This window comes from Engystomops pustulosus, chromosome 9 (genome assembly GCF_040894005.1).
Source record: "Engystomops pustulosus chromosome 9, aEngPut4.maternal, whole genome shotgun sequence".
Lineage (NCBI taxonomy): Eukaryota > Metazoa > Chordata > Amphibia > Anura > Leptodactylidae > Engystomops > Engystomops pustulosus.
Window position 1 is genome coordinate 13,754,991 of NC_092419.1, and position 72,089 is coordinate 13,827,079.

Consider the following 72,089-nt stretch of genomic DNA (forward strand, 5'->3'; position numbering starts at 1 on the left):
TGTACTCGGCCTCTGCTATGTGATGAGCATGTACTCAGCCTCTGGTATGTGATGAGCATGTACTCGGCCTCTGGTATGTGATGAGCATGTACTCGGCCTCTGCTATGTGATGAGCATGCACTCAGTCTCCGGTATGTGATGAGCATGCCCTCAGCCTCTGGTATGTGATGAGCATGCCCTCAGTCTCTGGTATGTGATGAGCATGTACTCGGCCTCTGGTATGTGATGAGCATGTACTCAGCCTCTGGTATGTGATGAGCATGTACTCGGCCTCTGGTATGTGATGAGCATGTACTCGGCCTCTGGTATGTGATGAGCATGTACTCGGCCTCTGGTATGTGATGAGCATGTACTCGGCCTCTGGTATGTGATGAGCATGTACTCGGCCTCTGGTATGTGATGAGCATGGACTCGGCCTCTGGTATGTGATGAGCATGCACTCGGCCTCCAGTAAGTAATGAGCATGGCCTGTGTGTTATACACTGTACCCACATCCTCTGTCTGGTGAGATGTGCAGGTATCTATGATCTGTATACATAGCGACATACTGTAATAATGATACAGAGCAGACTGATACCAGAATCTCTAAGTTCTGCTTCTATGTATGTTCTCCATAGTCTGCTCTACATGAATGGCATTGGAGAGCGATCCTCTCATATCCCGGAAGCAGAACTCCTCATACAGTGATGGTGGCTGCATATGGCTTGTCTGTACACATCTTTACCTCATACTAATGTGTCCTTTGTGTTTTCACTAGACGTCCTCTCCTGAGCGGCTGTCACAGACCCCTATGAGAGGTGGAAAGAGGAGGAAAACTAGGCAGAGGTTATGTCCTCACCCATTGTCTTGTATCTATTCTCCTGTGTTACCCCAGGATACAGATCCAGAGATCCACATAGATCCCAGGCCCAAGCCTTCTTATCATGGATCATCTCCTTTTCTTCTGGATCTCCAGACATCATTCTCTATTGCAGATTCTAGTTTTTAGGAATATTAAATCTCAGAGATTAAATCTAATGACCCAGACCAGATCTTCCTTCTGAAGAAGGAGAATGTAACCGCCAGTGGAATCCACTAAAGATCCTGAAGGGAAACCACAAGGAAAGGATGATTCTACTTTCCAGTCACTGATGATGACGTCTTCCCTACTCACCCAGTCCTGTCTATATATCTTCAGCGTGGATGGACCACACCTGATATCGGCATTAGAGGTCCAGTGACCAAGGGATGAAATCCTACTCTGTGCCACCACTGGCCATGTGACCTGTCACAATAGCTATCTGATGCTTCTATTACCAGCATTAAGGATTCCTCTGAAGTCCTGGTTGCTTTGGTCGTGGTAAGAAGAGCTGTATGGACAAAGCTCTGGAATAAGGACGCTCCACCAAAAGGATTATTTGAATTTTCAATGTTTTGTTGCCAGTCTAAAGTATTTATTGCACAGTCAGGCAAGATCCAGGCTGCAGGTCCTGTCATTTTCAAGATATAAAGACTCAAAAATCCAGGAAGAGCGGGAAGAGTTTGTCGTTCCATCACATCGACTTAGTACACAGGGTCGGTTTAGACACAGGCAACACCTTCCATGAGTAGGTAAAAAGCCACTTAACTCAAAACCGTGGGAGTTAGTGCATCTGGCCCGGGGGAATATCAACAATAAGAAGGAGGTCCTTCTCTTGAGATTGACCAAAGTCTTTATCAGACGCGTGGTGTCCTCAACAATACATCGAGTACATACTCTGTAACCTTCCCACCTGACAGATCCTGACCAGCAATCTGCTAGTTGTATATCTCTGCCTCAGCGGTATCACTGCATGGCATCAACTGTCCTATCAGATCTCCATATTCCCATCCACAGCGGGAGAATGGATCAGACTCCTGCCCACTGCATTGCCAGTCACGTCCTTAAAGGTTCCATACCTGGAGGACTGGTTATCTCCATGGAACTTCTGAATCTTCAACTTCAAATTTGAAGAAGAGTAATGTTCCAGAATACCATAGATGTGGTTCAATGAGCAAAGCCCATATCTGAAGTGAAGGAATCCGTCCCAATAATTCATGGCAAGGAAATGCCGGATTCTTCATCCTCGCACATTAGCCAGAGGGATACGTCCTTCTGAGGCTGGGGTCCCATGTTGGAGATGATGAGGATCATAAGTCATGGAACACTCAAGAGTGTCCTCTATTCATCGGGGGCTGTGAGCCAATCAGACCAGCGTTACAATACTTCTATGTTATTATTCTAACACGTATATCTCGTTTGCAGCAATCACAATGTGCTACTGCCTGCATAAGTCATTTACTGTCAAGAGGTTCTGAAGTCCCAACTTACAAGAGAATGCAAAACCCTGCCCTAAGCAGAGGCAAATCTTCAGCTGTTGACATTTGATGTCCTTGGTCCTATTTCTGATATCCAGAATTCTCGCTATCAGTGGGGTTACTATCGCTGTACCAACCGTAGCAGTGATGCTAATGGCCAGCCCAGGACCCATGGGCGAATCATAATTTATGCACGTCGTATACCTAGGTGGGCCTGGCCCTATTGACCATAGCTGCTGCAGCCGCAATGCTGAGAGGGCTGCCCGTCCCTAAGCCTGCCGCACCTGTCTCCATCTGTGTGTCCAGGCAGCGGGCCGTCCTATCTTCTTCCTGCATGAAGACATGTGACGTCACATGACAAATCCTGGACGGCGCTGAGTGGAGGTCCAGGGCGCCTACTCATAAAGGATGTATCTTCTGGCTGCATTAAAAGCCTCAAAAGCCGCCTATCATATTCATGCTTGATGGCCACGACATCGTCCAGGAGGACTGCAGAACTCCAAGCAATGTCCTTCAAGGATTCCTACCTTAACATTCTGCCAAAAAGCATCATGTTACTTTCCTGCTCAGCCTTCATCCAACCATTTCTACAGTCTTCAGAACAATTCTTTTAAACAATACATTTTCAAAGAACTTTTATAAGGGGGCAAATTGTCCACATGGATCACTGACTCCATGAGATGCTGTTGAGTCTCTTTGGTCATGAAGCTCCAGACCAGCTGAGAGCCAAGTCTACATAAGCTTCTTTAGCTGAGCTCTGTCACGTCTATCAGTTCTACAGAGCAGCCACGTGGTCCTCTCCATCCTCCTCTATAGATCTCTGCAGGATGGACTCCTCTGCCTCCTGAGGCTTCAGCCTTACACAAGGCGGTGCTTCAGCAGGCGACTAAGATCCCTCCCCATAAGTACTGCTTGCTACGTCCCATATGTGTGCTGCCGAACGGACGAAAAAGGAGGAAATTTGCTTACCGAAATTTCTATTTCTTTTAGTCCGTGAGGCAGCACAACTTTCCCGCCCTTAAATGATGAAACGTTATTGCTATATACCATACAAGGGCTGTGTGTGTGCTCCGGCCTTATATAGGGGGAGTCAGCCAAGACACTAATTGTTTAATTGTCTACTACTGCTTGTTAACCTGTTCTCTTCTGTACCTAGGGGATAAATCCCATATGTGTGCTGCCTCACGGACTAAAAGAAATGGAAATTTCCGTAAGCAAATTTCCTCCTTTTTAACCCACTCCTAAAAAGTTAAAATTATTCAGTCAACCAAGATATTGTCACTCAAAAATAAGGAAAAGTTAACATTTTTGGAATGCAATAATGGAAAACAAAGGTAAAAATTCAGCATTCCTGGGCATCAAATCACGAAGAAAAAGCGACGGATTAAATTACAACCCCCCCCCCCCCCCCACAAAAAAAAAAGAATCTGAAAAAAGTAAAACACACATTTCTTACTCAAACAAAACAAAGTCCAGAGACAGTAAAACATGTATTCAAAGCACAAATATAAGATTAATGTACAGCAACTGAAGCAGTATATGTATGTGTGAGAGGCTGCTTTGCCGGCCCCTTTAACATTATAATAAGGTAATATTATTTTGCCTAAGGTTACATAGTCATTTTTTGTAGACACATACTTTCTATTGAATTATATAAATACTTTTTATTATTTGAGTTAAAATTAATTAGGACCTTTGCCCTTTTTACCCTAAATTAAATGTTCAGAGTAAGTACTGAATATTACAGGGCAATTCTTTGGGAACCAGGGTTACACTTCACTTCATTCACTTTTAGGTTAAACTTCTAACTTCTAACTTCAATTCAATGACCTACTGGAAGTATTAGACTCTATACTCGTGCTGTCCTGATCTCCTAGGTTCCACATGCTGTTCCATCTCCTAGGTCAGTGGTGGCGAACCTATGGCACGGGTGCCAGGGGTGGCACTCAGAGCCATTTCTGTGGGCACTCAGACCATCGCCCCAGGACAGAGTTCACCAAATAAGACCAAATCTTCCCGCAGTCCCAGGCAACTTAAGCAACACTTCATTGGCTGTTTGGAAAAGATGTTGACAAAACTGTATTATCTTTGGCGCTCATTCTTCCCCTACAGAGAAACCATGGAGATAAGCTACAACGAGAGTCTGAATTTGCACCTCCTTCTTTAAACTGTATTGGTGGCCTCAGGGGGTCAATACGATTGAAAGATGTGGAAGAACAGGAAGCAATATGTTACTGCTTAAAATGCCGAGTTGGCACTTCACGGTTAAATAAGTGGATTTTGGTTGTAGTTTGGGCACTCGGTCTCCAAAAGGTTCGCCATCACTGTCCTAGGTCCTGTTATGGGGTCCTACAGCACCCCACATTCATCTGATTTTATATGGAGGCACAAAAAGTATTGAAATAGTTGTAGTATTAAGGCAAAACCACAAAGAGTTCATGAGACACTCATATCAAATGCTTCCTAATTGCTAAAGATTGCAGGTTTTATCGCACGTGTCTGTGTTTTTCTAGTATAAAGGAAGTTCATCCCTGGAATTCCCAATGAGAATACAATACTAGAATACAATGGAGGGTCTATAATAGAAATTGAGCGTCCTATATAATAATACGAGGTGATACACTTACCTGAGGGGGATCTCTCGCGTTGTACTTGACCTTCCCCTCTGCCTTGTTGAACCTTATAAGCGTGGCACTTCCTTAATGGCATATTACCTGTCATTGTCATATTAATGAGATGTTTCCCTGCCCTTCTCTTTTATTATTAACAACTGGATCAGATGTATATGTTGGGCAGACATCGAACACATTTCACAACTTTTAGTTTTGTGGTTCAGAGAAGATTGAATGGATTATGAATAATGGTAAGAAGTAAGAAAGGGTTAACAAAAAATATTCAGCACATATGCACAAACATATCACAAGTCATTTTTTTATTATGAAAAATCACAAAATAAGTACTTTATCTGCAACGTCTTATTCCAAAACCGTTTGATAAACAACCATTTTTTGTTTTTCCTTCCAGTGCAAAGACAAACAGGAAATGATATAATAATGATAGATTGATATACTCTAGTCACATTCTAGATAGGTGACTGCAGCATGGATGCGACTGGAGTATCAGAGATGATATAATGGCAGATTGATATACTCTAGTCACATTCTAGATAGATGACCGCAGCATGGATGTGACTGGAGTATCAGAGATGATAGAACAGCAGATTGATACTCCAGTTACACCCAGAACTGCAGTCATCTGAGGAGATATAATGGTAGATACATGATTGCAGCTCTGAATGTGACTGGAGTATAAAATGGCAAAAATAAGACTGCAGCTCTGGATGTGACTGGAGTATCACAGATGATTCAAACATAGGAATTCAGAATTTATTAGCTCATATTATCTTGTATAAAACCTCATATATATTACATCTTATTACCTCACATATTGCTTCATGTCACCTCAAAGTTTATCTCACATAATGGCAGAAAGATACTCCACTTTCACTATGTATTATCTGCTCAGCTCCTCCTGCTCTATAAAATGCTGCCTGCAAATAGAACACCATGTACTCTGTGCTCAGCTCCTCCTGCTCTACAACATGCTGCCTGCAGATAGGACACTATGTACAATCTTCTCCACCCCTCCTTCTCTATAAAATGCTGTCTGCAGATAGGGCACTATGTACAATCTGCTCAGCTCCTCCTGCTCCATAGCATGCTGCTTGCAGATAGGACACTATGAGAAAGGACATTGTATAATCAGCCAAGCACCGCCTTCCCTATAAATTGCTGCCTGCAGATAGGACACCATGTACAATCTTCTCAAGGATTGTCTCCACCTCCGTGAGGGCCAAATATCCTTTAACTTCGAATATTGTCAACAAGAGGGAGGGGCCTTGATAGAGCCCTTTACACTTTAGTTATGCCCATCAGCACATCCATCTCGTAACGTTCATCTCGTAACATCCATATAAATAAGTTTACATTTGAACATAATGGACAATGTCAACCATTGTTCTTTGTATGAGATTTACCAATGGCAGTTCCCAGCTTTTGGACAGGTTACATTGTCTACATTGGTAGCAGAAGATACCAGTACATATGTCCATGTTCACTTAGTGACACCAACCATTCATCTTCCTGACAACTTCCAGATCCAAAATTACACATCTTGGAGGAACCACTTGTCCACACTGTGAATGACCTGATACACTGGATTTTCTCTGATTACTTTACATGCTTTGCAATATGAATGTGAGTAACCTTTATGTAGAAGGACACGATACTGATGTCTCCAGTGGAAATACTTCCTATACTTCTCATCGTCCTTGTCCAACTCTAGAAGATAAGCAGCAAGTTCCTTGGGACTTGGAAAATCATTTACATGAATGAAGGCATCTCCAGGTAGAAAACGTTCATAGTTCTCCCGAGATGTTCCCAACACAACTGGAACCGTCCATGTACCAAAAGCATTGGACCATAACTTCTCGGTGATATAATCCTTGTAGACTGAATTCTCGAAGGCCAAGTAGAACTTATATTGTGATATGGTGGCATGGAAATCCCCCGAGCTTAGTTTCTTATGTCTTGCTCCATAGACATCAATAGAGATGTGTTTCTTGAACTCCTCATAATAAGCAATGCGGGGGGCTCCAGAGTACCACTTACTGACCACCCAACCGACCAGTTTGGATTTTGGTGGAATGGTGAAGTTCTGAAGCCTCTGCTTTAATGGCTCCATCTGACCATATGGAGTAAATATATCAGAATCTATTCGGAAGGTCATGGTCATGTTAAATAAATTATCTAACATCTCCAGGTTGTGGATAATCCGTGGTGGCTCCAAATTCCACCAGATCCAACGTTGAGAATAAGGTTTTGGATCTTGAGGTAAAGCATTTTTGCTATACATAATATCTGCGTGGTGAATTATGACTGCATTAGAAACATTATACAGACGCCTGTCTGATGTCAACTTACACCCCAATATTCCATATTCTGGGCACTTATCTAATGGGGTTTGAGTACCCCAAGGCCATTTCCAAATGAGGACAACAATCTCCTCCACATTGTTTGAGTTGGACGTTGTAGGCCGTAAGGTGGACGTGGTGGGACGTTGAGTGGACTTGGCCGTACTTGGTTGGGATGTGGGGAGATGTGGCACCATGTTGGTTTTTATTTCCGTCGTGTTTGTGGTCTCTTTTTCTTGACAAATCAACTTTTGAATATGTGACGACACTCCTGAGGAGATGTTCTCGTGGTGCCATACAAACGATAGGAAGAACACGGAGAACACAAGGGTGACTATGTATACATGCTTGTGGTTGATTGAAGCTAAGACCATTTTAGTCTGTAAGGAGAGAATTTCAGTGTTAGTTGTATTGATCAAAAAATATGAAGCTTTGATGAAAATGTTGTGAATTCTGTTCTATGGTTTTCCAAAATTTTTAAAAACTGATTTTTTTTTTCTAGAGACTAGCCCACAACTGTCTGGTATTGAAAATTTGCATTGTTGAAATGAATGGACCTAAGCTATAATATCACACAGGACCTGTAGACTGGCAATAGACTACAAGGAAACCCAATGTGATGTCATGTATAACATTGAAAAGCTCCATAATGTAGAGGTTATTGAGTCTCCATGAGATCCCATGGTTACCCGCTATACCTCTGATCTAAAGCAAATCCGAAAGCGATTAGTGATTATACCGTGGCTTACGTAAGTATTTGGCCCCCTTAAACTCTTTTACCTTTAGCCACATTTCAGGCTTACAACATAAAGATATAAAATTGGATTTTTTTGTGGAAAAATCACCACCAACCGGTGCCCCCACGACTTTTCCCTTAAATGGGCTCCCACCAATAATGGGCGATTCGGGCCGTCACATGGCTGCGGCCGAAACGCCCACTATGTGTTTCCGGTATTACTTTGGCTAACCTCCCGGTTCAGATGACCCCAGTGTACAATATACAGCCCCCTAGTAACAAGTATACAGGGGGGGGGGATATTGTACATTGAGGTCTGTATATTTATTCATTACTGTGTGGCTGCATATTAATTACTCGGGGGCTGTATACATATTAGTTGCTGGGGGGGGGTTGTATATTCATTACATTACTGGGGAAATTTGTATTACAGGGGGCTTTATATTTATTAGTGGGGGCTGTATATGTATATTACTGGGGGCTGTACTTTTATTAATTACAGGGACACTGTAGACTCCTATGGGGACCGAGGCCACGGATTGTGCGGCCACATCATGGTCTCTCTTATGTTTTTGTGCATGAGGCCTAAGACGGAAACCTGTCTTTTACATGGATGCTAATTGAGCACCCTGTCTGGGCTACATTCTGTGGGGGCCTCCAGCAGATTTTGTGTCAAGGGGCCCCCACCAACCTTAATCCGGCCCTGTACACATATCCTATATACATTACACACATATAGCATAAATACAAAACACTTATACACATATACACTAAAAAAAATATACACACATATATACACTACCTACATACCATATACACAGATATCATATATATATGCTGGACGCTGTGATTATGTGCTTTTTATGGAACCAAATTAGTAGAGTTATTCATTATGAGATAAGTGCTGCCCCGATGTGGAATGTGAAATTATGTCAAACCTATTCACACTAATATTCCACTAACAGACTCCCAGTTTCACGATCATTAACAATTATTGTCTTTTTAGTGTTTGTCTATTTTGTTTGTCAAAACAAGTCAATGAAATGCGTAAAATTTTGTAAGTCAAGTTCCCATGGACCACTGAGGACCACCTCCATTGAGAGCCGGATCGTAGAGCGCTCAAAGAGGGTGGTTCCCATTTTGCGAACTGGAACCTTTCCATTTATAATGTCTGAATGGATTTCTTGTTGCACCACATTTGTTTGATGCAGGGAAAATGCTTGGTTGGTCTTGACGTTCCTCACTAAATTGATCTGTCTGGAACTGGAGCATTCGCTGAGACCCTGAAGAACAATATTCCTACAGACCTACAAATACAATATTATACCACCCAACTAAAACCCACAGCGACTAGAATTTGGATTTACCAAAAGTAGTCGAGGTTGTGTGCGTATCCCCCAAAAACTCCAATGTGTGACCACCTCTTCATTCTGCCTGGTCGTAAGTTGGAAATCGGGGACTTTTGTCGATCAGATTTCTATGACATGTCCTAGATATGTTTGAGATACCTGGGGTGGGAAAACTTCAATAAATATGACTAATCTTAGAAACATTACAAGGATACAAGGCTGGAGTGACCTAGGAAATCAGAAAACAGGCACTAACCATCCATATAGAAACCTTGGAGTCAACTCATCCTTCATCCACCATTAACCTTCACTGCTCATGCATAGACAATCTTTTAAGTTGGTCGCGCTACAACGTTAGGATCGTAAAATGAGAATCAGGGGGGGGGGGGGAATTAATCATAGTGGGTCTCAGGTTCGCCGATTTTTGCACCTGGTTTGTTCTTTTTTTTGGCTTGTGAATTATGATGGATCTAGTTCTGCCTTAGTAAATGTGTTTTAGAATTGTTGCATAGGGGAATTTTTCATTTGGCAAACGAAAACCTTTGTTTTTAGCAATGAAAAGTGAAGTTCTTTTGAAGTGCAGCTGTCCAGAGTAGATGCATTCTTGCGCCCCATTTTGCGTCTTTTTAGGTGCAAATTAGTGATAGATGCCGAGCAAACATCTGTATAACAGCTGGGGGGGATTTACTAATTCTGGTGCAAGCACAACTGTCGGCATTGGAGATCAGTCTCTGGAAAGCACAGCCGGATGTTTTAAAGTGGCGCACGGCTGTAAGTAAATAATGCATAGACGGTAATAATCAGTTGTGCGCCATAAAAATGCCGACATCAATGAGATGTGCGCCAAAATCTTACATGGACCGCACCTTAATTTTGCTCTCTGACCATTTTTTTCCTGGTCTATTGTGCACCAAAAATTGTGCCTAAAAATGCTGACAAAATACACACGAATGTGACGGATAATGTGGAAAAGTTAGGCCACTCCCACTTGCACCAAAAAAAGACAGAGGAGTCGGGATAGTCGGAAACATCTGTTCTTTCTGGCGCAAACTAATTATAAATGACTGCAACACTTTTGCAGCTTAAAAAAACGCAAGTTCCCGAAAATTTGGCGCAGATACAATAATACATCTACCCCACTGTGTCAGATAAGCAGCATGGACTCAAAACCACTAAGTGGCGAACTTTGCCGTGCCCCAGAAAATGGCACACAAATGCGCCAAATTAAATAACTGCGCCAGATTTTTGCACACAAAAACATCAAAAACTGTCCAAAAAACTATGATTAAAGTTCCCAGGGACTTTTGTCGATCAGATTTCTATGATACGTCTGAGATATGTTTGAGATACCTTGGGTGGGAAAACCCCAATAAATCTGACTATTCTTCGACACATTACAAGGATACAAGGCTTGGAAAAAACTGGAGTGACCTAGGAAATCAACAGCTGGCACTAACCATCCATATGGAAACCTTGGAGTCAACTCATCCTTCATCCACCATTAACCTTCGCTGCTCATGCATAGACAAGTTGGTCGAGCTACAAAATTAAATAATGTTTTGCACCTGCTGCTCTATTGTATAGAGACATTTGTGTGTCCTCCAAAAACGGGCCAAAACTTTCCCCTATTTGCAGACCATTTGTACACACGGCTGTGAGCTTGTAGCCTGTGTGCACAGAGAATTTCCTGGGGTGGTGATCGTTGCAGTGGATGGAGCGGCTTTGAGGTACAACTCACTAATTGTTTTTAGGAGAAGAAAAATTTGGACTTTCTTTCTACTACCAATCTTATTTGCCCTAAAACCGGAGCTGATTTAGCTGCACTTCGGAGTTAATCAGATTTATATAGAATGTAGAATAGAATTATGTCACGTCCTGCTGGAACGTAACTGTGTCTATAGGGTGTAACTGGAAGTTGCCCAAAACTGTTCTGGAGGTGACTGCTCAGATAACTTGATTCTATAAATACGAATATGTATTTGCCAGTCAGCATAATAACAATGAGAAATCCATAAAGTTTGAAAAAACGCCATGAAACTGGTTTGCCAAGCTCTTAAAATTAACAGAAGACGTGTTCTGGCTTCACCCACGCACCAATGTATCTCCAAAATGAATTGTCTAACTCATTGGAACTTCTGTTATTATAGAAGATTTATACCATACTTATACTTATCGAATTATTATAGAAGTCATGTAGAAAATGAGAAAAAGTTTGTGCTGTTTTGATAGAGGTCCTGCTATGGGGTCCTTCACTACCCCACATTCGTCTAATTTTAAAAATTGAAATTCATGTCGTAATAAGGCAAAACAACATAGAGTTAATGAGAAACTCATACCTTTGCTCCTTGCTTATTGTATCAACTGCTTCCTAATTGCTGAGGAGTGCGGATTCCACGATTCTTGGATTTTATTGGACGTGCCTGGGTTTTTGTAGTATTAAGGCAGCTCATCCGTGGACTTCTCAATGAGAATACTATGCTGCACATGCAGTGTCTATAATAGAAATTGAGCGTGCTATATAATAATACAAGGTGATACTTACCTGATGAGGATCTCTCTCGTTGTACTTGACCGTCCCCCTTAGCTCACCTTATAAGCGTGGCACTTCCTTAATGGCACCTTTCCTGTCTTTGTCATATTAATGAGATATTGCCCTGTACTGCTTTTTATTTTTTTACAACCTGAACAAATGCAGATAAAGGGAAGACAACCGGTTTCACAACCTTCCGCTTCGTGGTGCAGAGAAGATTGGATTATGAATAGTGGAAAAGATGAAGATCATTGGCGTAGTTATTTAGACTGTTGATCAGTCAGAGGGAGATTTATTAAAAAGGAGCTCGGGAGTGGGAGGCAGAAAAAAAAATCTTAAAGGAATTTTTATTTTGACATATATCATGTGGATGGAACAATTGTCTGACGTCTAGGATAAACAAAACTACTATAAACTGTGTAAGATGCCTGTCCCCTAAGCCACCATAGAACTCAGTAGAGCGCAGGAGCAACTTGTCTTGTGCCCTGTTTATCTGTTTGGCACTTCCAGGTTGCCTCGAAGTATCAAGGCGCACACCTCTCCCAGAAGTCCCAGTCTTATAACCCTCAATTTAGATGACTGCAAGAGGTTCTGGAGATCAGACCCTGTGATCATCCTGTAGATCCCTGGCTACGACCATAAATCTTCTGACTATGGTCGGTCAATTCCCTCTGGAGAAGAGGGAGGGGTAGGAGGCAGACAGCACTACAGACACAGGCACTTTCTGGTCCAGCCGTACTTTTACAAAGCATGGAGAGGACACAGCAGCAGCTGCTACATAAAAAACATAAGCTCTGGATCCTAGGGGAGGAGGAGACATAGCAGGGCTCACTCTGTCTATTTGATAAGGTGAGGCACTAGAGTTGAATGTTTCATTGGGGGACATTTATCTTTATTTCTGTTGGTTAAATTGTCTAATTTTTGAGACTTTTGTATTTTTTGTGACTTTTCACTGCGACTTTTGCTGTCATTTTTCAAGTACAACTTGGTCTGCACCCTGTGCCTTATGTGTCTTTATTTCCCAGGTGTTCCGTGCAAATTTTCACTTATGAATCACTTTTTTTGCTTATTTTTGATTTCGATTTTTTTTTTTCATGGCCCCTGTTTCAACATATAAATTGGCTTTTATTTCACATGCTTGAAATGTTTAAAATTTTGCACAGTAACCTGTTTTTTTAACCTCCTACATTTTAGCATTTACATTTTTTAAAAATGTATTGATTACTTCTAAGGGTGAGGTCGCATGTGGCAATTTGGTTGCGTTTTGAAAGACATTGGAGCAGCTGAGAAGAGGTGATTTGCCTAAATACATTACTGTGAACATTTGCGCTTACAAAACCAAATATTAACGCATGCGTTAATAGCGGTTTAATGCATGTGTTAACAATGTGTTAATATGTGCGTTTTGGATACGCAAATGTTAACAGTAATGTAATTGGAGAAATTACCTCTTCTCAGCTGTAATGTCTTTGAAATCGTAACCAAAGCGCAACATGTGCCCTTACCCTTAACACCACGTGTGACTGCAGCCTTATATGTCGTCATCTCCCTGGGGTGTGACCAGAGGTGGACTGGGAATATAAAGTGGCCCTGGAAAAAACTGTAAAAGTGGCCCTATCGGAAAGGCGAGTACATAGTTTTTTAATAAAAATAAAATGAAGTGGAGTCCTTACCGACGCATTTCGGGCAAAGCCCTTTTTCAAACGCGTCAGTAAGGACTCCACTTCATTTTATTTTTATTTTTTCATTTATGTACTGTTAATTCACGTATGAATAAACCTTAATTATTACATCGAAGGTTAACGACCAATACTTTCTGATAGTTGGTAAATATCCTTGGTAAATAGCGCTATCACTTTTGCCAAATATTTTTTTCTCTGCTTTCCCATATATATTTGGTCCCAAGTCCCTTATTTTTGGGACATTTTGGGAAACCTTTTTTGGCTAGTGGCAGCTGTACTATACCAGGATCATTTCCTACCTTCAGGACTCCTAAATTGGGGTAATCTGCCTTAAAACAAGACACTGACAGTTAGCACATAGGGCATAAAGCATATAGGGGCGGGTGTAATTCTCATCATCATTGGAAGGTATCACCCGAGGCGCCGTCCTCTGTTACTCTGATTTTTCTCCATGGTTCATACACTACTGGTGGCACCTGGTTGCATTAAAACATTAAACTTAAAGGGGCCTAACTATGTTTGATCAAGTCCCACTCGTGCCCACCATCCCAGAGGTTTCCGATGGAGTAATAAGCGGATCAATTTAACATTCCGACACTAAGATTACCGGTAGTCCTTTCCAAGGACAACCTATCTCTGGACCTAAAGCAGATGGGACAACTTTAGTCATTACCATTTTAATCACTAATTTCATGTCAACTTGACCTACTCCATGTTGACGACAACATGGTGATGGAGGTGATCGTTGTAGTGAATGGAATGGTTTGTAGCTACAACTCACCGGGAGAAGAAAAGTTTGGATTTTCTTTCTGCTTCCGAGGCATTTGAGCAATAGGAGAACAAATTTCATTCATATCTATTACAAATATTTTGGATTTGCCCCCACTTACCTCCTTATTGCTTCAATACAACAAATTATCAACAGTGTTACAGAAATTTTGTTTGCCGGAGCTGGTTTAGCTCCATATAGAATGTAGAGTAGTATTATGTCATGTCCTGCTGGCTGCAGATATAGCTATAAGGTGTAACTTGAAGTCTCCCAAAATTCCCACTGCTCTGGAGACAACTGCTACGATAATTTTTTCAGTCCCAATAATAAAAATGAGAAAGGGCTGAAGCTTGAAAACTCAGGCCGAGAACTGGTGTGGGAAGCTCTCGAAATTAACGAAAGATTAACAAAATTGTAAAAAAAAATTAACGGAACATGTACTGGCTCCTCCCACGCACAAATATCCGAAACTAATAGTCTAACTCATTGGAACTTCTGTTACTATAGAACATTTATACTGTACTTATGTTTATATAATAATTATAGAACAAATATAAAAACTTAAAATGTAAAATAAGTCTACTAGCACTGTCAACGAAAGCTTGCGGTTTGCAATGCATAAAAAGTTAGATATTTTTTTAAAATACTGTATATATACTCAAGTATTAGCACAAAAAATGCACTGAAAAAACGTAGAGTTCCTGGTCTGTGCGCCAGCAATTACACGTCCCTTGGTGATGGCGGTACACGCACTATATGAGGTCATCAGGCAGCTGATGTCATAGTGTGTGCACAGCCAACACGTAAGGACCAATGACCAATGTTAACAATGAAGAAAACCCGTGGGTGGGGTTGAAAAGGTGATTATTGAGGGTTTTTTTTTTGCTAGGCGTATTGGGGGCAGGCATGGCTATATACTGGGAGCAGTGGGCTGGCTACATACTGAGGGGCATATGCTGGCTATATACTGGGGGTATGGTCTGGAAGGCTATATACTGAGAGCATGGGCTGGCAGGCTATATACTGGGGGAGCATGGGCTGGCAGGCTATATACTGAGAGCATGGGCTGGCAGGCTATATACTGAGAGCATGGACTGGCAGGCTCTAAACTGGGGGGGGGGGCAAGGGTTGCCAGGCCATATACTGGGGGGGGGCATTGGATGGCAGGCTATATACTGAGGCCATGGGCTGGCAGGCTATATACTGGGGGCTGGTTGGCTATATACTGGGGGGTATGGGTTGGCTATATATGGGGTGTATGGGCTGGCTATATACTGGGGGTATGGACTGGCTGTATACTCAGGTCATGAGCTGGCTATATAATAGAGGGAATGGGCTGGCTGGCTATATACTGGGGCAGGGGGCTGGCCAGCTATATATTGGGAGGGAAGGGGACTGGCTTATTTACTGGGGGCTGCCTGGCTAATTTACTAGGGGAAGGTTGTGACCAATGCATTTCCAACCCTAGGCTTATACTCCACTGAAAGTGTTGTGTTAAAATTAGGTACCTCGGCTTATACTCGAGTATACAAGATGGCTTAAGAACTGTCTAAATTAGTTGTTACTGTAACCATACGGACCCAATAAAACTATCATTATATTTATGACTTAGGTTTAAACTTTAATTTAACTGACAATTAAATACATGTTGCCATAATTAATAATTTTTTTAACCCACTCCTAAAAAGTTAATATTATGAAGTCAACCAAGATATTGTCACTCCAAAATAAGGTAAAGTTAACATTTTGGGAATGTAATAATGGAAAACAGAGGTAAAAATTCAATGTTCCTGGGCATCAAATCGCAAAGAAAAAGTAATTAGACAATATACTTGTGCTGTCCTGATAGTGTTCCATCTCCTAGGTCCTGCTATGGGGTCCTACAGCACCCCACATTCATCTGATTTTATATGGAGGCACAAAAAGTATTGAAATAGTTGGAGTATTAAGGCAAAACCACAAAGAGTTCTTGAGACACTCGCATCAAATGCTTCCTAATTGCTAAAGATTGCAGGTTTTATCGCATGTGTCTGTGTTTTTCTAGTATAAAGGAAGTTGATCCCTGGAATTCCCAATGAGAATACAATACTACACATGGAGGGTCTATAATAGAAATTGAGCATGCTATATAATAATACCAGGTGATACACTTACCTGACGAGGATCTCTCGCGTTGTACTTGACCTTCCCCTCTGCCTTGTTGGACCTTATAAGCGTGGCACTTCCTTAATGGCATATTACCTGTCGTTTTCATATTAATGAGATATTTCCCTGCCCTTCTCTTTTATTATTAACACCCGGATCAGATGTATATGTAGGTCATCTAACAGGTTTCACAACTTTTAATTTTGTGTTTCAGAGAAGATTTGAATGGATTATGGATAATGGTAAGAAATTAAATTTTTTATCTTATTATTTAGTGACTAAATAAGATGGAGATTGATGAGGAACTTACTGTAGCCTCCAGTGTTGACCACAATAGTAAATAACTACTCAGAATTAGAAAGGGTTAACAATAAAATATTTTGCACATACATATCACAAGTCATTTCATTATGAAAAATAAAAAAAATAAGTACTTTATCTGCAACTTCTTATTCCAGAGCCGTTTGATAAGAAACATTCTTTGTTTTTCCTTCCGGTGCAAAGACAAAGAGGAAATGATATAATAATGATAGATTGATATACTCCAGTCACACTGGATATGACTTATGACTGGAGTATCAGAGATGATAGAACAGCAGATTGATACTCCAGTTACATCCAGAACTGCAGTCATCTGAGAAGATATAATGGTACATGATTGCAGCTCTGAATGTGACTGGAGTATACAATGACAAAAATAAGACTGCAGCTCTGGATGTGACTGGAGTATCACAGATGATTTAAACATATGAATTATCTTATAGGAAAACATAGGAATCATATTATCTTGTATAAAACCTCATATATATTACATCATATTACCTTCCATATTGCTTCATGTCACCTCAAATTTTATCTCACATAATGGCAGATTGATACTCCACTATCACTATGTATTATCTGCTCAGCTCCTCCTGCTCTATAAAATGCTGCCTGCAGCTAGAACACCATGTACTATCTGCTCAGTTTCTACTGCTCTATAACATACTGCCTGCAGATAGGACACTATGTACAATCTGCTGATCTCATGCTGCTATACAACATGCTGCCTGCAAATAGGGCACTATGTACAATCTGCTCAGCCCCTCCTGCTCTATAGCATGATGCTTGCAGATAGGACACAATGAGAAAGGACAATGGGGCACATTTACTAAGGTGCTCCGTGGCCGCACTTTCGTCAGGTTTCCCAAATTTTTCCGTTTTGCACCGAATTCCGCCAGGATTTTGGCACATGAGATTGGATTTTGGCGCAATCATGCCAGCTTTCACGCAACAGAAATGGGGGGGCATGGCCTTCGGACAACCCGACGGATTCGGAAAAACCGCAGAATTTAAAAAACAAAATGTGTTGCAAGATCAAGCACTCACATGCACCAGGAAGAAGCAGGTGAAATCTGGCGGACCTCGGCGCAGAAGCGACACCTGCTGGATTTTGGGCGCACAACCTTAGTGAATCCCGGCAGAACCCCAATCCACGTCAAACAACGCGCAGCGGGATCGCGACTGGACCGGGTAAGATAATGAGCCCCATTATGTACCATCAGCTAAGCCCTGCCTTCCCTATAAAAGTCTGCCTGCATATAGGACACCATGTACAATCTGCTCAGCTCCTCCTGCTCTATAACATGCTGCCTGCACATAGGACACTATGTACAATCTTCTCAGCTCCTCCTGCTCTATAACATACAGGCTGCAGATAGGATACTATGTACAATATGCTAAAGGATTCCACCTCAGTGAGGTCCAAAGGACCTTGATGGAGCCATTTATATTTTAGTTATGCTCATCAACACGTCCATCTTATAACATATTCTCAAGGTGGCCATATAAATAAGTTTAAAGTTCATCATAACGGACAATGTCAACCATTGTTCATTGTATTAGTTTTACCAAAGGCAATTCACAGGTTTTGAACTGGTTGGAGATTACTGTGCGAATTGGTAGCAGAAGATGGAGCTAGTGGCATGACGTAACACACTTGCCGCAGCATGCTTCCTGTCTTCCACTACCGGCATGGAAATATGAGCCCGGTGAGCAGGACCCTGGCAGGTGGAACGCTGGCCTAAGGAGAAGGTGCCTGGATGGTGGGTAGAGATCTGCAGCGTGGCGGCTGCAGTCTGGAGAGCGAGGGACGGCGTGAGTTAGGCGGTCTCCTTTTTGCCTTAGCCACACAGTGCATCGGTCCTCCCCTGATCGGCTGGTGCACTCCCCGGCATTGTGGTCGAGGTTCCGCTTGGGGGTTCTAGCGGTATAAGAGAGCGGCACAGAGACACTGCAACCAGCACAAGGCATAGACCTGCGGCAGTTGGCTCAGGCAGACGCTGAAGGTGGTTTGTTGTACCCTATCCTCGTCGCAGAGGAAAACAGCAGTGAGGCCCGGACACGGCGGGACAGTGTTCGAGTCGGAGTATCTTTTGGCACAGTGGATCCTCGCTGCCAGTGGACGCGGGTGCCTGTTAAGAAACACGCCATCTGGAAAGGTCTCTCCATTCTTATTGTTCCTGTGCAGAGGTGGTGAGCTAAAATATGTAGAATCTGGATTGTTGTTCGACTTTTGTTGCCTTGCTTTATGATTAACTCTTCAGCAACTGACTAACCTTTCCGCAACTAATTGACTCCTGGATTGTCGTTCAACTCTTGTTGCTTTGTTTTATGATTAACTCTTCCGCAACTGACTAACTTTTCAGTAATTAATTAACTTTAAAGTGGATTTGAAAGATTTCAATAAGATTAATTTGGGCACTGCCCCACTGTCAATTGTCTGGGACGCCATTAAAATGTACCTTAGGAATTATCTTTCACGTGAAATAAAAAAAGCAACGCAGACAATTCCATAGAGTTGAAAAGGGGCTAGAAAAAAGGGTAATTGAGTTGGAGAAAAAAAAAGAATATATGGTAAATCGGCGGATGTACATAGGAAACTGAGTATTGTACGACAAGAAAACAATGTATATCTCGTTAACAAAGCACAACAATGCACCTTTTTTTGAGGGGGACAAAAAACTTTTGTGAAGGGCATAGACCCGGGAAAAGGTTGGCTGAAAAAATGAAATCTAATACTCCAGGCCAAATAATTAACGCCTTGAAAAAACCATCAGGGGAGATGACTAAAGACGAGAGCGAAATGTCAAAAGAATATGAGAATTTTTTTCAGGATCTATATTCTTCAGATCTACACCCAGTTCACCCAGTGAGATTTCCGAATACTTAGATATGGTTTAGTTGCCCCAATTATCTGACCAGCAAAGAGCTTTGCTCAAGTCCCCAATCACTATCCAGGAACTAGAAGCGACACTTAGCACATGTACTGGGAGCTCATCTCCAGGTTTGGAAGGCTTCCCAATGGAGGTCTATCAGAAACTGGTTGATATTTTATTTCCAATATTGATACAAGTGTGGGACTCCAGTCAGAGGGATGGGATGCTTCCTGCTTCGATGTATGAAGCATGTATTAACCTGATATGTAGGAAGAACAAGGACCCAGCTATGAAAGAATGGTATCTCCCAATTTCGCTTCTAAATACAGATTGGAAACTGTTTGCTAAATTGTTAGCAAAACGGTTAAAGAAAGTAATTACTGGTATCATGCACAAGGACCAAACCGGCTTTATTCCTGGGCGATGTATTAAGACCAACTTGAGGAGGTTATATGGTACTATTCAGTTTGGACAGGGAGAGACCCGCTCCATCCTGTCTCTGAATGCCGCAAAGGCGTTTGACAGGGTGGAGTGGATCTTCCTCTGGGCCGTAATGGAAAGATTCCAATTGGGCAGAAAATTCATCAAGAGTGTAAAGCTATTTTACTCCAAACCCAAGGCTAGGTAAAAGATTGATGGGATGCTGTCGGAGGAGTTCTCTCTGACTAGAGGGACGAGTCAGGGGTGTCCCCTGTCACCCCTCTTATATGCTATGTTCATAGAGCCATTGGCGTCTGCCATTGGAGAAGATAACATACTGGGCTGTGGTTGTGGAGGTCTTAAAGGGGTTATCCGGGTGTTAAAAACTGAGGGCCGGTCTGGGGTGGGCTAGTTAAACATAATAAACATGTACTTTCCCTTGTCCGGCGCTGCCGATGTCCCGCGCCGTGGTCAGTCTCTTCTGTGTGCCGTTTTTTATACAGGGGCGCCCAGGGAGACTCTGGCCGGCCGGAAGCTCCCATCCGACACCATCTCCCAGTGCTTACAACGCTGAGAGATAGGGATGATTGGGAGGAGCCAGCCACATCCCGGACCGGAAGTTCCCTGTGCTCTGCTTCTGTGCCCCTGGGTACGGATCAAAGGGACCGCAGAGAGGGACATCGGCGCCGGAGGAGGTAAGTACAAGTTTATTATGTTTAACTAGCCCACCCCAGCCCGGCCCTCAGTAATTTTTAACAGCCGGATAACCCCTTTAATGATAAAATACTGCTTTATGCAGATGATATTTTATTAAGCGTGAGAGATTCTTTTTCATCGGTCCCCATAGCTATGAGTTTGATAGATCAATTTTCCAAAGTTTCGGGGCTGCAAATAAATTGGAAAAAAATCTATCATATGTAAAATTTTCCGAGGACCATTATTTCAGAATTAATCCCAGTTGATAATAACAGGGTATTTGAATATCTTGGGGTTAAAATCAACACAAAGGTTACCGACTTCCCCAGATTGAATATAGCCCCTTTAGTTGAGAAACTGGGAGAGAGAGTGTGAATATAGACCAAGATGCCCTTGAGTAGAGGAGATAGGCTTGGATTAATCAAAATGGTGGTCCTTCTCCAAGTCCTCTATTCTATTACAAATTGTCTCTGATGGATTTATGATAAATGGTTCAGACCTCTCAGAGCAATCTCAAACAAACTCCTATGGGGGAGGATTATGGAAAAACATCACGAGAGGAGGAGTATCCCTCCCAAATTCAGTTCATTGGTGAATGCAGGAACTCCCATTTTTCCCTAAAGATATAAGAACGACTTGGGGGAGTCTATGAGAATATCTTCTCCACCTTAGAAGCCGGCGTATTGAATAACAAAAAAACTACAGTATGCTCCAACGGCAGTTATGTGTCAGTGGGTGTGGCATAAATATAAGGCTTACTAGGGATGCATGGAGCAATTGAATGGACCTCCTTATGGGGAAATTTACAATTGGGTGAAATTTTCAAATTTGAAGGGGTTGATTCCTAGGACAAAAAATGTTTGAGATATATTGCACATTGTTTCATGAGGGAAAAATGAAAGATTTCAAGGAATTGAAACACAAATTATTGTTAAAAGATACTGGGGCACATTTACTTACCCGGTCCATTTGCGAACCCGCGGCGCGTTCTCCGACGTGGATTCGCGTCCTGCCCAATATCCACCAGGTGTCGCTGCTGCGCCGAGGTCCGCCGGAGTTCACCTTCTTCTCTTCAGTGCATGTAAGCGACACAATTGTTTTAAAAAAAAAACGTGATTTTTCCGAATCTGACGGTTTTTCCGATGGTCACACCCCCTGATTTCCGTCACATGCAAGCCGGCGCCGATGCGACACAATCCGATAGTGTGCGCCAAAAACTCGGGGCAATTCGGCCAAAACAGCAAAATTCGGAAAACCCGACGGAAATGCCCGATTCGGACACTTAGTAAATGAGCCCCAGTGATTATTTTAGATATGCACAATTAAAACATGTTTCAAAAGCTGAAGCTAAAAAAAAATTTTTATTCACTATCACGACTCATGTAAAAATATCCAAATTGTATGTTATGAAATAAGAAAAGAAAAAACTATCTAGAGTATACAAGGGTATTTTGGAGGAAATTAACAAAGGGGTAATCGAGTCAGGTTAAATGGGGTAAGAGTATAAGTGGTTTAAAGGGGTTATCCAAGTTTACTAATAATTTAGGATTGGGCTGGAGCGGGCTATTTACAAATGATAAACGTGTACTTACCTCCTCCGGCGCCGCTAATGTCCTGCGCCGCGGTCCGTTTGATCCGTGCCCCTGTTTGTTTACAGGGGCACAGAAGCCGCGCACAGGGAGCTTCCTGCCGGCAATTTGGCTGGCTCCTCCCATCCGTCCCTATCTCTCAGCGTTGTAAGCGCTGGGAGATGGTGTCGGATGCCAGCTTCCGGCCAAACCGGTGCACAGATCAGACGAACCGCGGCGCAGGACATCAGCAGCACCGGAGGAGGTAAGTACATGATTATTATTTTTAAATGGCCCGCTCCAGCCCAGTCCTAAATTATTAGTAAATTCGGATAACATTGGGATAAGATTTATAAGGAAGTGAAATGGGTATCAATGATTTATAATTTTAAGCTCATACAACTAAACATTCGCTATAGGTTGTATTATTCACCATATATATCATTCAAAGCAGGATTGAAAGTAGACTAAAGCTGTCACCGTTGAAAACAAGATCTTGCTGATATTGCGCATTTATTGTGGTTTTGTCCTTATATAACCGAATTTTGGTTCGAAATATTCGAAGATATTCCAAAAAAAACATGGGCTTGGACCTGCTTTTTGAACCTATTTTGGGAATTTTGGAATATACAACAGAGATAGCTACCTCAAGTCCTGGAAAAAGATTAGTATCTAAACTGTTATTTTTGCATCGTTTGATCCTAATTAAAGAATGGAATGGGGCTAGAAAACCTGGTATTAACAACTGGCGGAATTTTGTTGAAAAAATTTAGAAGATACGAATTTAGTATAAAAATAGATGGTACTGAAGCTAGAATATGGAAGGATTGGAAGATCAGAGAGGAGTAGTCTCTTCAAGGGTGATTTTTTTTTTATTTCTCAGCATCCCCGGCCGGGGGGGAGGGGTGGTGGAGGGTCTGGCGGGGGGTAATAGGGTGATAAGGAATGTGTTATTAATGTATAATGAAGAATTAAGTAAAGAAATGTAACCGTTGAATTGTTATTATGAATTTTGTATCTTTCATGTATCTTTCAGCAAACTTCCAGATCCAAAATTACACATCTTGTAGGAACCACTTGTCCACACTGTGAATGACCTGATACACTGGATTTTCTCTGATTACTTTACATGCTTTGCAGTAGTCATATGTAGGAAATTTATTTGGAAGGGCACGATATTGATGTCTCCAGCTGAAATACTTCCTATACTTCTCATCGTCCTTGTCCAACTCTAGAAGATAAGCAGCAAGTTCCTTGGGACTTGGAAAATCATTTACATGAATGAAGGCGTCTCCAGGTAGAAAACGTTCATAGTTCTCCCGAGATGTTCCCAACACAACTGGAACCGTCCATGTACCAAAAGCATTGGACCATAACTTCTCGGTGATATAATCCTTGTAGATTGAATTCTCGAAGGCCAAGTAGAACTTATATTGTGATATGGTGGCATGGAAATCCCCCGTGCTTAGTTTCTTGTGTCTTGCTCCGTAGACATCAATAGGGATGTGTTTCTTGAACTCCTCATAATAAGCAATGCGGGGGGCTCCAGGGTACCACTTACTGACCACCCATGAGACCAGTTTGGATTTTGGTGGAATGGTGAAGTTCTGAAGCCTCTGCTTTAATGGCTCCATCTGACCATATGGAGTAAATATATCAGAATCTTTTCGGAAGGTCATAGTCATGTTAATTAAGTTATCTAACATCTCCAGGTTCTTGATAATCCGTGGTGGCTCCAAATTCCACCAGATCCAAAGCTGAAAAGGAGGTCTTGGAGCTTGAGGTAACAGATGTCTGCCATACATAATATCTGCATGGTGAAGCAGGACCACATCAGAAACATTATAAAGACGCCTGTCTAATGTCAACTTACACCCCAATATTCCATATTCTGGGCACTTATCTAATGGGGATTGAAGACCCCATGGCCATTTCCAAATGAGGACAACAATCTCCTCCACATTGTTTGAGGGGGGTGTTGTAGGCCGTGAGGTGGACGTGGTGGAACGTGGAGTGGACTTGGCCGTACTTGGTTGGGATGTGGGGAGATGTGGCACCATGTTGGTTTTTATTTCCATCGTGTTTGTGGTCGCTTTTTCTTGACAAACCAACTGTTGAAGATGTGTCGACACTCCTGCGGAGATGTTCTCATGGTTCCATACAAATGCTAAGAGAAATACCAAGGAGACAAGGATGACTACGTAAAGATGCTTGTGGTTGATTAAAGCGAAGACCATTTTTAGCCTGTAAGAAGATTGAGAATTTTCAGTGTTAGTTTTATTGATCAAAATCTATGAATCTTCTATGGAGATGTTGTAATGTAAATTCTATGGCTTTCCAAAATTTCCGCTTTCCACTGATTTTCTACTAGAAACAGCGCTACAACTTTCCATGGGTTGGGTCATGTATGGAAATGTTACATTGTTGAAGTGAATGAACCTAAGCTTCAATAATGCACACAACCTGTAGACAAGTGTTTTAGGAAGAATATTTTAAATATTATTATATAGACTACAAGCAAACCCAATGGGGCACAGTTACCAATCTCCATGCGCCAGTTTTCTGTTGGACTTTGCACGTTCTTTCTAGTGCAAACTGCTTCCGTAGGTATTTAAGAAATTTCTGCTCCACATTCGTCGCACGTGACCTTTTTGTGGCGCGGCTGCACTAGTCATCATGCGACACAAATTGGGTGGCGTTCCGGTGCTCAGTCAGACCGTGCGCCAGATTTATCATGTAAGATCTGACACACTTGTGTTACACTCCCCATGTTAAAGGTGCACCAAAAAAAAGGGGTGCACTCTGATCAGGGCAATGCAGGGGACATGAAGAAATTGCACCAAAAATCCAGAATCTGGCGCCCCCTGCACACTACACAGGCAACTGCACATAGTACAGACCGCACTGTTCTTGGTAAATGTTAAGTCAGATCGTCAACTGTTTTCAGACATGTAGAACATTGAAGAGCTGCATGTTGTAGAGGTTATAGAGAAGTTTCCATGAGATCCTATGGTTACCAGGTCTACCTCTGATCTAATGCAGGTTTGGAAGCCATACGTGATTATATTATGCTGTCAGTGCAGTAGTACATTTATAGCTTCATGTAATGCCTCGCCTCTGGACTTCATTAAAGATATATATATATAGTCTACTAATCCACACTTCAAATATAAATTAATACATATATTTATATGTACAATATCTTTGTGCTAAATATATACATAAATATTCGTATGAACATACCATCCATCAGCAGATGTGCCATATGTAAAATACACACAAAAACGCATAGACGCATACCACATACACAGATATATTCACTTCACACATGTAAATGTACCCTAAATACACTATATATATATTCGGGTATATAAAAAAAATTAACTGTGGACTCACCATTCCGATGGCCCAGGCAGCTCCTATTCTATATTCATGTGCATGACTGGTCCGTGACAGCTCCATGGGCAGCGCCTCTTCTTTCTTCATTCCCCCATCGCAAACACACTTCACAATTAAATATCACCTCCTGCAACTCCAAGTAAACCTACAGCTGTTATTCCTAATATTCATTCACTGCCCCCTAGTCTGACTCGCAGGCTCATGCTCACTAGTAGAGTGGAATAGGTCACTGATCACAACTATGTTACGGCTAGTTAAAACTGACACACAACTCCCCCCCCACCCAACATGCTTCGCCGTATATAAAGCTTCATTAGGGGTTTGGGATATGCATAAGCTTTAGAGTAAATTCTAAAACTACCTGCCACGTTTAGATTCTAGTGGTGAATTTTTATATATAAGATATACACATATACCATATATACAAAAAAATACACACATATACCGTATATACTCGAGTATAAGCCGTCCCAAGTATAAGCCGAGGCCCCTAATTTTAACCCAAATACCTGGTAAAACCTATATAATTTTTTTACTCGAGTATAAGCCGAGTTTGGGTTTTCAGCACATTTTTCTGTGCTGAAAAACTAGGCTTATACTCGAGTATATATGGTATACACTACACACGTACCATTTATAAAGAACACTCATATACAGATATCATATATATATACTGAGCGCTGTGATTATGTACTTTTTATGTAACCAAATTAGTAGAGTTATTCATCATGAGATAAGTGCTGCCCCGATGTGGAATGTGAAATAACATCAAACCTGTTCACACTAATATTCTACTAATAAACTCCCAATTTCACTAAACCCAGGATGACCTTGATTATTAACAATTATTGTCTTTTTAGCATTTGTTTATTTTGTTTGTAGCCAAAAAAGTAAATGAAATGCTCAAAATTTTGTAAGCCAAGTTACCATGGACCACTGAGGACCACCTCTATTGAGAGTCAGAACGTAGAGCGCTCAAAGAGGGTGGTTTGACGTTCCTCACAAAATTGATCTGTTCTATTGGAGTCCTGGAACTGGAGCATTCACTGACCCCCGAAGAACAATGACCCACATTTATCAAAACTAGTGCATTCTGCACAATGCAGTTTGCCTGTAGAGTGTGCAGGGGGCACTGGATTCATGAAATGTGTCACACACTCTTTATGAATTTGGCATCCAGGACCAGTGCCAGCACTGGGCATACCTGGGCAAGTGCCGGGGCCCATATCTGCTGGGGGGGCCATATAAGGTTGTACAGAAGGAATCCATAGGGTCGAGGGGTGGCTTTATAAAATGAATCCATAGGGTGTGAGGGGACTTACATAATATAATCATGAAGGGGCTGTTTGGGATGATAAACTAGGGAATATTTCAGGGAACAGGAGACTGTTTTAGCTTCTGAATTTTTAATGCCGACGGGCCCACTGACGTTCTGCCACCCAGAGGCCTACTGAAACCTGGAGCCGACCCTGCTGGCGCCCCCTGCACTTCTCCGGCAGAATGCACCATTTGTTTCTGGTGCGCTTTCTTCATGCTTTAGAATTATTGTGGAGAACGCCCCTGCAGCTGTGACACAAAACTGGTGCAAATACTTCTTAAATATATGTGCAAGCAGTTTGCACAAACACTTTAATAAAAGTGGTCCATTAACCCTACAGACCTACAAATATTTTACCACTCAACTAAAAACCACAGCAACTGGAATGTGGAATCACCAAAAGTAGCCGAGGTTGTGTACATATCCCCCAAAAACCACCTCTTCATTCTGCCCGGTCACAAGTTGGGAATCGGGGACTTTTGTCCTAGATATGTTAGAAATACCTGGGATGGGAAAACCCCTTTAAATATGAGTATGTATAGATGCATTACAGGGATACAAGGCTTGGAAAAAACTGGAGTGACCTAGGAAATCAACAGGCACTAACAAACCATATGGAAACCTTGGAGTCATCTTATCCTTCATCCACCATTAACCTTCGCTGCTCATGCATAGATAATTTTCTTGGTTGGTCGAGCTTCAAAGTTGAATAATGTATTGCACCTGCTGCTCTATTGTATAGACACTTTTATTTGTCCTTCCAAAACTGGCCAAAACTTTCCGCTTTTTGGAGACCATTTGTACACACGGCTGTGAGCTCATAGCCTGTGTGCACTGAGAATTTCCTGGGTAGGTGATCTTAGTAGTGGATAGAGCGGCTTTGAGGTACAAATCCATCAAATCCAAATGTTTCTAGGAGAAGAAAAGTTTGGACTTTCTTTCTGCTACAAAGACATTTGAGCAATAAGAGAAAACATTTAATTCATGGTTATCTCTTACATGCAACTGTATTTTGGAAATGCTCTAATTTACGGACTTACGGCTCAATACAAAAAAAAAGTTTTACGGAAATTTAATTTGCCCTAAAACCGGAGCTGGTTCAGCTGCACATGGAAATTAATCAGATTCATATAGAATGTAGAATAGAATTATGTCACGTCCTGCTGGAACGTAACTGTAGCTTTAGGGTGTAAAAGGAAGTGCCCAAAATTCCTACTGTTCTGGAGTTGACTGCTAATATAAATCTATCCTACAAATTTGTATACAGGCAGTCCCCGGATTACGTACAAGATAGGTTGTGGAGGCTTGTTCTTAAGTTGAATTTGTATGTAAGTCGGAACCGTATATTTTATAATTGTAATCCCAGACCAAATTTTTTTGATCTCTGTGACAATTGGATTTTAAAAAAATTGGATTGTCATAAGAACCAGAACTAATAATAAAGTTTCATTGCAGACACCTGTGATAAGTGTTACAGCTGATTATTGTAGTCTAAGGATGAAGTACAGTAAATCACCAACATCCAGAGGTCCGTTTGTAACTAGGGGTCGTATGTAAGTCGGGTTTTCTAAAGTAGGGGACCTGTTGTATATGTTTGCATAGTGACAATGAGAAAGCTCTTCCATTCACAGTGTAAATGTGTATCCAAAACAAATTGTCTAAGTCATTGGAACTTCTGTTATTATAGAATATTTATACCATACTTATACTTATCGAATTATTATAGAAATCATATGGAAAATTACTGCAAGTGGCAAACTTTTGCCTACAGAAGAGGTTGTGCTCTCCTAATATTGATCCATCTCCTAGGTCCTGCCATGGGGTCCTTCACTACCCCACATTCAACAAAACCTAAAAGAGCACATGAGTGATATCTGGTCCATATATACTACATTACACCATTTAAAATTAGAAACTTCTTTTATTGATCAATATCATCTAAAAACATCAATGTAACAGTATGACTACAATATATTGTCCCCGGGATTCCACTATTGCATCCACGCAACACAAATCAGCAGTTTAAGCAATGTAAACCCAGGTATCTTAACATGTATAGGTTAATGAAAAAATCCTATAAAGTGCCTGTGCAAAAAAAGTTAATAATCCAACCTAACATGGAGTTGTAACATTGTGGTAAAGTGCTATGTGCCTTTCCTAACAAGATAATGGCAGGATCAGCTTACCCATGCTGTGTGTGGCGGGGATGCCAGTACCCCGACGCGCGTTTCGCGTTACCGCTTCCTCAGGGGGCCTGTGTGTGTCTGTGTGTGGTCTCTTAGGCCCCTTCTACACTAGCGAGTGTGATGCGATGAACTCGCATCACACTCGCAATGCAAGCTGCCGGGAACGCACGGCCCGAACGCTGCACCGCGGGAGTGAACTCAGCATGTCAGTTCACTCCCGCGGTGCAGCGTTCGGGCTGTGCGTTCCCGGCAGCTTGCGTTGCGAGTGTGATGCGAGTTCATCGCATCACACTCGCTAGTGTAGAAGGGGCCTTAGTATTTAAGCACAACAGCGTGTCACGTGGGGAGCAGAGGGACACGCCCGCACCATGTCCGGGAACAGACACAGCAAGAAGCCACGCCCACGACCGCGTCATCGCGGGAGTGGCCCATGCCGCGTCATGTGGACCGCCCAGGTGCCGACGTCACCTCTATCTCTCCGCTGCCTCCCTGGTCCCCGCCCCCCAATGTAAGACGGAGAACACATCCCCGGCTCTGGGAACATGTTACCCAGAGACCGCGGCACGCTTCCGCCACACGGGGCAGCCAGTATCCAGGGAGAGCAGTTTTTGGACAAGCTGTGTGAACAAGGATGGAAACAAATGTCTAATAAGAAGAATGACTAAAAAAGTAGAGAAAACATCATAGTTATTATGATGTAAATATGTATATGGAGAACATTTGAAAAATTGTTACTTATAGACTGAATGGTGAATAAAATAGGAAACTAAGTGTGAAAATTAATGAATAATTCATAGCTATATACTGTAACGGTGTATATAAGTGTGTGGGTGTAACAAAATAGTGATATGGAATTAGGTGAAGTAAAAGTGGAAGTTCAAAGTTGTGCCTCCTAAATACATGAATGTGTTGTATATCAATATGATGTGTTATATTATTATGTAAATTATAGTGCTCATGTTAAATTTAGTCCAAAATTTGATTATGTTACATATGCACCATTTTTCCCTTTTTCCTTTTACCCCACATTCGCCTGATTTTATATGAAGGCACACAAAATTATTGAAATTCATGTAGTAATAAGGCAAAACAACATGGAGTTCATGAGACAATCATATCTGAGCTCCTTGCTTATTGTATCAACTGCTTCCTAATTGCTGAGGAGTGCAGATTTTAGGATTCTTGGATTTTATCGGACCTGCCTGGGTTTTTTTTTTAGTATTAAGGCAGTTCATCCTTGGACGTCTCAATGAGAATACAGTACTGCACATGCAGCGTCTATAATAGAAATTGAGCTATATAATGATAAGAGGTGATACACTTACCTGGAGAGGATCTCTCACATTGTACTTGACCTTCCCCTCAGCTCACCTTATAAGCGTGACACTTCCTTAATGGCATCTTGCCTGTCATTGTCATATTAATGGGATGTTTCCCTGTACTGCTCTTTACCAACAAAACTACTCTTAAACTTTGTAAGATGCTTGTCCCCTAAGCCATAGAACCATAGAACTCAGTAAAGCGCAGGAGAAACTTGTCCTCTGTTTATCTGTTTGGCACTTCCAGGTTGCCTCGAAGCCTCAAAGTGCACACCTCTCCCAGAAGCCCTAGTCTTACAGTCCCCAATTCAGAGGTTCTGGATGTAAGACCCTGTGATTATCCTATAAATAGAATATTATAATAGTAAAGCACTTTAATAGTATGGTCGGACAATTCCCTCTAGGTTATCTTGCATTGCAGGAGAAGAGGGAGGAGGCCGACAGCACTACAGACAGAAGCACTTCCTGGTCCAGCCGTGCTTCTACACAGCGTGGAGAGAACACAGAAGCAGCTGCTTTACAAACAAGATAAGTTCTGGATCCCAAGGGGGGAGGTGACATAGCACGTCTAGCTCTGTATTATTGATTTTGTGAGGCAGCAGAGCTGAGTGTCATTGTGTCCTATATCCATCTCATGACTCTGATCTGTCTCATCTCTCTTTTTCTATGTGTCAGATACTAGTAGACTGTTCAGAAGCTAAATAAAAGTGTAGATAAACCCTGTACCCTGATAATCTAAGCACATTGTCAGCACACATCATCTCATAGCACATAGGAATCATGAAGATTTTACACTGATCACCACTGAGTTATAGGAGTTATAGAACTTGCTTTCATGGGCAAACGCCTTTTAAGATGCTAAATATATGAATGATCTGCTTCCAAATTAGACTCCTAACGCTCCTTTCAGATAAATGTATGCTACGCCCGTGCCATGACCTCTCCATAGGGAGACTCGCAGCCCAGCCGTACATATGGCAGAAGATCTTTTTTTCACTAATGGTACAGCCGTATTGCCCATTAAAGTGAATATGGCTATGTGCTACCCATTCTGAAACGGTACACTACTGGTAGCATCCAGCTGCATTAATACATTTATCTGAAAGGGGCCTGATTATGATTGATCAAGTGTACTTGTATCCACCCATGCCCACCATATCCGAGCTCCCTGATGGAGTAATCAGCTAGATAAGCAGATCAATTTTACATTCCCTACCAAAGATTACCCATCATCCTTTCCACAGACAACCTATCCCTGGACCTAAACCAGATGGCAATACTTATAGTTATCACCATTTTAGTTATCACTCATTTCATGTCATCTTGACTTACTTCATGTTGACAACAATGGGGCACATTTACTTACCCGGTCCTGTCGCGATTCCCGATCCGGACGGTCTGACGAAGATGAAGTCTGGAGTGATTCATGAAGATCGTGCGCCCAAGTTCGTGCATGTGTTGCTTACCCACTGAGGTCCACCGGAGTTCACCTTCTTCCTCCCGGTGCTTGTAAGTACGTGTCTTGCGACACAATTTGGAATGTTAAATCCCGAGTGTTGTCTGCATGCGTCTGGTTGTCCGTCGGCCCGCCCCCAGATCTGTGTCACGTGAAACCCGGCGCCGATGCACCAAAATCTGATTGCGTGCGCCAAAAACCTTTTCTAAATGCGGCGCACATTGGAAATCGTCGGGTATTCCTTAGTAAATGAGGCCCAATGTCTCCAGGTGGAAATAAGTGGATAGTTCTAAGTTTTCAACAGGTTTGCTGTATCAAGCAGGCCTAAATACACCTGTAAGGACATCTGGATCTGGATGATTATGTCCCCACTTGTTCCTGTGTTGAGGGTCCATGGAAATCCATGTGAGAGATCGGGTAAACTCTGGATACACCTCACAGCAGTGGTCAATGAGCCTCATGGACTGAAAAGGGCTCCATTCTCTCATCTGATAAAGTTCTCTACTTCAAGTGATCTTGCATGGGACTCCTTCATCTCAGAGGTGGCACGTCGTGGACTTTTGGTCCTTGTTATGGAATGAATTCTACCTTCCTGAATGTATGGGGCAGCTTTAGACGTGACAGCATAGCCAACATGATCTATAGTTGCGGTGAGCAGAGAATTGGCTGAATTTATTTACTTTAGTCTTGTTTTATTTGCTGTTTTTGACTTTTAACCCATCACCGATTCTTGAATAAACAATGTAGAGCTACCATATCCTTACCTTGGATTTCAGCAGATTCAACAATTCATTTCCTTACATCATCAATTTTTTGGAAAAAATAAGGAAAAAAAGGTAATTTGTAAAGATTATGGATTTAGGTAAAAATTTTATGAACGTTGTTTACAAATGTGTCACCAACTCCAGTTGCAACTCATAGTGCCCAGTGACTTGTCATGTTAGGAAAAAAATAGATTGTTCCCTACGTAAATGGGTCTCTCGGTGAAACATGGGTGGTACCATACTGGGGCACATCTACTTACCCGTCCCTGGTGTGTTCCCCGATGTCCATTGTCTGACTCCAATGCACTGTGCCGCGATTCACTAAGATTGTACGCCCGATATCCTGCATGTGTCTCTTCCCTTCTCAGGTCCGACACTTTCTTCTTCCTGGTGCATTTAAGTTCATTGGATGCGACACAATTTGAATCTTAAATCCAGCACATAGTCCGAATCAGTCGGATCATCCGACGGCCCACCCCCCGGTTTCTGTCGCATGAAAGCCGGCGCCCCTGCGCCAAAATCCGATCACGTGCGGCACAATCCCCTTCTAAATACCTGTCAAAGCCTATCCGAAGTAAATGCGATCCACGTACCCTTAGTAAATAAGCCCCACTGTCTTTTCACTAATTTTAGCATATTTGTAATTATTTCTGTAGCCTTTTTAGCTCTTTACTGTCAAATGGGCATTCAACCCCAGCCTGGACCACCCAGCTGACAGTAGAGAGCCTAATTAGCAACGTTTTAGGGTGGTTTCAATACCAAATAATCTAATAAGGTTCCCTGATATCCGTTGGGTGGTGCCGGGCCGGAGTGGACAGACTAGCGCCACCTATCTGAAAGCAGGGATCTGGAAAGGTGGGGGATAGAGACATAGGCCCAACTGCATCAGAATCAGTGGAGGTCATAAAGATGGAGGTCACCTCCATGTTATCTCTTTCCTCGTCTTCCCAGGCAGCTGTTCCAATAATTTAATAAAAAACATAAACCTCTTTCACAATGGGCTACAATGAACCCCGTTATTTGGAGCCCCAAAAACTTATGAATCTTTTTCCATCTTTAAAATAAAATCTTTACTTTTTATCGAACAACTTTTTTGGCAGAGTTGGTGTAATGTTATTGTCTAATTTGTGAAATCTCCTAATGTAATGTAATGTAACAGGTCAAACAGGTTGGATAAGATTTGGGTAATTTAAATTAACAATGACACCCTGTATCATAGTATAATGATGTGACCTTGTGCTAAGAAAGTGAAGGTCTCCTGTATCTGTGCAATATGGTTTCAGGTACCTTCAGCAAATAGTCCCCCATTATAATGGTCATGCCCATGTACCACCAAATAGCGAATGTTTGGCATTTGGGTTCCATCCATGGGGTTTTTTTTGCCAAAAACAACAAGACTTCTCGCAAGATGTGATTAGGAAATTTATTGTATTACACCGTTTTAGTCTACGATCGACAACTATGACTGACTTAAAGGAAGTCTGGACCTATCAATTCCTCTCGACAGAACGATGACATGCTGGAAACTTGGAGACTACTTTCAACCAGGTGCGGATTAAGACAGTCATGAGCCTTGGGCTGTATGATACTTGTAGGCCCCCACCAGTCACATTATGATTTCACCTTTACTGCCTACAAACGGTACCAGAACAAAGCTCCTTGGGAAAGGAAAGACCTTTTGACCTTGGGTACATGAGTATTGAGAGCCGTCACACATGTATTTTGTGGATTTCAGAGTGTTATTATCTTTACAGGACAGTATTAACTTGGTCAGTGGCCATGGGCTCCCTAGAAGCCTAAGGCTACACTCACACGACCGTATGATTTCTCCAGTCCCGTATGAGCCCGTAGATACGTAACGTTTTTCATCCGTATGCAGCACGTATGTAACCCGTATTTTATACATCCCCATAGACTTCCAGGGCATATGGAACTGAAATACGTGAGAAAATAGGACATGCTCTATAGTTTTATACGGCTAGTATACGGTACAGTACGCTATGATGTAAAAAACGGCACTATAAATGGTTGGACGTATTGTCCATTGAAATGAATGTGGCCATATGTAACCCAATAAAAAAAAACGGTACGTATACGGCCGTTTTCATACGTAGCCTTAGGCCGAATCTGTAGCCCAATTCACACATATTCTTACCCATTACTGCTTTTAAGAGGCTATAATATCTTTTGGGCTTTTCTTCTGACATTTCTTGTCAGCATGGAGTATGCCAAAAATGTTCTATTGTAATAAAATATATTTTACAGATGGTTGTTTGGTCATATTTTTGTGTAAATGTCTATAAAAAGTTTTATGGGACGTGTGTGTATGAGGAGACTTACTGTAGTGCGGGCAGGGGGATTGTGCACATAGATATCGTACTCATTGATCTTCACTTGGTGGTATTCCACTAAATCTATGCGTACACTGTTTTGTGCCTACAGTTTCATACCCTTTGGCCACTAGACCAGTATAAAGCATCACATAGGGGCACATTTACTTACCCGGTCCTGTCGCGATCCCCGATCTGGACTGTCCAACGAGGATTAAGTCCGGCCCAACTAATGCGGTCCGCGGATCCTTAGTAAATGTGTTCCATTGCGTATAAGTTGTTTCTGGAAAGTTCTCACTTTGATCCTATTTGGGTCATGTATATGTGGATCTGACCCCTAAGAACCTCATTTAGTTTAAGAATATGGGACTTCTTTGACACATCTACAGCGTCAATACATAATTTTTTCCCCCAAAACTATTTGTGCTAATATTGCCTTTTGTATGGAACCAGAATGGTACTGCTTTGGACCCCTATGCATGGAGAATGAACAAACTTTTTCAAGTCCTAAACAACTTTGCTCAAGTATTGGATTTCCCAAGATATGCTGAAGAATTCACAATCCAATTGGAGTGATCTAGAAGAAGAACATCTTCGACCTTCCGTCCCACAAGCTATTAATGGACCCATTTTTGGACTACCCCAGTCTGTTTCTTGTCTTTTTTCATAAACTTTTTTCATTATATTTTTTTTATATATTTTTTTCTTATTTTTAGTGTCAACGGAGCCTGTTGATTGCAAAGGTTTTGAGGGCATTAGTTCCTATAAAGAAAAACTAAATATTACCGGACATTATTGGATAGATAGGTAGGGTATACTGTTGAGGCAGATGAGCACATGTAATATTTATGTATGTGTGTATATGGGAAGACTTGTCTTGAATTTCAATGCCCCTCCCATGTACATAAGAGATGGGATACATGCACGTTATAGATGCTGCTATGCAATGTACAATTGCTTTGTTTGCCCACATGTCTATATAATATATTATTTATTGTATTTTTATGTGGACTGTTAGTTTTGTCGGGAGCTTAGTGTGAATTGTTAATATATGAGATCGGGTATTCTTGTTACACAGGTAATATTTACGTAGGGGCTATCCAGGGATCACGAGTGATCAAATTCTTTTGTTTCTTTATCTGTAGCGTATATTTATGTTTTTCGACAGGACTCTGATCATTGATTTTTGGTCTCTTTGTTACAATAGCACATTTGTGATCATCGTTAGGGGCTTTTAGCCCACATTAACTATACCGTTTGGTTGAAGGTTCTGGGTTGCTTTGATACTGTCTAAACATTTTTTGCCCCGGCGGGGGATGCACATGCGTAGCAATACGCTGTCCCGGCTACTCCGGACTTGCACCATAAACTTTGTAAGATGCCGATCTCGTGTACTAATGGGAGGGGGATTGTATTTAAGGTGAGTCTATCTTATTTGGGGCTACTCACCCCTGAGGAAGTCGTCTAGGACGATGATACATGTGGGGAGCCTTCCACCCTTGTTCTTGGTTCTCCTCCCGCCTGGTCAGTCAGGAGTAATGTAGGATGCCTATATTCCAACACTGGAGATACACTCGGGCATTGGCTATTCACACTATTTGGTGACTATCATCCTTTCTGCGCATTTGCCCTTGTGGAACACTTAGTGAAATCTAGTTCATTGCGACGTCTCTCCTTGACTTCTCGTAATTTTGATGAATTGCTGCATGTAGGGACTTACTCTCACGGACCCATGATTGTTGGTCATTTAAGGTTGGGAACATGGTCCTTCCATATGTATTGGGATTTTAAGCATACATTTAGTGGAGGAACCATTATCATCATTGGGTTATTTAACAAGAGGTTGACCTATACCTTGGTCGCCGTTTGTATTGTTTGAACATTATATATTTTTTTTATTGTGATTTTATCTGTCTGAAAATAAATAAAGCTGATATTACATATTATTATTATTATTATTGATGTTGGAGAGTCTTTTTGGTTTATTTCTTTCTTCTTTTGGTTGGTATGTACAGTGAAAATGTAAGTGTTTGCCCATAGACAGTGATGCCAATGGAAGTCTATGTAGAGATTATGGGTGTTCACGTATTCACAACAACCATCAGACAAGGGTTATTCTGTGGGATTCCCACAAGTGAGACTTACATCTATTAGACAGTATGCAGTGGATATGGAATAAACATCCAACGTGGGAATACTCCATTACAAGGTTTTTCTAGGCTGTTTAACTACATTTATTTGTCTTCTAGAAACCATTTTGTTTATTCTTGGAATAGCGTGGTAGTTCTGATTCTCTCTCAAAAATGTACATCGGTGGCAGAACTTAGAAGTCTGACCTTAATTTAATTGCACTCTCCAGGTAGAAAACGAAGGCATCTCCAGGTAGAAAACGTTCATAGTTCTCCCGAGATGTTCCCAACACAACTGGAACCGTCCATGTACCAAAAGCATTGGACCATAACTTCTTGGTGATTTAATGCTTGTGGAATGTGGCCAAATTCCAAGTTTCTTGTGTTTTGATCCATACACATAAATAGAAATTTATTTTTAGTGACCAATTCTGTGGAGAGAACACATATAGTTTCGCCAAGTAGTACATGGCTTCCAGTGTTCCTGAGTTATGTCTTACATGGAAGACATAAGTTGAATTTGAAGTTCCGGGAATGCGGAATTGTAATATTTTTGAATTTAAAGTTCTGGGAATGCAGAAGAACTGCCTGAAATGTGATATTATCAAAATTTGAAGTTCTCAGAATGCAGAATTGAAACATTTCATGTGGTGCCGAACATACTCTCTCTCAGTACACTAACCTTAGGGAAGGCAGCACATGCAAGCCATAGAGGGAGAGCTCTGGCCAAATGTGTCCAATTTTCCCATCCAGAAATTTGAATATGGAGCATCCATTCTTGGGTACAATGGGATATGTGGACAGATTTTCTTTCACCACTTCAGTTACATTCTGCCTCCTGGTACTAAGTGCCCCATTCAATGGTGGTGAAGGTTGACCAGAAGTCAACATGGCATTCCACATTGTCCCAATGGTGGTCTTTCTTCTCCAATGACAAATTCCTCCTTCTCCATTAGTGGAAAAATCTTCCACTTCTGATCGCAAACTGATTAAAAGTAATATTTTTATTTTAAAAAGTTTGTCATTGCTTCAAATGAACTGACGAAGGACGCGATTTGGGCCTGAAATACGAAATAATTTAATCATTGACCAATATCCTTCCTTTGTAGCGTTATGACTTGGGAGGCAATGGAACAGGCTGGGCCAATGAAGCAGCAGTGGGAGCCCTAGGTGCACTTCCAACCGGATTTGAGTGTGGCAAAGATAATCCCATGGAAGCTGAGCCATTGTTTTACATGTAATTGACCAATGCCTCAACTTGGTGTGCCACATTGGGGGCTAGCAGAAAACACCACACACCCTGATGCCTACTTGCATGATAGGAACATGGAGCAGGCAGAGATGGAACATGTCCTCTCCCTGCAGCGGCATCATCAACACCTGCAGCACTATGGCCATATCCCTGTCCCTTAATTCCTGCTTTCCAAATTTTAAAAGACCTGCAATACCAAACAATACGATGAGAGCACCTTATCAATCAAGGTATTACTATGCACTATTCACCGACAAGAAAACTTTCTACATATTTTATGTGCTAATCACTATGAAGAGTACATTTTTAATCCATGTATTACTGCATGATATTCACTATGAAGAGAATTTTTCCCATGCTGGGAGAGGGAGGTGACATCACGCAAGTGCCGAAAATTCACACCTCTCGTGTGATGTGAATAATTAGTAGCCCGGAGCATCGGGAATCTTGTCCCTGTGCTCCGTGCTACTAATTATTCTTTCCTTTCCCTCTGTGTCTTAAAATTTCCCAGTAATCTGCAATTCTTCCATAGTGTGGTCCTCTCTGGAAAAATGCGCAGCTATTGGGAAATCTTTCCTTTCACTTTTAATAGGAAAGAATGAGAGTATAAATTAAGGAGGAGATTCAACACCTTACAAAGTGGTCTTAACATTCATGCCAGCTTCATGACCTCCTACCTCTGACCTGGAGGCCACAAGCAGATAAGAACCAGAGCTCATGTGTCTCGCCTCACAGGTTTTTAGTGTGTTTATTACCCTCCTGTCATAAATAAGTTGTCCCTGCATTTATCAATCTGTTGTTTTTAATTTTTTTTAAATATCATTTGATGATCACTGCCTACTGTGCATAAAATGCTGTGAATTTTTTGTTTCATGAATAACATCATGTCTGGCGAAGAGAAGTAGTATTCTCGAAAGCTCACCATCAAATATGGTTAGCCTCAAAAAGGTATCACCTGATTTCTTCATTCTTCTTCTCCAGGGACAAAGCGTTCATATTTTTCCCTAGAGGTGCCCAAGACAACTGCGACTGCCCATAATTCCAGCATCATGCCATAGTTTTCTGTAATGTAATCCGGTTACACGGAATTCTCAAATGCCAAGTAGAACTTTAGAACTTGTACTGTGATATGGTTGACTGAAAATCCTTGTCCCTTCGTCTCTTGTGTTTGGCCCCATAAATATCAATTGATATGTTCTTCCTGAGCTCCTCAAATTCTATACCACGTACACCTTGATACCATTTGCTGACCACCCAAGCTACTAATTTGGATTTTGCTGGAATAGTGAAGTTCTGAGGTTCCTTTAGATATTCAAGATGACCATAAGGAGTAGAGATATCTGAGTCCTGGCGGAAAGTCAAGGTCATGTTAAACAAGTTATCCAGCATGTCCAAGTTTGAGATGATAATTGGTGGCTCCATGTTTACCCACACCCAACGTTTAAGAGGATTTATTGACCACTGAGGCAGTAAGTTTTTATTGCACATAACATCTGCTTGGTGGATGAGGATGATGACGTCTGCTGTACTATAAGAACCTTTATCTGTGGACAGTTTACATCCCATTATTCCAAATTGTGTCTCACTTATCTAATGGTTAGTGAGCTCTCCAAGGCCAACTGCAAACCTGTAGATGAGTCTCTTTTTCTGGAGGGATGACTGGTGGCCCTATTTTTACCATATATGCTGCTGTTGGACACCTCCAAAATGTCAAATTTATGTATTTCCAGTTATATGTGAGAACAAACATGAATGAAACCAGGACAATTATGATGATAGGATAATGATTCATCATTGCAGATATGCTGTGCTCCTGCAGATTTACTAAGGGTCCGTCGGACGCATTTCAACCAGATAGTAATAAAATATAGTCATAAAATATAGGTAGCTATAAAATGCTTACAGGTGGCGTTACAGAATGAATATTTGCACTTTCCTAGCACTGTAGATATAGGATCTCCCCGGCTGAAGACAATAGATGATGCCACAGCTTATTTCCTCCTCCTCCCTGTACAATGACCTCTATATAGATAACACTGACCCATCATTACATCACTACTGACACTAGATGATGTCACAGCTTATCTCCTCCCCCTCCCTGTACAATGACCTCTATATAGATAACACCGACCCATCATTACATCACTACTGACAATAGATGATGTCACAGCTTATCTCCTCCCCGTCCCTGTACAATGACCTCTATATAGATAACACCGACCCATCATTACATCACTACTGACAATAGATGATGTCACAGCTTATCTCCTCCCCCTCCCTGTACAATGACCTGGATATAGATAACACTGACCCATCATTACACCACTACTGACAATAGATGATGTCACAGCTTATCTCCCCCCCCCCCATGTACAATGTCCTCTATATAGATAACACTGACCCATCATTACATCACTACTGACAATAGATGATGTCACAGCTTATCTCCTCCCCCTCCCTGTACAATGACCTGGATATAGATAACACTGACCCATCATTACATCACTACTGACAATAGATGATGTCACAGCTTATCTCCCCCCCCCCCATGTACAATGTCCTCTATATAGATAACACTGACCCATCATTACATCACTACTGACAATAGATGATGTCACAGCTTATCTCCTCCCCTCCCTGTACAATGACCTACATATAGATAACACTGACCCATCATTACATCACTACTGACAATAGATGATGTCACAGCTTATCTCCTCCCCCTCCCTGTACAATGTCCTCTATATAGATAACAATGACCCATCATTACATCACTACTGACAATAGATGATGTCACAGCTTATCTCCCCCCCCCCCATGTACAATGTCCTCTATATAGATAACACTGACCCATCATTACATCACTACTGACAATAGATGATGTCACAGCTTATCTCCTCCCCTCCCTGTACAATGACCTACATATAGATAACACTGACCCATCATTACATCACTACTGACAATAGATGATGTCACAGCTTATCTCCTCCCCCTCCCTGTACAATGTCCTCTATATAGATAACAATGACCCATCATTACATCACTACTAACAATAGATGATGTCACAGCTTATCTCCTCCCCCTCCCTGTACAATGACCTCTATATAGATAACAATGACCCATCATTACATCACTACTAACAATAGATGATGTCACAGCTTATCTCCGCCCCCTCCCTGTACAATGACCTCTATATAGATAACACTGACCCATCATTACATCACTACTGACAATAGATGATGTCACAGCTTATCTCCACCCCCTCCCTGTACAATGACCTCTATATAGATAACACTGACCTATCATTACATCACTACTGACAATAGATGATGTCACAGATTATCTCCACCCCCTCCCTGTACAATGACCTCTATATAGATAACACTGGCCCATCATTACATCACTACTGACAATAGATGATGTCACAGCTTATCTCCGCCCCCTCCCTGTACAATGACCTCTATATAGATAACACTGACCCATCATTACATCACTGACAATAGATGATGTCACAGCTTATCTCCACCTTCTCCCTGTACAATGACCTCTATATAGATAACACTGACCTATCATTACATCACTACTGACAATAGATGATGTCACAGCTTATCTCCAACCCCTCCCTGTACAATGACCTACATATAGATAACACTGACCCATCATTACATCACTACTGACAATAGATGATGTCACAGCTTATCTCCGCCCCCTCCCTGTACAATGACCTCTATATAGATAACACTGACCCATCATTACATCACTACTGACAATAGATGATGTCACTGCTAATCCCCTCCCCCCTCCCTGTACAATGACCTCTTTATAGATAACACTGACCCATCATTACATCACTACTGACAATAGATGATGTCACAGCTTATCTCCTCCCCTCCCTGTACAATGACCTCTATATAGATAACACTGGCCCATCATTACATCACTACTGACAATAGATGATGTCACAGCTTATCTCCTCCCCCTCCCTGTACAATGTCCTCTATATAGATAACACTGACCCATCATTACATCACTACTGACAATAGATGATGTCACAGCTTATCTCCGCCCCCTCCCTGTACAATGACCTCTATATAGATAACACTGACCCATCATTACATCACTACTGACAATAGATGATGTCACAGCTTATCTCCTCCCCCTCCCTGTACAATGACCTCTATATAGATAACACTGACCCATCATTACATCACTACTGACAATAGATGATGTCACAGCTTATCCCCTCCCCCTCCCTGTACAATGACCTCTATATAGATAATACTGACCCATCATTACATCACTACTAACAATAGATGATGTCACAGCTCTATATAGACTTAATTGACCTCTATTAGTAAGATTGGAAAATAATAGCATATTTGAGGAACATGTGATTGCAGTGACATCTTCTCCTCAGTGACCTGTTCTTGTCATGGAGTAGTAGGAAGCTTTTGGCAATCAACAGATGTATACTGTAATGAAGTACACAAGTTTCCATTGTGAAATGTTAGAGAGTAGGGATGAGTAAGATTCCATTTGAATCTAACAATTTACCAGCACAAAAGTAAATCCTAATCTTTACTGATTCGATTGGATGAATTGTCCTAGTAATTAGTTTATGGCCTTCCCCTTAACACTAATTTCAAATATTCATTGAAACTGAACTTTTTATTTAAAAAAAAAACCTCTGTTTTAGAGGATTAAACTTGGTTATGGCCCAATTTCCTGAAAAATAGGAACAACATTGGTTTGGACCACTTTGATTGGGAACTGAATTGTAATTATTTGAAATATTCCGCTAAGCTTCAGCCAATCTAATCTTGAATGATTCGTTCAAAGAAAGATGAGGATTTGAATGGTTAGACATTGACATGCCGAAACCTTTGTTTCCAAGTAGTTAAGCCAAGACCAAAGGCTTCCTCCCCTAAACATGTTAGAAATATCTATATTTTGCTAACACAGATCCCTACATTGTACTAAAAAGATTCAATCTCATCGAAACCCTGGTGCCTACAGTTGGGAGTTCGTTCCTTATAGAAGGGTTGATTAATATTCCGCATCATGTCATAAGGCTTTCTGAAAAAGTCAAGCTTGATGTTAAAGGTTGTGCCTTACAAGACAGCTGAGAGACAATGGGGCACATTTACTTACCCGGCCGCTTGAGTTCACGAGGTCCGGAGTGTCCGACGATCAGGCAGTCCAGCGCGATTCACTAATATCGTGCGCCCGATATCCTGCATGTGTCGCTTCCCCGCTCAGGTCCGCCGGAATTCACCATCTTCCTCCCGGTGCATGTAAGTGCTTGGCTGGCGACACAATTTTGAAGTTGAATCCCGCGGTTTGTCCGAATCCGTCGGATCGTCCGTTGACCCGCCCCCAATTTGTGTCACATGAAAGCCGGCGCGATTGCGCCAAAATCCGATCGCGTGCGCCAAAAACCCCTTTTAAATCCCTGCCCCAGAGGCGCAAAACGGAAATGTCCGAAAAAAAAGTGCGGTCTGTGGGGCCCTTAGTAAATGTGCCCCATTGTCCTCCTTGTCCCATCCTGGAAAACATATTTGCATATTTCCCAGAACCCCTCAGTGGAGCATCAATGGTACTGGGCAGGACAAGGCAGGAGCAGTGCATAATTAGAGGAGAAAGGGATTAAAGAAGATATGTGTCTGCATCAGTGTAGCTACAGCATTCTCAAGGTATGTTTGGTTCATAATGCATAAAAGCAAATGGTAGATTTCCTGTGAATGAAGAATAACAGGGACACGACTTTAATTAGGAAAAATATATTTATACACCCAAAAGATAATCCATTGTGTGATGTGGTGAACATTTAGAAGCTTCTGACATTTATCTCCAGGTCACAACTGAGTTTGAACTGAAGGTCACTTTTTGATCAAGCTAAACTTTAATAAATACTATTTTTTTACAGTTAGTTGTTTTTTTTTGGTTGCAAAATAGGTCAAACAAGGTCAGAGTTCAGAGGTCAGAGTTGCAGAGTGCCAGGAGGACACATCAACCAGACATATGGATTCCTAAACCAAACCTTTTAATATATTATTTTATTACCTTGCATAAATACTGTATTACTAAGCAGAATTTGATCACCTACATTTTCTGTTACCATCAATAGGCCAACCTGTAGCTATCCAGTGAAGGCTGAAGGTAGTGGTAATGCAACAACAAGAGAGCAACAGGTTGGAGACCACTACTTTACGGTTCATAAGCTTTGCAGAAATTAGCAAATAATTATGCCCTGGACAGGGCAACCACTGGCTCTAAACATTGGGATCAAAAAGCTATGGGGAACTATGCTCTTCCTAGTGTAAGGCCTCAGAATGTGGTGGACGACACTATCGAGGCTGCCCCACCACCCCCACAGCTCCTGAGAAGGCACTACACAGTTCTCCTGTGTTTAAACATCTTTGAGAAACCACTTTGCCACACTACGAATGACCTGATACCTAGGACCTTGTTTTATTGTCTCGCAGGCTTTACAGTAACAATATTCCCATCCTATCCACGGGACCACCTTGTACCGGGATCTCCAACCAAAGTACTTCTTATATTTCACATCATTCTTATCTAATTCAAGAAGGTAGGCAGCGAGCTCCTTCGGACTTGAGAAGTCATTAACATGTATGAAGGCCTCTCCAGGGACAAAGCGTTCATAATTTTCTCGAGATGTGCCCAGGACAACCGGGACTGCCCATGACCCCAGTGCATTATTCCATAGTTTTTCTGTGATGTAATCCGGGTACACGGAATTCTCAAATGCCAAGTAGAACTTGTACTGAGATATAGTAGGATAAAAATCACTCTTGTTCAGTCTTTGATGTTTGGCCCCGTAAATATCAATAGGTAGGTACTTTCGTAGCTCTTCATAATATGCTGTGCGATGTATATGAGGATACCATTGGCTGACCACCCAAGCTACAAACTTGGATTTTACTGGAATGGTAATGTTTTGAGGTTCCTCTAAAGGTACAATATGACCGTAAGGAGTGAAAATATCCGAATCATGGCGGAACGTCATGGTCATGTTGAACACATTATCCAACGTGTGCAGATTTGAGATGATGAGTGGAGGTTCTATGTTGAGCCACACCCAACGCTGAAGAGGATTTCTCGGCCGATGAGGTAATAAGTTCCTATTGTTCATAATATCTGCATGGTGGATGATGACGGCGTCTGCTGTATCATAAAAACTTCTATTTGCCGTTAGTTTACATCCGGTAATTCCGAATTTTGCTTCACACTCATCCAAGGAAAACTGTTCTCCCCACGGCCAGTTCCAAACTAGTAAAAAAGTCTCTTTTTCCGGAGGTATAATTGGTGGCTCTATATTTTTCTGATATCTTAGATATTTAAAGGTAAGGTTCACGTATTTTGTATTAAACGAAAAAAGGAACATGAGCAAAAACAAGACAATTATGAGGATGGGATAATAATTCATTATTTTTCAGGTATATTTTTTTACCTGTAAAGAGAAAAATAAGAAAATGTAAGACAAATGTACCTCGACAAATAAAATAAATGAAAATGAGCACAGTTAGTCTTAAAGAACATGTCCAACTTTGCAACAGGCAGATAGTTGTTTTTTTTAATTCATGCATTTAGGCCCATAGTTCAAAAATTTTTCGGCAATGAAACATAAATATTAAGATTAAGATTCTGTACTTTGACCTTGGCTGCCACCGCGGGCTAGTCGCACCTGTGGAACGACCTGGTGGCACCCCACCACAGCAAGACCAACCTGCAGCGGGCTTTGGTGTAGACCAGGTGCCACTTACATTCCGGTCCCAGGTGTCGGCTAGTTCCATCTCCCGGGGTGGTCCAGGGGGTCCACTGACCCAGAGCCCTGACAATATGATTATTTGCAGATGAAAAATGGGATGTAATTTCTATTAATTTGCATAGATTACACCTAAGACCAGCACATTTGTGGCTGTCCATAGTGTGTAACCGGGTGGATTTGTTATCTGACACAGAAAAATTGTTTGGTGACAAAACCGCACCGATAGAACGTGCATTTCGAGAAATAAAATTGCCTCCATTTTGTAGAATGATGGCCAAATCATTGTTTTTTAATGATTTTTATTATATCGTGGTATTGTCTTGTGTATGTTGTACTAAAGACGATTTGATTGGTTATCTGTGATTTACGACTCAGTTTGTTACATGTTTTGTATAATGTCTCTTTTCTCGTTTTCTTTAGTATATTATCCATTGTTCTTGTCACACTGTATCCTCTTTTCATTACACGTTTAGACATGGATTTGGAGGTATCCAGAAACGTGACATCTGTAAAGCCGATTCTCTTTGCTCTAAAAAACTCCCCTTTAGGCAGATTTTGAGCCACATGTGGGGGATGATGGGATGTAGCATGAAGCAGGGTATTACCTGATTTTGGCTTTGTGTGGATTTCCAATTAGTATTATGTCTAGGAGAGGAATTTCAGTGGTGGAGAAGGGATGGGGGGAATGTGAAGTTGAAGTCATTACTGTTGAGACAATGGGGCAGATTTACTTACCCAGTCCCAGCGCGATCCATGATCCAGACTGTCCGATGAGTATCATAGTATCATAGTATCATAGTATATAAGGCTGGAAGGAGACTCAAGTCCATCAAGTCCAACCTTTAAGAATTAAATAAATGTTTTATCCCCATAACCCGTGATATTTTTTCTCTCCAGAAAGTCATCCAGGCCTCTCTTGAACATGTACATAGAGTCGGCCATAACAACCTCCAGCGGCAGAGAGTTCCATAGTCTCACTGCTCTTACAGTAAAGAACCTTTGTCTATGGTGATGGTAGAATCGCCTCTCCTCTAGGCGTAGAGGATGCCCCCTGTCTATGGTGATGGTAGAACCTCCTCTCCTCTAGGCGTAGAGGATGCCCCCTGTCTATGGTGATGGTAAAATCGCCTCTCCTCTAGGCGTAGAGGATGCCCCCTGTCTATGGTGATGGTAGATCCTCCTCTCCTCTAGGTGTAGAGGATGCCCCCTGTCTATGGCGATGGTAGAACCTCCTCTCCTCTAGGTGTAGAGGATGTCCCCTGTCTATGGTGATGGTAGAACCTCCTCTCCTCTAGGCGCAGAGGATGCCCCCTGTCTATGGGGATGGTAGAACCTCCTCTCCTCTAGGTGTAGAGGATGCCCCTGTCTATGATGATGGTAGAACCTCCTCTCCTCTAGGCGTAGAGGATGCCCCCTATCTATGGTGATGGTAGAATCGCCTCTCCTCTAGGCGCAGAGGATGCCCCCTGTCTATGGGGATGGTAGAACCTCCTCTCCTCTAGGTGTAGAGGATGCCTCCTGTCTATGGTGGTGGTAGAACCTCCTATCCTCTAGGCGTAGAGGATGCCCCCTGTCTATGGTGATGGTAGAACCTCCTCTCCTCTAGGCGTAGAGGATGCCCCCTATCTATGGTGATGGTAGAACCTCCTCTCCTCTAGGTGTAGAGGATGCCACCTGTCTATGGTGATGGTAGAACCTCCTCTCCTCTAGGCGTAGAGGATGCCCCCTATCTATGGTGATGGTAGAATCGCCTCTCCTCTAGGCGCAGAGGATGCCCCCTGTCTATGGGGATGGTAGAACCTCCTCTCCTCTAGGTGTAGAGGATGCCCCTGTCTATGATGATGGTAGAACCTCCTCTCCTCTAGGCGTAGAGGATGCCCCCTGTCTATGGTGATGGTAGAATCGCCTCTCCTCTAGGCGTAGAGGATGCCCCCTGTCTATGGTGATGGTAGAACCTCCTCTCCTCTAGGCGTAGAGGATGCCCCCTTGTCCTGGTCACAGGCCGAGGTATAAAAAGATCTTTGGAGAGATCTTTGTACTGTCCGTTCAGGTATTTGTACATTGTAATGAGGTCTCCCCTCAGTCGTCTTTTTTCTAAACTGAATAATCCCAATTTTGTAATCTGTCAGTGTATTCTAGTCCCCCCATTCCCCTAATAATCCTGGTTGCTCTCCTCTGCACCCGTTCCAGCTCTACTATATCCTTTATATACACTATATCCTTTTTATACATATGAGGATGAACTCTCCCGCGATTCACTTAGATCATGCGCCCGATATCCTGCATGTGTCGCTTCCCCGCTCAGGTCCGACACAGTTCACCATCTTCTTCCTTGGATGCGACATAATCTTGAAATTAAATCTGTGGTTTGTCCGGATCCGTTGGATGGTCCGACACCCCCCCCACCAAATTTGTGATCCAATCGCGTGTGCCAAAAACCCCTTTTAAATCCCTGTCGCAACGGCGCAAAACAGATATCGTCAGGATGTCCAGTGAAAGTGTGGTCCTCGAGGCCCTTAGTAAATGAGCCCCATTTTGCAAAGTCTGAAATGTAATGTATGGGACCTGTCCATTTGAGTAGGCAGTCGTCAGTATAACGATTCTAGCTTTTGATGTATATGGAAAAAGGATTTTTTTCAGTAAAAATTGTAAATTCCTCCTACCATGACATGTGAATGATCGCTGGGGATGGAGAAAATTTAGAGCCCATGGGGCATCCTTGTAATAACAGGTAATAGTCACTGGCCAACAGAAAGAAGAACATTAGTGGGGCAGATTTAGTTACCCTGCCCATTCGCGATCCGGCGGCGCGTTCTCTGCGCTAGATTCGGGTCCGGCCGGGATTTATGAAGGTAGTTCCTCCGCCGTCCACCAGGTGGCTGCTGCGCTGAAATGCATCTGATCGCGTCGGAATACACCGAGCTGGACCAGGTGAAGGTAAGCGCGTCCCAAGCGACACATTTTCGGTTTTTAAATGCGGCGGTTTTTCCGAATACGTGGGGTTTTCGTTCGGCCACGCCCCCCCCCCCCGATTTCCGTCGCGCGCATGCCAGCGCCAATGCGCCACAATCTGATCGTATGCAATTTAGGTACAATCGGCGCAAATCGGAAATATTCGGGTAACACGTCGGGAAACCGCGAATCGGGCCCTTAGTAAATGACCCCCAATGTGTCAAGAATGTCATTGATTAATGGTTCTGAAAAGTTGCTCTATTTATTGAAATGGTCCTGGACTCCTTTCCTGTGTATGGGGTATAGAGGTGTAGAGAGCCACTACTACACCATACATGACCCACACATAGTTATCAGACCAGGACGCATTTTCTAAAATTTGAAGACCCTCTAAGCCATCTCTTCTGTATCCTGGTGTTCTCTGTGCAGAAGGTTGGAGTATCATGTCCAACCACTGGGACATCTTTCCTAGCAAGGAATTTGTACCCAAAATGATGTCTCTGAATACAGGGGGAAACACTGATTTGTGTGTTTTAGGAAGAGCATAGAATAAGGGATCTTCTGGATATTTAGGTAATAGATATTCTCCTAAGGCAGTGATGGGGAACCTTTTAGATACCGAGTGCCCAAACTACAATCAAAACCCACTTTTATGTCTCAAAGTGCCAACATGACAATTTGAGCAGTACCCTATTGATCTCTGCTGTATCACAAGTTTCAATCTTATTGGCGTCCGGAGGACACCAATACAATAGAAAGCAGGAGACATTTGGATTGTAGCTTCCCTCCAGAGTCCCCTGAGGAGGAAGAATCAGCGGACCCAAAGCAGGAGCTTCAACGATAATCCATCTCTATCTACACCTTCTCGCTCCTCCTGTAGTCCTGGCAGCCAAGTAGGTGTCGCTTTAAAATAGCACTGAGCATGGCATGTCCTGGGCTGTCTTGGAAGTCTTGAGTCCTGTGTGAAAGGCCCCCCCGTGCCATGGGTTCGCCACCACTGTCCTAAGGTGTTAGAAAAAATGCCTAAAATGACGCCTTCCCGAATAAGCCCTGACAGTTTGTTCCGTATGTGTTTTCTAGGATTGTAGGTTAAAGGGGTTGTCCAAGTTTTCAAAAAAAACTATATGTGGCCGGGAGCGGGCTGACTAAAACAATAAAGCTGTACTTACCTCCCGGTGCCCTCCCGTATCCAGCGCTGCTGTCGCTCCGGTCCGGGCGCCATGTAAACAATGCTGTGTATAGGGACGGATAGGCGTACCCGGCCACGGCCGGCCGGAAGCTGAGTCCAGCGCTGCTCCGGCGGCCATGTTTGTTTACATGGCGCCCGGACCGGAGCAACAGCAGCGCTGGATACCGGAGGGCACCGGAGGTAAGTACATCTTTATTATTTTAGGCAGCCTGCTCCCGGCCACATATATATATATTTTTTTTTAAACTCGGACAACCCCTTTAATATTTTGTTAGTTGTGGTGTCTTGCAACATAGTGTTAACTTCTCTTTGATCTAATGTTTTGTCTAAGATAACAATCGACTCCCCCCTTTATCTGAGTTTCGTATAACAATGCAGGGGTTTGGGTGTAGGCTCTGGATAGCTCGGAATTCTTTGTTTGTCAAATTATTAGTTTTTTCTGTCTCCTTGAGGCTTCTGTTTGCAGTATTGTTAGTTCTTTTTCTACCTGAATAGTCTGAATAGGGTAGAAGAAAGGATTTTTTGTTTTTATTAGGTCTGAAGTGTCCGTGATGAGTGTCTGGTTGGTCACTGTTGGTAATTCTGTGGGATGAGATAAGGTGATGTGATCACTAAAGTCCAGGTCATCTTTGAACTTAGCTTGTCCACAATCATAAAAAAATGAGGTTGTATCTGTATTTCCGTGGAGATTGTGATCAATTCTATCATCATTGTCATGATGGAAAAAGTGTTTCTTGACAGTAAACAATCTGAGGAATTTGGTTACATCACGGATTGTGTCATATACAGTAGCTTCATATCATATATGGGAATGACATTGAGCCATTGGGGCAGATTTAGCTACCCGGTCCCTGCGCGATCCCCGATCCGGGAATGTCCGACAAGGATGCACATCTGCTGCGATTCACTAAGATCGTGCGCCCGATATCCTTCTTGTGTCGCTTCCCCGCTCAGGTCCACCGGAGTTCACCTTCTTCTTCCCGGTGCTTGATCTTGCGACACAAATTCAAGGTTAAATCCCACGGTTTGTCCGAATCTGACATGCGCCGACGCACCCCCCAATTTCTGAAAGCCGCCACCAATGCGCCAAAATCCGATACCATGCGACATAATCCTAGAATGTGGAGCAATCCCCAAAAAAGTTGGGAAACCCTAGAAAATGTGGCCGCGGGACCCTTAGTAAATAAGCCCCATAGTGTTGGACAGTTCATCATTTCTGACAATTTCATTTGGTGTTGACGACATGTTCATAACAGCGTCATCAATCGTTCAGTATGTTCTCTGTCCAAAGCAGAGATATCTGTATTATCAAAATGTCTCAATGTCATTCCCATACAAGATATGAACCGACTGTATATGATACGATCCGTGATGTAAACAAATTCCTGTTTACTGTCAAGAAACACTAATTTCATCGTGACAATGATAATAGAATTGATCACAATCTCCACGGCAATACAGGTAAAACCTCATTTTTATATGATCGTTAGACAAAACATTATATCAGAGAGAAGTTTACACTATGGGCCACCTTTATCACTTTTGTGCGCCTAAGTGTAGTAGTTGCGCCTAAATTCTGGCGCACTGTTTTGCCAGAATTATCACAAGCTACAACCATCTGTGATAAGTATATTTTCTGCCTCTTATTAATCACTTTACTTTAACACAGTTTAGGCGCAATGTTAGATTCGGGCACTTACATGTGATCCTGCTACAAGCTCCTCTCTGCTTCTCCCACATCCCAGAATGAAGATAACACTCACAGCAGCACCCAGGTGTGTGACACCCTGCACCCAGTGACCTCCTCAGCAGGGGCTTCTCCTGGAGGGGATCCCCCAGAGCTGGTCTCCTGCTGCACCCCTGTAATTCTGCACAGTATCCCCCTCAGACACACTGGTGATACTGTGCAGAATTACATGGGGGACACTTGTCTGTAGTATCTGCAAACTTGTGCAAAGTTCTCTTCTCACTTGCTGTGAGCTCAGGTTTTGCAGAATATTTTGGAATAGAATATTTTTGTAAATAGAAGGTGATGAACTGTAAATAGAGTCTGCAGCTCCTGTCTGTAATGTATCTATTATATGTACTAGTGCAGTGATGGCGAACCTTTTAGCGACCGAGTGCCCAAACTGCAACCCCAAACCCTCATTTATCGCGAGGTGCCACCCAAAAATTAAAGCAGTAACTTATTGCTCCCTGTTCTTCAACAACCTTCACTCATACTGGCCTCCTGAGAACACCAAAACAGTAGAAAGAAGGAGGTAAATTTCCATCATTGTAGCTTCTTTCCAGTGTCCTTCTGTACACAGAGAATCGTGGGGCAAGCAGGAGGTGCTCCAAAGATAATTAGACCCCGTCTACACATTCTCCTTCCTAAGTTGTCAAGTAAGTCACTTTAAAATATCACTGAAAGCAGCATCTTTGCTTCCCAGTTGCTTGGAACTGCAGGAAAATTCTTTGAGTCCTGTCTGGTGTGCTGGGGCGATGGCCCGGGTGCCCATAGAAAGGGCTCAGAGTGCCACCTCTGGCACCCGTGCCATAGGTTCGCCACCACTGTACTAGTGTCTGCAGTGTATCTAATGTATCTATTATATGTTCTAGTGTCTGCAGTGTATCTAATGTCTGTATTATATGTTCTAGTGTCTGCAGTGTATCTCATGTATCTATTATATGTTCCAGTGTCTGCAGAGTATCTCATGTCTGTATTATATGTTCCAGTGTCTGCAGAGTATCTAATGTATCTATTATCTGTACCAGTGTCTGGCTGAGCTTTGCTGCTAGAAATGAGCTGTTCTGCAAAGGGGCTCAGTGCTTTCTTCTCCGATAACGTCACCTTCGGGCTGGAGTGTTTTTGCGCCCGTTTTTGCGCCTAAATGAAAACGTTGCAAGTGATGAATATCATTAGGCGCAGCAAAACATCTGGATTGGTAAGATAGATGAGGGAAAGCTGCTTATTTTTGCTGCGCGGCTAGTTTGGCGTTCAATCGCAAAAATGGTGCAAAAACGGTGCGCCTGAATGAAAAGGCGCAAAAACAACAGAAAAAACGAGTGATACATGTGGCCCTATGTTACAAGACACCACAACTTACAAAAAAACTTACTTATAATCCTAGAAACCACATACAGAACAGATGGTCAGAGCTCATTAGGAAAGGCGTCATTTTAGCCATTTTTTCTAACACCATAGAAGACCATCTATTACCTAAATATCCAGATGATCCATTTTCCTATGCTCTTCCTAAAACGTACAAATCAGTGTTTCCCCCTGTATTCAGAGCCATCATTTCGGGGACAAATTCCTTGCTAGGAAAGATGTCCCAGTGGTGGGACATGATACTCCAACAGAGAACACCAGGATACAGAAGAGATGGCTTAGAGGGTCTTCAAATTCTAGAAAATGCGTCCTGGTCTGATAATTATGTGTGGGTCACGTGTGGTGTAGTAGTGGCTCTCTACACCTCTATACCCCATACACAGGAAAGGAGTCCAGGACCATTTCAATAAATAGAGCAACTTTTCAGAACCATTAATCAATGACATTCTTGACACATTAATGTTCCAATAACTTCTTTCTGTTGGCCAGTGACTATTACCTGCCATTACAAGGAGGCCCCATGGGCTCTAAATTTTCTCCATCCCTGGATCACATTTACACGTCATAGTACGAGGAATTTACATCAAAAGCTATAATCATTATACTGACGACTGCCTAATCATATGGACAGGTCCCATACATTACATTTCAGACTTTGCACAATGGGGGAGATTTACTAATTGTGCCGCAAGGACGACTGTCGGCATCGGAGATCGGTCTCCGCAAAGCACAGCCCGATGTATTAAAGTGGCGCACGGCTGTTAGTGATTACTGGGTAGACGGAATTAATCAGTTGTGCGACAGAAAAATGGCAGTAGTAATGAAGTGTGCGCCCAAATGTTACATGGACATGATTTTGCTCTCAGACCAATTTTTTCCTGGTCTATCGTGCGCCAAAAAATGTGCCTAAAAATGCAGACAAAATACACATAAATGTGGAGGATAATGTAAAAATGTTAGGCCACGCCCACTTGCGGCAAAAAAAGACAGAGGTGTCGGGATAGTCGGAAACCTCTGTTCTTTCTGGCGCAAATGATCCGCAACAGTTCTGCGCCAAAAAGACATTAAAATACCGGAATTCTTTTGGTGCAATATCTCTAACAAGGACTTCAACCTCACATTCCCCCCATCCCGTCTCTACCACAGAAATTCCTCTCCTAGACATAATACTAATGGGAAATCCACACATAAGCAAAATCGAAACCAATTTGTATAGGACACCTACTGCTGGTAATAGCCTGCTTCATGCTACATCCCATCATCCCCCAAATGTGGCTCAAAATCTGCCTAATGCTACATTCACACAAACGTATGGGGGACATATATATGGCCGATGTATATACATCATATATACATCCCCCATACATCACAATGGCCTCAAAGAGGGGGTCATTTACTTAGGGCCGGATTCGCGTTTTCCCGGCGTGTTACCCGAATATTTCCGATTTGTGCCGATTTTTCCTGAATTGCCCCGGGATTTTGGCGCACGCGATCGGATTGTGGAGCATCGGCGCCGGCATGCACGCGACGGAAATCGGGGGCGTGGCCGAACGAAAACCCGACGGATTCAGAAAAACTGCCGCATTTTAAAAGAAAAAAGTGTCGCTGGACACGCGCTTACCTTCACTCGGCCCGGCTTGGTGAACTCCAGTGCATTCAGCGCAGCAGCAACACCTAGTGGACGTCAGATGAACTGCCTTAGTGAATCGCAGGAATCTGCATTTTTAGGCACAATTTTTGGCGCACGATAGAGAGCAAAATTATGTCCATGTAAGATTTGGGCGCCCACTTCATTACTGCCGCCATTTTTCTGGCGCACGACTGATCAGTTCCGTCTACCCAGTAATCACTAACAGTAATCACTAACAGCGCCACTTTAATACATCGGGCTGGGCTTTGCGGAGACTAATCTCCGATGCCGACAGTCGTCCTTGTGGCACAATTAGTAAATCCCCCCCACTGAGTCGTAAATCACAGATAACTAATCAAATCGTCTTAAGTACAACACAAGACAATACCACGATATAATAACTATCATTAACCCCTTAACGCTCTGCGCCGTAGCTCTCAGCGCAGAGGTATAAGGGATGTATGAAGAGGGCTCACGGGCTGAGTCCTCTTCATACAGAGGTGGGGGTTTTTGCATTTTGCACAAAACCCCCACCGCTAATAACCGCGGTCGGTGCTTGCACCGATCGCGGCTATTAACCCTCTAAACGCCGCCCGCAAAGTCGCGGGCGGCGTTTAAAAGACGGCGGCGCGCGGGCGCCACCATCTTTTTTTCGATCGCCACGCCCCCGAACGCATACCTCCCAACTTTTGTGGAGGAGAAAGAGGGACAAAATGGCGGCGCGCGAAGCGCGCCGCGGCGATTTTTTTTACCCACAGAAGCCACACCCTAGCCACGCCCCCTAACCACACCCCCTGGCCACGCCACTGCTCATACCTTCAACGCATCCACTGGCACCAATGTATATTTATGTATATAATTGGGGGGCATATTCCACTCCCCCTAGACAACGAGCATGCCCTCCTAGACAACGAGCATGTCCTCCCCTAGACAACGAGCATGCCCCCCCCAGACAACGAGCATGTCCTCCCCTAGACAACGAGCATGTCCCCCCCTAGACAACGAGCATGTCCCCCCCAGACAACGGGCATGTCCGCCCCCAGACAACGAGCATGCCCCCCCCTAGACAACGAGCATGTCCCCCCCAGACAACGAGCATGTCCCCCCCAGACAACGGGCATGTCCGCCCCCAGACAACGAGCATGCCCCCCCCTAGACAACGAGCATGTCCCCCCCAGACAACGAGCATGCCCCCCCTAGACAACAAGCATGCCCCCCCTAGACAACGAGCATGTCCCCTAGACAACGAGCATGCCCCCCCCTAGACAACGAGCATGTACCCCCCCCTAGACAACGAGCATGTACCCCCACCTAGACAACGAGAATGTACCCCCACCTAGACAACGACCATGTCCCCCCCTAGACAACGAGCATGTCCCCCCCCCCTAGACAACGAGCATGTCCCCCACCTAGACAACGAGCCTGTCCCCCCCTGTGGCTGCGTGCCCTTTTTTGTGTGTTTGTGTTATTTTTGTCTTCCAGGACCGTGCCTGCTGTGGACTGCTTCCGATTCGAAGGATTACATCGATGACCGACAGTTCTAACAAATAAAATGGTCAACGAGGGTGTGTCTGCGTTTTTTGTTCAATAAAATTTTCTGAAAACGGTGTGATTATTTATTTTTTTGCGACACTCTTCATAGTTTGCCGTAGTAGTGGTGCCGGTGCTCATTACTAAGGGCTGGCCTTAGTGTTTGCCTTAATTTTTTTGGCAAATTCACACTAACGCCCATACCATTACCCCGGTACCCACCGCCACCAGGGGTGCCGGGAAGAGCCGGGTACAAACCAGTACCTGACCGTCTATAGATGGTCAGGTGTTGGGGCGGCTGCAGGCTGTTATTGTTGCGCTGGAATAGCCCCCTAACAGTGACCTATCCCAGCTCAGTAATGGCAGGCTGCTGCTGCTTTTTTGTATCTGGCTGATTTGAAAAATAGGGGCACCCCATGCCGTTTTTTCTTCAAATTTTTGACAAAAATATGCGTGGGGTCCCCCCTTTAAAGGGGGCTCCCAGGCTGTTTCCCCCATTTTTACAAAAAAATGGGGGGGAAAAACGGCATGGGGTGCCCCCTATTGTTCAAATCAGCCAGATACAAAAAAGCAGCAGCAGCCTGCTATTACTGAGCTGGGATAGGCCACTGTTAGGGGGCTATCCCAGCGCAACAATAACAGCCTGCAGCCGCCCCAACACCTGACCATCTATAGACGGTCAGGTACTGGTTTGTACCCGGCTCTTCCCGGCACCCCTGGTGGCGGTGGGTACCGGGGTAATGGTATGGGCGTTAGTGTAAATTTGCCAAAAAAATTAAGGCAAACACTAAGGCCAGCCCTTAGTAATGAGCACCGTCACCTAGCCGGCACCACTACTACGGCAAACTATGAAGAGTGTCGCAAAAAAATAAATAATCACACCGTTTTCAGAAAATTTTATTGAACAAAAGACGCAGACACACCCTCGTTGACCATTTTATTTGTTAGAAATGTCGGTCATAGACGTAATCCTTCGAATCCGAAGCAGTCCACAGCAGGCACGGTCCTGGAAGACAAAAATAACACAAACACACAAAAAAGGGCACGCAGCCACAGGGGAGGACATGCTCGTTGTCTAGGGGTCAGGGGTAGACATGCTCGTTGTCTAGGGGGGGGGGAAATGCTAGTTGTCTAGGGGGGGGACATGCTCGTTGTCTAGGAGTCGGGGGGAGACATGCTCGTTGTCTAGGGGGGGGAATGCTCGTTGTCTGGGGGGGGGACATGCTCGTTGTCTAGGGGGGGGGACATGCTCGTTGTCTTGGGGGGGGACATGCTCGTTGTCTAGGGGTCAGGGGGAGACATGCTCGTTGTCTAGCAGGGGGAAATGCTCGTTGTCTAGGGGGGGAAATCCTCGTTGTCTAGGGGGGGGACATGCTCGTTGTCGCAGTAAAGGGGAGGGGTCCTATGGAGCGCAGTAAAGGGGAGGGGTCCTATGGAGCGCAGTAAAGGGGAGGGGTCCTATGGAGCGCAGTAAAGGGGAGGGGTCCTATGGAGCGCAGTAAAGGGGAGGGGTCCTATGGAGCGCAGTAAAGGGGAGGAGTCCTATTGAGCGCGCAGTGAAAGCCATAAAAAACACATTTGATATTTTCCTTCCCGCTTCCCAGTACAGGGCCTGGAATATTTAATACTGTCACTAGGAAGTATAATTTGTTACGCAGAAACAGGCCGCACACAGCTCTGTACGTGGAAAAATAAAAAAGTTATTGATTTTTGAAAGTGGGGAGTGAAATATGGAAACGCAAAAATCGTTCCGTCAGAGTAATGGAGCAGACGGCCGTGTATGACCATTCTGCTCCATTACTGTCATAGAGCGATGACATGGACCTTATGTGGACCCCAACAGACCCCTTGTTTTCATGATCTATGGGGGTCACATCACTGAAACCCCCACACATCAGCAGGTTAAGCCCTGTCCTATGGATAGGGCCTAACTTGTATTTGTGGGAAAACCCCTTTAACCCCTTAACGCTCTGCGCCGTAGCTCTACGACGCAGAGAGTATAAGGAGTGTATGAAGAGGGCTCACGGGCTGAGTCTTCTTCATACAAGGTGGGGGGTTTTGCATGTTGCAGAAAACCCCCACCGCTAATAACCGCAGTCGGTCATTGTCGCCGGCAAAGTCTTTTTTACGATCGCTGTGCCCCCGAACGTCATCGGGGGCGGCGATCGTTTGCCGTGGTAGCCTCGGGTCTTCTTTTGACACGAGGCTACATGGCTTCTGCAGGTTCGTTACAATGAGCCAGAAGTATTGCAGTATATGGTAGAAGCGATCTGACCATCTAGGGTTAATGTACCGTAGATGGTCTAAGAAATAGTGGAAAAAAAAGAAAAAACAGGTTTTAAAAATAAAAAAATTTTATAAAATATTAAAAATTCTAATCACCTCCCTTTCCCTAGAACGGATATAAAACATAATAAACAGTAAAGATCACAAACATATTAGGTATCGCCGCGTCCCAAAATGCCCGATCTATCAAAATATAAAAACGGTTACGGGCGGCGGTGACCTCCGAGGCGGGAAATGGCGCCCAAATGTCCGAAATGCGACTTTTACACCTTTTTACATCACATAAAAAATGAAATTAAAAATGATCAAAATGTCGCACAGTCCTCAAAATGGTAGCAATGAAAACGGCGGCTCATTTCGCCAAAAATGACCCCACCCCCAGCTCCGTGCACCGAAATATGAAAAAGTTATTAGCGTCAGAAGATGGCAAAAAATTTTATTTTTTTTTTTTTGCACACATGCGTTTAATTTTTGAAAATGTATTAAAACACAATAAAACCTATAAATCCGGTATCACCGCGATCGCACCAAACCAAAGAATAAAGCTGAGGTGTTATTTTGAGTGCACAGTCAAAGTCGAAAAAACTGAGCCCACAAGAACGTGACATGTGCGGTTTTTTAAAAAAATTTTTCCACATTTGGAATTTTTTGCAGCTTCGCAGTACACGGCATGTTAAAATAAATAACATTACGGGAAAGTAAAATTTGTTACGCACAAAATAAGCCCTCACACAGCTCTGTACACGGAAAAATGAAAAAGTTATGGATTTTTGAAGTTGGAGAGCGAGAAATGAGAGAAAAACCCTGCGTCCTTAAGGGGTTAAGGGATTAAGTATATGGTACAATAAAAGCAGAATAGAAGGGCACTGGGGGGGTTAGGGATGGGGGCAGGGGGTCTATGGAGGAAAGTGTTTAACCCTTTAGCTGCTGCCTGCAGTCACTGTAGAGTACCTGTTATCACACTGCAGCAGCTGCACACACTCGGCTCTGCTTCATCAGACGAACTTCAGTGAGGAGCAGGAGGAGGTGGGGGCAGGGAGCCATTGATGTAGCAGTGCTGGAGAGTTCCTGCCTGCACGGAGGATGATCCCCTGGGGCTGTGGTGCAGGGGCAGTGCAGAGAATATGACACTCTGCACTGCTCCATCCATCCATCCATCCATGTGCCTGCAAGTGGCAGCCTGAGGACAGGGAGGGCTCTGCCTCCCAGGGGAGGGGATGGGGGAGGTGCCGGCTCTGCAGCAGACAGCCCGGGAGCTGGAGAGGAGGAGGACGCTGTACCCCGCCCCCTGGCTTCTCTGTATCCTGAGCAGGACGGGGGCGGGACTCGGGGGCGGGACTCGGGGGGGGCGGGACTCGGGGGGGGGGCGGGACAAAACGGAAAAATCCGTGAAACCGCAAAAAAACCGGGACTTTCACTTAACGGTCCGTGCAGGCGGGACAAGGGTTAAAAAACGGGACTGTCCCGCCCAAAACGGGACGGTTGGGAGGCATGCCGAACGTCATCGGGGGGCGGCGATCGGTTACCATGGTAGCCTCAGGTCTTCTTTTGACACGAGGCTACATGGTTTATGCAGGTTCGTTACAATGAGCCAGTGGCTCATTGTAATGTATGACCTGCAAAAACGCCATATATTGCAATACTGTAGTATTGCAGTATATGGTAGGAGCGATCTGACTATCTAGGGTTAATGTACCCTAGATGGTCTAAAAAATAGTGAAAAAAAAAAGAAAAAAAAAAGTTTAAAAAATAAAAAAAATTAATAAAATATTAAAAGTTCAAATCACCCCCCTTTCCCTAGAACGGATATAAAACATAACAAACAGTAAAAATCACAGACACATTAGGTATCGCCGCGTCCCAAAATGCCCGATCTATCAAAATATAAAAACGGTTACGGCCGGCGGTGACCTCCGAGGCGGGAAATGGCGCCCAAATGTCCGAAATGCGACTTTTACACCTTTTTACATAACATAAAAAATGAAATAAAAAATGATCAAAATGTCGCACAGACCTCAAAATGGTAGCAATGAAAACGTCGCTTCATTTCGCAAAAAATGACCCCTCACACATTTCCGTGCGCCAAAGTATGAAAAAGTTATTAGCGTCAGAAGATGGCAAAAATTTTTTTTTCTTTTTTGTACACATTCGTTTAATTTTTGAAAATGTATGAAAACACAATAAAACCTATATAAATTTGGTATCACCGCGATCGCACCGAACCAAAGAACAAAGTAGGCGTGTTATTTGGAGCGAAGAGTGAAAATCGTAAAAACTGAGCCCACAAGAACGTGACGCACGTGCGGTTTTTTTTCAATTTTTCCACATTTGGAATTTTTTTTCAGCTTCGCAGTACACGGCATGTTAAAATAAATAACATTACGGGAAAGTAAAATTTGTTACGCACAAAATAAGCCCTCACACAGGTCTGTACACGTAAAAATGAAAAAGTTATGGATTTTTGAAGTTGGAGAGCGAGAAATTAGCCGAAAAACCCTCCGTCCTTAAGGGGTTAAAAAGCATCATCCATTGTTGTACCCAGACAAGGATTTGGCCATCATTCTACAAAATGGAGGCAATTTCATTTCTCGAGATGCAACTTCTATGGGTGCGGTTTTGTCACCAAAAATTTCCACCTGGTTCCACAATAAAGGCATAAATGTGATGTAGTCAGTAATAAATGTGATGCAGTCAGTAATAAATGTGATGTAGTCAGTAATAAATGTGATGCAGTCAGTAATAAATGTGGTGCAGTCAGTAATAAATGTCATGCAGTCAGTAATAAATGTGATGCAGCCAGTAATAAATGTGGTGCAGTCAGTAATAAATGTGATGCAGTCAGTAATAAATGTGGTGCAGTCAGTAATAAATGTGGTGCAGTCAGTAATAAATGTGATGCAGTCAGTAATAAATGTCATGCAGTCAGTAATAAATGTGATGCAGTCAGTAATAAATGTGATGCAGCCAGTAATAAATGTGATGCAGTCAGTAATAAATGTGGTGCAGTCAGTAATAAATGTGGCGCAGTCAGTAATAAATGTGGTGCAGTCAGTAATAAATGTGGAGCAGTCAGTAATAAATGTGATACAGTCAGTAATAAATGTGATGTAGTCAGTAATAAATGTAATGCAGTCAGTAAGAAACGTGGAGCAGTCAGTAATAAATGTGGTGCAGTCAGTGATAAATGCGATGCAATCAGTAATAAATGTGGCGCAGTCAGTAATAAATGTGGGGCAGTCAGTAATAAATGTTGTGCAGTCAGTGATTAATGTGGAGCAGTCAGTAATAAATGTGACGCAGTCAGTAATAAATGTGATGCAGTCAGTAATAAATGTGGAGCAGTCAGTAATAAATGTGGTGCAGTCAGTAATAGATGTGATGCAGTCAGTAATAAATGTGATGCAGTCAGTAATAAATGTGGAGCAGTCAGTAATAAATGTGGAGCAGTCAGTAATAAATGTGGTGCAGTCAGTAATAGATGTGGAGCAGTCAGTTTTAAATGTGATGCAGTCAGTAATAAATGTGATACTGTCAGTTATAAATGTGGAGCAGTCAGTAATAAATTTGGAGCAGTCAGTAATGTGATACAGTCAGTAATAAATGTGGAGCAGTCAGTTATAAATGTGGAGCAGTCAGTGATAAATGTGATGCAGTCAGTAATAAATGTGATGCCGTCAGTAATAAAGGTGGCGCAGTCAGTAATTAATGTGACGCAGTCAGTAATTAATATGGAGCAGTCAGTAATAGATGTGATACAGTCAGTAATAAATGTTACGCAGTCAGTAAATGTGAAGCCATCAGTAATAAATGTGGAGCAGTCAGTAATAAATGTGGAGCAGTCAGTAATAAATGTGACGCAGTCAGTAACAAATGTGGTGCAGTCAGTGATAAATGTGGTACAGTCAGTAATTAATGTGATGCAGTCAGTAATAAATGTGATGCAGTCAGTGATAAATGCGGTGCAGTCAGTAATAAATGTGGTGCAGTCAGTAATAAATGTGGAGCAGTCAGTAATAAATGTGATGTAGTCAGTATTAAATGTGGAGCAGTCAGTAATAAACGTGGAGCAGTCAGTAATAAATGTGGTGCAGTCAGTAATAAATGTGATGCAGTCAGTAATAAATGTGGTGCAATCAGTAATAAATGTGATGCAGTCAGTAATAAATGTGGAGCAGTCAGTAATAAATGTGGAGCAGTCAGTAATAAATGTGATGCAGTCAGTAATAAATGTGGAGCAGTCAGTAATAAATGTGGAGCAGTCAGTAATAAATGTGGTGCAGTCAGTAATAAATGTGGTGCAGTCAGTAATAAATGTGATGCAGTCAGTAATAAATGTGGGGCAGTCAGTAATAAATGTGGTGCAGTCAGCAATAAATGTGGAGCAGTCAGTAATAAATGTGGTGCTGTCAGTAATTAATGTGGAGCAGTCAGTAATAAATGTGATACTGTCAGTAATAAATGTGGAGCAGTCAGTAATAAATGTGGAGCAGTCAGTAATGTGATACAGTCAGTAATAAATGTGGAGCAGTCAGTTATAAATGTGGAGAAGTCAGTAATAAATACATGTGGTGCAGTCAATAAATGTGATGCAGTCAGTAATAAATGTGGTGCAGTCAGTAATACATGTGGTGCAGTCAATAAATGTGGAGCAGTCAGTAATAAATGTGCTGCAGTCAGTAATTAATGTGGATTAGTCAGTAATAAATGTGATACTGTCAGTAATAAATGTGGTGCAGTCAGTAATAAATGTGATGCCGTCAGTAATAAATGTGACGCAGTCAGTAATAAATGTGATGCCGTCAGTAATAAATGTGGTGCAGTCAGTAATAGATGTGATGCAGTCAGTAATAAATGTGATACTGTCAGTAATGAATGTGATGCATTCAGTTATAAATGTGATGCAGTCAGTAATAAATGTGATACTGTCAGTAATGAATGTGATGCAGTCAGTAATAAATGTGGAGCAGTCAGTAATAAATGTGGAGCAGTCAGTAATAAATGTGGTGCAGTCAGTAATAAATGTGATGTAGTCAGTTATAAATGTGGAGCAGTCAGTAATAAATGTGACGCAGTCAGTAATTAATGTGGTGCAGTCAGTAATAAATGTGGCGCAGTCAGTAATAAATGTGATGTAGTCAGTATTAAACGTGGAGCAGTCAGTAATAAACGTGGAGCAGTCAGTAATAAACGTGGAGCAGTCAGTAATAAATGTGGTGCAGTCAGTAATAAATGTGAAGCAGTCAGTAATAAATGTGGTGCAGTCAGTAATAAATGTGGTGCAGTCAGTAATTAATGTGGATCAGTCAGTAATAAATGTGATACTGTCAGTAATAAATGTGGAGCAGTCAGTAATAAATGTGATGCCTTCAGTAATAAATGTGATGCCGTCAGTAATAAATGTGGTGCAGTCAGTAATTAATGTGGATCAGTCAGTAATAAATGTGTTACTGTCAGTAATGAATGTGATGCAGTCAGTTATAAATGTGATGCAGTCAGTAATAAATGTGATACTGTCAGTAATTAATGTGATGCAGTCAGTAATAAATGTGGAGCAGTCAGTAATAAATGTGGAGCAGTCAGTAATAAATGTGATGCAGTCAGTAATAAATGTGATGCAGTCAGTAATAAATGTGGAGCAGTCAGTAATAAATGTGGTGTGGTCAGTAATAAAAGTGATGCAGTCAGTAATAAATGTGATACAGTCAGTAATAAATGTGTTGTAGTCAGTAATCAATGTGGTGCAGTCAGTAATAAATGTGGTGTAGTCAGTAATAAATGTGGAGCAGTCAGTAATAAATGTGGTGCAGTCAGTGATAAATGTGATGCAGTCAGTAATAAATGTGGAGCAGTCAGTAATAAATGTGGTGCAGTCAGTAATAAATGTGGAGCAGTCAGTAATTAATGTGATGCAGTCAGTGATAAATGGGGAGCGGTCAGTAATAAATGGGGAGCAGTCAGTAATTAATGTGGCGCACAGTCCAGCTAAGCAGTAACAGCCCGTATAGCTGCACATTTTTTCTGTCTTGTCGGACACAAAGCGGCTGCGACACAAAATAAATGTATACATTCATTTGCAAACAGTTTGCATGTTCTTTTCGAGGAAGGCCAAACAGAACACTGGTGCAAACACTTAAATAAATGTGAGTGCAGTCAGTAATGTGATACAGTCAGTAATAAATGTGATACAGTCAGTAATAAATGTGGTGCAGTCAATAATAAATGTGATACAGTCAGTAATAAATGTGGTGCAGTCAGCAATAAATGTGATGTAGTCAGTAACAAATGTGGTGCAGTCAGTAATAAATGTGGAGCAGTCAGTAATAAATGTGGTGCAGTCAGTAATAAATGTGATGCAGTCAGTAATAAATGTGGAGCAATCAGTAATAAATGTGGAGCAGTCAGTGATAAATGTGGTACAGTCAGTAATTAATGTGGAGCAGTCAGTAATAAATGTGGAGCAGTCAGTAATAAATGTGGAGCAGTCAGTAATAAATGTGTTGTAGTCAGTAATAAATTTGATGCAGTCAGTAATAAATGTGGAGCAGTCAGTAATAAATGTAGAGCAGTCAGTGATAAATGTGATGTAGTCAGTAATAAATGTGGGGCAGTCAGTAATAAATGTGATGCAGTCAGTAATAAATGTGGAGCAGTCAGTAATAAATGTGGTACAGTCAGTAATAAATGTGGAGCACTCAGTAATAAATGTGATGCAGTCAGTGATAAATGTGATACAGTCAGTAATAAATGTGATACAGTCAGTAATAAATGTGATGCAGTCAGTAATAAATGTGACGCAGTCAGTAATAAATGTGATACAGTCAGTAATAAATGTGATGCAGTCAGTAATAAATGTGGAGCAGTCAGTAATAAATGTGACACGGTCAGTAATAAATGTGGTGCAGTCAGTAATAAATGTGATGTAGTCAGTAATAAATGTGATACAGTCAGTAATAAATGTGACGCAGTCAGTAATAAATGTGATACAGTCAGTAATAAATGTGATGCAGTCAGTAATAAATGTGATGCAGTCAGTAATAAATGGGGAGCGGTCAGTAATTAATGTGGCGCAGTCAGTAATTAATGTGATGCAGTCAGTGATAAATGGGGAGCGGTCAGTAATTTATGTGGCGCACAGTCCAGATAAGCAGTAACAGCCCCTATAGCTGCACATTTTTTCTGTCTTGTCGGACACAGAGCGGCTGCGACACAAAATAAATTTATACATTCATTTGCACGCAGTTTGCATCTTCTTTTCGAGGAAGGCCAAACAGAAAACTGTTGCAAACAGTTAAATAAATGTGAGCCAATGTCTAAATTATTAAGTTTAAAAATTTTTTAAAAAGTTTAAAACAATTCAGGGAAAAACGGTGCAAACCGGTAAAATTCGGGTAAAATTACGTAAAAACGTGATTTGGGCCCTTAGTAAATAACCCCTAATAAATTTGGTAGTGCTACAAATAGCAGGAGACTAGAATAACCATCCCAGACTAAAGGGAGGGGCAATTATGTGAGGACTTCCTGGATGCCTCCCCAGCAGCACTCAGCTTACACCTGACACACACAAGGCACCAAGGTGAAACCACATGTAATGAATGGGTATAGAATTAAAACATACCTTTTAATATAAATTATTAAAAAGGTAATGATAAACCATTACCTTACAGCAGAACTTAAGACAGTAAGATGATCCCCCCCATCCGGTATTAGAAATGAACAATAGAGTCGTCTCACCAGTAGGTCATTAGACTGGAGTCACATCATGGATTATAGAATGTTGCAAGTAGTGGAAATGATCCTTTGATTCAGATCATTTACCAAAAGAAGCGATCTGAACCCAAGGACCGGCTCCCCCGGAATATTATGACATATCACTATATATATATATACAGGCAGCCCACGGGGTTACGTACAGGATAGGTTCAGTAGGTTTGTTCTTAAGTTGAATTTGTATGTAAATCGGAAGTGTATATTTTATAATTGTAACCCCAGACAAAAATTTTTTTTTTGTCTCTGTGACAATTACGTTTTTAAAATGTTGGGTTGTCATAAGAACCAGGATTAACAATAAGTCTTCATTACAGACGCCTGTGATAACTGTTACAGCTGATTATTTTAGCCTAGGACTAAAGAACAGTAAATTACCAATTACCAGACGTCTGTTTGTAACTAGGGGTCGTGTGTAAGTCGGGGGGTTCTTAAGCAGGGGACCGCCTGTATATGTAAAGTGCTCCGGAATTTAATGGCGCTATATAAATAAAGATTTTTTTTTATTATATTTTGGTACACTGCATTATATTTAATTATTTTGTTATATATACAGGCGGTCCCCTACTTAAGGGCACCCGACTTACAGACAACCCATAGTTACAGACAGGCCCCTCTGACCTCTGGTGACCTCTCTGGATGTTACTATAGCCCCAGACTGCAATGATCAGCTGTAAGGTGTCTGTAATGAAGCTTTATTGATAATCCTTGGTCCCATTACAGCAAAAAAAATGTTTAAACTCCAATTGTCACTGGGGCAAAAAAAATTTTTTGTCTGGATCTACAATTATAAAATATACAGTTTCGACTTACATACAAATTCAACTTAAGAACAAACCTCCGGACCCTATCTTGTACGTAACCCGGGGACTGCATGTATATATACTTTTTTTTTTTTTATCATATTATCTTACATTATGTGTTTTTTTATTATTATTTTTTACATGAAGTGTCTTTTTTTAATATTATACGTTTCTTGCTTTTTACATGTTAACTTGTATAACATTTTATTAGATTGTATTATACTGCGTCCAATTACATGATGTCATTTTATGTTCTGTTTATTATCGCAGGTAATTACATTCTGTTATATTTAGATCATATTTAGTCAGTGTTTGGCACCATGTGGCAGTGCAGGGACCGTATATTACTGTTGTTTTAGTACTTTTTGCAGTTATTAGTTTTGTGAATTGTCTATTGCTTTACCCCCTTTTTTTGTAACTTCTGCTCAGGGGCACAAGCGATGATCTAGACCAGTGAAGGCAAACCGTTTAGACACCGAGTGCCCAATCTACAACCAAAACTCACATATTTTTTAGCAAAGTGCCGATGCAACAATTTAAGCAGTAACTTATTACTCCCTACTCTGTCACAGGTTTATAAGGATTATCATTATACCTGCCTTCTAGGGTCCTGGGCTGTCAGGGACTACAACAGGCCTTGAGTCCTGTCTGGCGAACTATGTCCTGGGGTGATGGCGAGGGTGCCTAGAGAGAGGGTTCTAAGTGCCACCTCTGGCACCCGTGCCAAAGGTTCGCCATCACTGATCTAGACAGACACAACTCTTAAGTATTATATCATCTATACTGGGGATCCGGATTCCTGCACAGTTTTTCCTCCTTGGTGCATAAAGAATAAACATATCACAAATATAAGTACGACGAAACCTCTGTACCTGCGAGGATGCGGAACGCCGCAGCCTGAGAAGTGACTCCGACGCTCTTTTCCTTTGTTTCTTCTTACTTTTGGAAGGGGCGCTCCCCCGGGAAGCAGAAACTGATCACAAATTTCTCAACACATGAAATTTAATTCCATGCTAAGACTTCCTTAATATCTTGTTTGTTGTAGGAGCACATCTCACGCCTCCTCAACAGAGAGATGGGACAAGCTTCATCTTGATTACTAGACATAATAAATCCGATTTGGATTAATCAAAGGGCAGCGTCTGGTTTTTCGTGTTTTTCCTTGTCAAAGATCTTAGTAGAGGAGAAGACTGGGACGTAATCTACTTCCAGAACTTTCTGATTCCCTCTCTTAATACTTTCTCCAGTAGCCTTTAGCGAAGTTTGGGTTCAACAAGGTACCTGAAGGTGGCCCCAACCTAAACCCGAACCCCATCTAAATCAATTTGGAACCAAACTTTGTAACCCAAAGATGGCTGTAAAATGAAGGTAGTAAAGCGAAGAGGGCGGCCAAATTGGGGTAATAACAGTAAAAATTGCAAAAATGGGGTAAAGTACTAAAAATATCTGGGCACATTTACTTACCCGGTCCAGTCACAATCCCGCAGCGCATTGTCTGACGCTGATTCGGGTCTGTCGGGATTCTCTAAGGTCGTGCACCCGATATCCAGCAGGTGTCGCTGCTGCGCTGAGGTCCGCCGGAATTCGCCTTCTTTTTCCCGGTGCATGTAGCTGCTTGATCTTGCCACACAAATTCTTATTTAAATTCTGCGTTTTTTTCCGAATCCGTCGGGTTGTCCGCTGGCCACGCCCATGATTTCTGTTGCATGAAAGCCGGCGACACACCATTCTATCGCGTTCGCCAAAATCCTGTGGCAGTTCAGCACAAATCGGAAATATTCTGGAAACCCGATGAAAGTGCGGCGTTTGGACCCTTAGTAAATGAGCCCCAAAAACATAAAATAAAAATGTATAAAAATAAATTGCCATAGGTTTAGATGCGCAGATGTCCCTGCACTCTAAGATGAAATGGGTATACACAAAATTCATGTCACTGCAGAGTGTTTGGGTATACACACGCAGTTACTGTCAGTGCCCTGAAAAGGGCAATTATTTACTTTTTCTAGCTGTCCCACGATATAGCCACTTATGTTCTGTGTCTGCCCTGAAAAGGGAAATGATAAAATTCCCAGTGTGACTGTAACTATCTCTATACAGTGTAGACATGTGCCCCGCCTGACTATTACTGGGCATGGCTGTGGTTGCTAACCGATTTTGAAGTACTCGGATTATTTACTGTCAATGGCATAGAGAAAGAGCAGAAAATAGAACAGGGTCCTTGTGTGACCATTTGCTGTATTCATTTGAAAGTACAATGGAGCCTCGTTCTTGTGATCTGTGTGCTTCCCACAAATGGGACCTCCTGTGATCAACAAGTTTTCTATAATCCACAGAAAGACTTATGGTGACCAGACATCCCCTTTACAGGTGATGTTAAAGGGGTGTTCCAATCTGGAATTCACATTTAACTTACTTCATTTGCCATACAGATACATTTCTTAAAAAAAATGTTCCTATGTAAAGATAATTTATCAAACATTTTGCCATGTTGTCCCTTAGAAACAAGCTGGCTGTCCTTAGATATGACCATCCTCGCACTCTGGCATGTGCTATTAAGGTGTCAACCACCTGGATTCAGCATTCATAACCACAGGATTTGTTTCAATGACTCCAGCAGTGGTGGTCGTATCCAAGGACAACAATCTTGTTTCTAACAGACAACATCACTACTATTATGTGAAAGTTTATATATATATGTATATATAAGAACATTCTCACTTAGTAATTGAGCCGCAGGCCGAGCATACTTTCTGCTGCTCCATTGAGTAGTATGAGAATGTCTGAAATTGCTGAGCAAAGCACGCAACTATCTCTGGCACTCCCATTCGCTGTCTAAGTAACCACAATGATCCCCTCCAAGTGTCCCTGGTCAATCCCAGCACATCCTCCTTATGCATTATGATCTGTGAATTGACCTCCATGTTCCTGACCCCCATCATGTGTTATAACTTCATGAACCCCATGATATTATATCTGCTGGGAATTTCAATGACTGTATTTTGCCCGGGGCCATACATATTTCTCTATAATCTGCCTTGTAAACCAGAGCACAAAGCAGAAAAAAAATGTGGTATGTCTCGCTGATACAAGGTGATTGTTAAAGGGGTTGTCCAGGAATGCTAATTATTTTTCCATTGGGCCCAGGTGGTATAAAAATAAAAAAAACTTCTACTTACCTCTCTCCTGTACCCTGGTCCAGCCCCCCACTTATACAACCATTTGATGTTGAAAATAATTGAAAAATATCATTAAAAAAAGGTATTGGGGAGGGCTCAAGTGTGCAACATTGTTACCAACGTAGAAGTAGTTAAAGGGGTTGTCCACTTTGAGTAAATATTTGATATGGAAAAGTAAGACAATTTTCCGAAAAAAATGTCTGTATCAATTCCTCACATTTTTCTAGATCTCTGCTTGCTGTCATTCTATAGACCCTTCTATGATTACTTCCAGTGGATAGAGATCTATCCGTAGTCATGTGACGTCACACAGGTGCAATAGGCGTCATTATCACGCGGCTCTGATTACTCCCTGTGATAATAACGGCTTGTTTACCTGTGTGACCTCACATGACTGCGGACAGATCTCTAGAAGTAGGAAGTAATCTCTGGAAGTAATCATAGAAGCGTCTATAGCAGGACAGCAAGCAGAGATCTAGAAAACTGTGAGGAATTGATACAGAAAGTAGATTGGAAAATTGGACAAGTTCTAACTACAAAAAACATATCAATTATTTGCTGAAAGTGGACAACCCCTTTAACCTTGATATGTTTGGAGAAAGAGTGATAGCTGGTTACCCAGGTCCACAAACCAGAAGTACTGTTCCAGCTGGTGGACTGTGTGGTGGTTGGAGTGTAAGTAGGATGATAACCTCAATGACAACCTTTCCAAAGAAAATATGGATATTGAGGATCTCTACCCTCATTACCAAAATGGCCGTCTATGTTCGGCAGATGATGTACAGATGAAAACAAGGAAGACAAAATAGGAACATACAATTCCTTAGTGTGGGCAGTAGATTAATGATTATGGAAATCAAAAATTCCATCTTCCACACCTTTGGACGTACCGGAGGGTCACCTGCTTTGGCTAATCGGTGGCCTCCTCTTCTTCTGATGGCATGAGTGACCTTGTTGTCCAAGGAGGCCATTCATTAAGGGGGAAGCTTACAGGGTTTCTCTGCATGCTTTAAAGTGTCCACCACATTGATGCCAACATTGTTTAAAGGGAATCCGTCCCCACAATTTATCTTCCTAAAATAACTTGTCTATAATAAGTAGGGATATGCCGACTACGCCATTCATACCTGATTGTTGTTATTGTCCTTCCGTGCCAAAACTTCTTTAGAAATGAAGCTGAAATCCTTTGGCAGAGCACCCAAGGGTTCTTGTAGCACATCTCACTGGACGACCTAAGAGTGATGTAGCTGAAGGGGGAGGGACGAGAGAAAGTTCTGGACAGGGGCATTGTCCATGGGAGCCAGAGCCCTTGGGACTAGCTGTGCTTGGGTTCTAGTATT

The 72,089-nt window shown here is 42.4% G+C and overlaps 3 protein-coding genes and 1 pseudogene across 5 annotated transcripts; all 4 read right to left on the reverse strand.

Moving 5' to 3' along the window:
* Nucleotides 1-5,261: 5,261 nt before the first annotated feature.
* Nucleotides 5,262-16,600, reverse strand: LOC140076515 (3-galactosyl-N-acetylglucosaminide 4-alpha-L-fucosyltransferase FUT3-like). Of its 3 annotated transcripts, none has more exons than XM_072123061.1 (2): nucleotides 16,509-16,600; nucleotides 5,262-7,668 (listed from the first exon to the last, which is right to left on the reverse strand). In XM_072123061.1, exon 2 carries the CDS (start codon nucleotides 7,660-7,662, stop codon nucleotides 6,481-6,483), a length of 1,182 nt encoding a protein of 393 aa, XP_071979162.1. In that variant the 5' UTR covers nucleotides 7,663-7,668; nucleotides 16,509-16,600; the 3' UTR covers nucleotides 5,262-6,480. The 3 variants fall into 3 exon arrangements, with proteins under 3 accessions (XP_071979162.1, XP_071979165.1, XP_071979163.1); XM_072123064.1 differs by lacking the exon at nucleotides 16,509-16,600 and adding an exon at nucleotides 11,916-11,993; XM_072123062.1 differs by lacking the exon at nucleotides 16,509-16,600 and adding an exon at nucleotides 11,710-11,901.
* Nucleotides 16,601-23,280: 6,680 nt separating this feature from the next.
* LOC140076957 (3-galactosyl-N-acetylglucosaminide 4-alpha-L-fucosyltransferase FUT3-like) lies at nucleotides 23,281-24,621 on the reverse strand. Its single transcript, XM_072123768.1, has one exon. The coding sequence runs from the start codon at nucleotides 24,615-24,617 to the stop codon at nucleotides 23,436-23,438; it is 1,182 nt and encodes a 393-aa protein (XP_071979869.1). The 5' UTR covers nucleotides 24,618-24,621; the 3' UTR covers nucleotides 23,281-23,435.
* Nucleotides 24,622-33,589: 8,968 nt separating this feature from the next.
* Nucleotides 33,590-43,593, reverse strand: LOC140077535 (3-galactosyl-N-acetylglucosaminide 4-alpha-L-fucosyltransferase FUT3-like; annotated as a pseudogene).
* Nucleotides 43,594-44,532: 939 nt separating this feature from the next.
* On the reverse strand, nucleotides 44,533-46,004 carry LOC140076683 (3-galactosyl-N-acetylglucosaminide 4-alpha-L-fucosyltransferase FUT3-like). Its single transcript, XM_072123326.1, has one exon. It carries the CDS (start codon nucleotides 45,981-45,983, stop codon nucleotides 44,943-44,945), a length of 1,041 nt encoding a protein of 346 aa, XP_071979427.1. The 5' UTR covers nucleotides 45,984-46,004; the 3' UTR covers nucleotides 44,533-44,942.
* Nucleotides 46,005-72,089: the final 26,085 nt, after the last annotated feature.

Bases quoted from the DNA above. Each gene is read 5' to 3' on its own strand.
- LOC140076957 (XM_072123768.1), bottom strand. From the start codon at position 24,617: ATGGTCTTCGCTTTAATCAACCACAAGCATCTTTACGTAGTCATCCTT.
- LOC140076515 (XM_072123061.1), bottom strand. From the start codon at position 7,662: ATGGTCTTAGCTTCAATCAACCACAAGCATGTATACATAGTCACCCTT.
- LOC140076683 (XM_072123326.1), bottom strand. From the start codon at position 45,983: ATGAATTATTATCCCATCCTCATAATTGTCTTGTTTTTGCTCATGTTC.